The 72,089-nt window shown below is 44.0% G+C and overlaps 2 protein-coding genes across 2 annotated transcripts; one reads left to right on the top strand and one right to left on the bottom strand.

The window, feature by feature from the left end:
• The first annotated feature begins 42,881 nt into the window (after positions 1-42,881).
• Positions 42,882-43,409, top strand: LOC123070756 (uncharacterized). The gene has a single exon (XM_044494072.1). It carries the CDS (start codon positions 42,972-42,974, stop codon positions 43,212-43,214), a length of 243 nt encoding a protein of 80 aa, XP_044350007.1. The 5' UTR covers positions 42,882-42,971; the 3' UTR covers positions 43,215-43,409.
• A 117-nt stretch (positions 43,410-43,526) lies between these two features.
• Positions 43,527-45,682, bottom strand: LOC123070757 (disease resistance protein RGA2). Its single transcript, XM_044494073.1, has 3 exons — positions 44,094-45,682; positions 43,812-43,966; positions 43,527-43,771 (listed from the first exon to the last, which is right to left on the bottom strand). Exons 1-3 carry the CDS (start codon positions 45,655-45,657, stop codon positions 43,667-43,669), a joined length of 1,824 nt encoding a protein of 607 aa, XP_044350008.1. The 5' UTR covers positions 45,658-45,682; the 3' UTR covers positions 43,527-43,666.
• Between the last annotated feature and the right edge of the window lie 26,407 nt (positions 45,683-72,089).

Here is a 72,089-nt window from a genome sequence, read left to right as displayed (position 1 = left end):
GATGCGCGTGGGAAACGGTTCCAAAGTCGATGTGATCGCGGTCGGCACGCTACCTCTACATCTACCTTCGGGATTAGTTTTAGACCTGAATAATTGTTATTTGGTGCCAGCGTTGAGCATGAACATTAGATCTGGATCTTGTTTGATGCGAGACGGTTATTCATCTAAATCAGAGAATAATGGTTGTTCTATTTATATGAGTAATATCTTTTATGGTCATGCACCCTTGAAGAGTGGTCTATTTTTATTGAATCTCGATAGTAGTGATACACATATTCATAATGTCGAAGCCAAAAGATGCAGAGTTGATAATGATAGTGCAACCTATTTGTGGCACTGCCGTTTAGGTCATATCGGTGTAAAGCGCATGAAGAAACTCCATACTGATGGACTTTTGGAATCACTTGATTATGAATCACTTGGTACTTGCGAACCGTGCCTCATGGGCAAGATGACTAAAACACCGTTCTCCGGTACTATGGAGAGAGCAACAGATTTGTTGGAAATCATACATACAGATGTATGTGGACCGATGAATATTGAAGCTCGTGGCGGATATCGTTATTTTCTCACCTTCACAGATGATTTGAGCAGATATGGGTATATCTACTTAATGAAACACAAGTTTGAAACATTTGAAAAGTTCAAAGAATTTCAGAGTGAAGTGGAAAATCATCGTAAAAAGAAAATTAAGTTTCTATGATCTGATCGTGGAGGAGAATATTTGAGTTACGAGTTTGGTTTACATTTGAAACAATGCGGAATAGTTTCGCAACTCACGCCACCCGGAACACCACAACGAAATGGTGTGTCCGAATGTCGTAATCGTACTTTACTAGATATGGTGCGATCTATGATGTCTCTTACTGATTTACCGCTATCGTTTTGGGGTTATGCTTTAGAGACGGCTGCATTCACATTGAATAGGGCACCATCAAAATCCGTAGAGACGACGCCTTATGAACTATGGTTTGGCAAGAAACCAAAGTTGTCGTTTCTTAAAGTTTGGGGGTGCGATGCTTATGTGAAAAAACTTCAACCAGATAAGCTCGAACCCAAATCACAGAAATGTGTCTTCATAGGATACCCAAAAGAGACTGTTGGGTACACCTTCTATCACAGATCCAAAGGCAAGACATTCGTTGCTAAGAATGGATCCTTTCTAGAAAAAGAGTTTCTCTCGAAAGAAGTGAGTGGGAGGAAAGTAGAACTTGATGAGATAACTATGTCTGCTCCCTTATTGGAAAGTAGTTCATCACAGAAATCAGTTCTTGTGACATCTACACCAATTAGTGAGGAAGATAATGATATTGATCATCAAACTTCAGATCAAGTTTCTACTGAACCTCGTAGGTCTACCAGAATAAAATCTGCACCAGAGTGGTACAGTAATCCTATTCTGGAAGTCATGTTACTTGACCATGATGAACCTACGAACTATGAGGAAGCGATGATGAGCCCAGATTCCGCAAAATGGCTAGAAGCCATAAATCTGAGATGGGATCCATGTATGAGAACAAAGTATGGACTTTGGTTGACTTGCCCGATGATCGGCAAGCCATTGAGAATAAATGGATCTTTAAGAAGAAGACTGACGCTGACGGTAATGTAATTGTCTATAAAGCACGACTTGTTGCGGAAGGTTTTCGACAAGTTCAAGGGGTTGACTATGATGATACTTTCTCACCCGTAGCGATGCTTAAATCTGTCCGAATCATGTTAGTGATTGCCGCATTTTATGATTATGAAATTTGGCAGATGGATGTCAAAACTGCATTTCTGAATGGATTTCTGGAAGAAGAGTTGTATATGATGCAACCGGAAGGTTTTGTCGATCCTAAGGGAGCTAACAAAGTGTGCAAGCTCCAGCGATCAATCTATGGTCAGGTGCAAGACTCTCGGAGTTGGAATAAATGCTTTGATAGTGTGATCAAAGCATATGGTTTTATACAGACTTTTGGAGAAGCCTGTATTTACAAGAAAGTGAGTGGGAGCTATGTAGCATTTCTAATATTATATGTGGATGACATATTGTTGATTGGAAATGATATAGAATTTCTGAATAGCATAAAAGGATACTTGAATAAAAGTTTTTCAATGAAAGACCTCGGTGAAGCTGCTTACATATTGGGCATTAAGATCTGTAGAGATAGATCAAGACGCTTGATTGGACTTTCACAATGCACGTACCTTGATAAAGTGTTGAAAAGGTTCAATATGGATCAGGCGAAGAAAGGGTTCTTGCCTGTATTACAAGGTATAAAGTTGAGTCAGACTCAATGCCCGACCACTGCAGAAGATAGAGAGAAAATGAAAGGAGTTCCCTATGCCTCAGCCATAGGCTCTATCATGTATGCAATGCTATGTACCAGACCTGATGTGTGCCTCGCTATTAGTTTGGCAGGGAGGTACCAAAGTAATCCAGGAGTGGGTCACTGGACAGCGGTCAAGAACATCCTGAAATACCTGAAAAGGACTAAGGATATGTTTCTCGTATATGGAGGTGACAAAGAGCTAGTCGTAAATGGTTACGTCGATGCAAGCTTTGACACTGATCCAGACGATTCTAAATCGCAAACCGGATACATATTTTTATTAAACGGTGGAGCTGTAAGTTGGTGCAGTTCTAAACAAAGCGTCGTGGCGGGATCTACATGTGAAGCGGAGTACATAGCTGCTTCGGAAGCAGCAAATGAAGGAGTCTGGATGAAGGAGTTCATTTCCGATCTAGGTGTTATACCTAGTGCATCGGGACCAATGAAGATCTTCTGTGACAATACTGGTGCAATTGCCTTGGCAAAGGAATCCAGATTTCACAAGAGGACCAAGGATTCAAGAGACGCTTCAATTCCATTCGGGACCAAGTCCAAGTGGGAGACATAGAGATTTGCAAGATACATACGGATCTGAATGTTGCAGACCCATTAACTAAGCCTCTCTCACGAGCAAAACATGATCAGCACCAAGACTCCATGGGTGTTAGAATCATTATTATGTAATCTAGATTATTGACTCTAGTGCAAGTGGGAGACTGAAGGAAATATGCCCTAGAGGCAATAATAAAGTTATTATTTATTTCCTCATATCATGATAAATGTTTATTATTCATGCTAGAATTGTATTAACTGGAAACATGATACATGTGTGAATACATAGACAAACATAGTGTCACTAGTATGCCTCTACTTGACTAGCTCATTAATCAAAGATGGTTATGTTTCCTAACCATAGACATGTGTTGTCATTTGATTAATGGGATCACATCATTAGAAGAATGTTGTGATTGACTTGACCCATTCCATTAGCTTAGCACTTGATCGTGTAGGATGTTGCTCTTGCTTTCTTCATGACTTATACAAAGTTCCTACAACTATGTGATTGTGCAACTCTCGTTTACCGGAGGAACACTTTGTGTGCTACCAAACGTCACAACGTAACTAGGTGATTATAAAGGTGCTCTACAGGTGTCTCCAAAGGTACATGTTGAGTTGGCATAATTCAAGATTAGGTTTTGTCACTCCGATTGTCGGAGAGGTATCTCTGGGCCCTCTCGGTAATACTCATCACTTAAGCCTTACAAGCATTGTAACTAATGAGTTAGTTATGAAATGATGTATTACGGAACGAGTAAAGAGACTTGCCGGTAACGAGATTGAACTAGGTATTGGATACCGACGATCGAATCTCGGGCAAGTAACATACCGATGATAAAGGGAACAACGTATGTTGTTATGCGGTTTGACCGATAAGATCTTCGTAGAATATGTAGGAACCAATATGAACATCCAGGTTCCACTACTGGTTATTGACCGAGAATAGTTCTAGGTCATGTCTACATGGTTCTCGAACCCGTAGGGTCCGCACACTTAACGTTACGATGACAGTTTTATTATGAGTTTATAAGTTTTGATGTACTGAAGTTTGTTCGGAGTCCCGGATGTGATCACGGACATGACGAGGAGTCTCGAAATGGTCGAGACATAAAGATTGATATATAGGACGACTATATTCGGACACCGGAAGTGTTCCAGGTGATTTTGGAGAAAACCGGAGTGCCGGAGGGTTACCGGAACCCCCCTGGGAGAGTTAATGGGCCACATGGGCCTTAGTGGAAAGAGAGAGGAGCGGCCAGGGTGGGCCGCGCACCCCCTCTCCCTCTGGTCCGAATTGGACTAGGAGGGGGGGGCGGCGGCGCCCCCCTCTTTCCTCCCCCCTCTCCCCCTTCCTTTCCCCTCCTAGTAGGAGTAGGAAAGGGGGAGTCCTACTCCTACTAGGAGGAGGACTCCTCCTCCTTGGCGCGCCCACAAGGGCCGGCCGGCCTTCCCCCTTGCTCCTTTATATACGGGGGCGGGGGGGCACCCTATGACACACAAGTTGATCTACGGATCGTTCCTTAGCCGTGTGTGGTGCCCCCTCCACCATATTCCACCTCAGTCATATCATCGCGGAGTTTAGGCGAAGCCCTGCGCCGGTAGAACATCATCATTGTCACCACGCCGTCGTGCTGACGGAACTCATCCCCAACGCTTTGTTGGATTGGAGCCCGGGGAACGTCATCGAGCTGAACGTGTGCTGAACACGGAGGTGCCGTACGTTCGGTGCTTGGATCGGTCGAATCGTGAAGACGTACGACTACATCAACCGCGTTATCATAACGCTTCCGCTTACGGTCTACGAGGGTACGTGGACAACACTCTCCCCTCTAGTTTCTATGCCATCACCATGATCTTGCGTGTGCGTAGGAAATTTTTTGAAATTACTATGTTCCCCAACAAATGTTGCCTCCTTAAAAACTAAGGGGGAAATGATTTTTAAAGCTCTTCATAAAAATAAAATTGCTCGTTCCAACTTCATGGAAATAATGTCCATTGCCATTGATGGCAAGAAATACATTGAGGAGTTGGAATCTCATCTAGAGGAGCATGAGGTCACCATTGAGAAAATGGAAGCTCATGAGCGTGATTACGTAAATGAGATCGCGGAGCTATCTCAAGCTCTTGAACATGAACAAACCTCCTCTGAATCTCTTGAGGAGACTTTTTCTCTAGAATTATCTAGAGTGAGGGAATCTCATGATAGAGCTCTTGAGGTGGCCAATGATTTCAAAACTAAAAATTCTAAGCTTGAAGTTGCTCATGCTAGACTCCTTGAGGACTTTGAGCAACTCGAAAATGGCTCTAGGGTCATTAATTAAGAGTGAGCTCATCGAACTCACCGAGTCTCATCCTCAACTTAAAGCTTCCTATTTGAAAGAGCTTGCCAAGTTGCCTCCTCCTCTTGTTTTCAATGATGATGCTTGTGCTACTAACTCTATTTCTTGTCAAGCATCCATTTTGAAGGAGAATGTTGAGCTACGGGCTCAACTTGAGTTGCTATCTATCAATTATGGGAAATTGGAAGAAAGCCATGAAAAGCTCTCAAGCTCTCATGATGATCTTCTAGTATCCCATAATGTGCTAAAGATAGCTCATGAGGCCATGATTGCTAAGGTAACATCAAGTGAGCCTCATGTGGATACTAGCACTACTTTTAGTCAAAATGCTATACTGCCTTGTGCTAGTCCTCATGATTCATCCATGCATAACATTGGTACATCTTGTGATGAATTGCTTTCCTTGCCTTGTTGCTCTCACGATGAAGTTTATACTTCCTCTAGTGCTTGTATTGAGACTAACCATGTAGAGGAAATCAAAGAGCTCAAGGCACAAGTCACTTCTTTGAAGAAAGACTTGGAAAAGTGTCATGAAGGGAAGGCCACACTCAACAATATCTTGAGTGTGCAAAAATCCCCCAATGACAAAGGTGGACTTGGATTCAACTCCAACAAGAAGAAGAAGTCCAAGTTGAACAATAAGAAGGGCCAATAACAAGTCAAGAATTCGGCCAAGATTATTTGCTTCAAGTGCAAAATTGAAGGGCATCATGTTAGATCTTTCCCATTAAAGAAGAAGGCCATTAGTGACAAGCAACAAGGGAAGAGGCCACAAGTTCAATCTCATGCTCAACCTCAAGTTGAAGAAACGCCACTTCCCAAGAAGACTCAAGTTAATGCTTCTCTTGTGGAAAAATCAAGTGAGAAGAAAGTGAAGAGTAGACGTTGCTACTTATGTCGTGAGAAAGGTCACGTCGCTTCTTCATGCACTAGTGGTAACTTATCCAACCCAATTATTATTGATGATATTTATTCTCTTAGGAAGGATAATGTTGGCAATGTGTTTGCCAAAATTGTTGGTACTCAAAGTGGCGTCAAGAAAAGAACCATTTGGGTAGCCAAGCCTATTGTGACTAACCTCTTAGGACCCAACTTGGTTGGGGACCAACAAGCTCAAACTTGATCAATAGGTGTTGTTGGAGGGCATTGGAGACTTGGCTACATTATGAAGAATTAAGGGGACTTCATCATTCTTATTGTCTCAAGCCAAGTCAATTGGATTATCAAGTTTCTATCTTATATCCAATGTGCCTCCTTGCGGTAACTTGTACTTAAATTGTTTACATTGAAAGTTACTTGACCCCTTGCATGTTTTGGTTTTGTTCCTTGCATGTGTTTGTATATGTTGTGAGTCCAACTTGCTTATCTAGAGCAATCAAGTATGTGTGTGTTGGTTTGCACATCATGTACGTGTGTGTCGTGCGTTGAGTCTTTATGCTTCTTGTTTGTACCCTAGTTGACTCTTGTGAGAGATTAATGGAATATCCCATTATGGGGGAGTGATGTGGGTTGTACACCTCACAATCCTATAATTGCGTGTACAGGAGTAATACCATCTAGTATTGATATTTCAAGATTATCTAGTCGCTATGTGGTATGTCTTCTCATGAGAAATTCAAATTCTAAATAGTCCATTAATTATCTCTCGTTGGATCCTCTTATTGCCTCTTGTTAACTTTTCTTTGGTATCACATTATGGGGGAGTAATATGCTATGTGCATATTACAAGCCTAGAAAATGTGTACATTTGAGATATTGTCACTTAGAGTTGATATGATTAATTATCTTGTTCCTAAGTGACATGTTAGCTCTACAAGTTGCAATTTGCTTGTGTTTGTTATGAATATGATGTTGGATGTCCTTGTTATTGATGTCTACTATACAACCTTCTTCTTGTAGACGTTGTTGGGCCTGCAAGTGCACAGGTTTGTAGGACAATAGCAAATTTCCCTCAAGTGGATGACCTAAGGTTTATAAATCCGTGGGAGGCGTAGGATGAAGATGGTCTCTCTCAAACAACCCTGCAACCAAATAATAAAGAGTCTCTTGTGTCCCCACCACACCCAATACAATGGTAAATTGTATAGGTGCACTAGTTTGGCGAAGAGATGGTGATACAAGTGCAATATGGATGGTAGATAAAGGTATTTGTAATCTGAAATTATAAAAACAGCAAGGTACCTAATGATAAAAGTGAGCATAAATGGTATTGCAATGGTAGGAAACAAGGCCTAGGGTTCATACTTTCACTAGTGCAAGTTCTCTCAACAATAATAACATAGATAGATCATATAACAATCCCTCAACATGCAACAAAGAGTCACTCCAAAGCCACTAATAGCGGAGAACAAACAAAGAGATTATGGTAGGGTACGAAACCACCTCAAAGTTATCATTTCTGTTCTATCTATTCAAGAGTTCGTAGTAAAATAACATGAAGCTATTATTTCCGCTCAATCTATCATAGAGTTCATACTAGAATAACACCTTAAGACACAAATCAACCAAAACCCTAATGTCACCTACATACTCCATTGTCACCTCAAGTATCCATGGGCATGATTATACGATATGCATCACACAATCTCAGATTCGTCTATTCAACCAACACAAAGTACTTCAAAGAGTGCCCCAAATTTTCTACCGGAGAGTCAAGAAAACGTGTGCCAACCCCTATGCATAGGTTCATGGGCAGAACCCGCAAGTTGGTCACCAAAACATACATCAAGTGGCACGTGATATCCCATTGTCACCACAGATAAACACGGCAAGACATACATCAAGTGTTCTCAAATCAAAGACTCAATCCGATAAGATAACTTCAAGAGGGAAACTCAATTCATCACAAGAGAGTAGAGGGGAAGAAACATCATAAGATCCAACTATAATAGCAAAGCTCGCATTACATCAAGATCGTGCCATAGAGAGAACATGAGAGAGAGAGATCAAACACATAGCTACTGGTACATACCCTCAGCCCCGAGGGTGAACTACTCCCTCCTCGTCATGGAGAGCGTTGGGATGATGAAGATGGCCACCGGTGATGAGTTCCCCCTCCGGCAGGGTGTCGGAACGGGCTCCCGAGAGGTTTTTGGTGGCTATAGAGGCTTGCGGCGGTGAAACTCCCATTCTATTTTTATTTTTGATGGTTTTAGGGTATCTAGGCTTATATAGGCGAAAGAAGTCGGTCGGGGGTGGGGGTGCTCGAGGGGCCCACGAGACAGGAGGCGCGCCCATTAGGGGGGGGGAGGCCCTATCTCCTGGCCTCCTCGAGGATCTTCTAACATGAACTCCAAGTCTCCAGGATGATAATCTTCCGAAAAATCACGCTGCCGAAGGTTTCATTCTGTTTGGACTCCGTTTGATATTCCTTTTCTTTGAAATACTGAAACAGGCAATAAAACAGCAATATGGGCTGGGCCTCCGGTTAATAGGTTAGTCCCAAAAGTAATATAAAAGTGTATAATAAAGCCCATAATCATTCAAAACACATGATAATATAGCATGAATGCTTCATAAATTATAGATACATTGGAGACGTATCAGCATCCCCAAGCTTAATTCCTACTCGTCCTCGAGTAGGTAAATGATAAAAGAAAGAATCTATGAAGTATGAATGCTAGAAGGTGCACAAGTTTGATCAATGATAATTTCAATCACCTTTTCTAGCATGATAATATGTCACAATAGTAGTTCATCTCATAAAACTTCTCACGATAAAGTAACAAGCAATTCACATGTCAAAGCATAGACCATAAACATTCTTGAAAACTAGCAAACTTCATTCTTAGTCATCAAACAATTGCAATTCATCTTATTTTCAGGAATAGCAAGCTCCACATACTCAACTATCATATAGTCTTCTACAATTGCTAACACTCACGCAATACTAATGGTTATGGAGTTTTAATCAGACACAGAGAAAGATAGGGGCTTATAATGTTGCCTCCAAACATATTCACCTTTCGGTGATGTCAACAATAATAGTTCATGCTAACATACATCCAATTGGATATATATATCAGGATCACCCTAACACAAAGTGCTTGCCAAAGGATAAAATGAAAAAGGGGAAAGGTGAAGATCACCTTGACTCTTGCATAAAGTAAAAGACATAAAGTTAAAGATAGGCCCTTCGCAGAGGGAAGCAGAGGTTGTCATGCGCTTTTAGGGTTGGATACACAAAATCTTAATGCGAAAGAACGTCAATTTATATTGCCCCTTGTATATGGACCTTTATTATGCAGTCCATCGCTTTTGTTGCTTCCATAACAAGATCGTACAAAGCTTATTTTCTCTGCACTAATAAGTCATGCATATTTAGAGAGCAATTTTTATTGCTTGCACCGATGACAACTTACTTGAAGGATCTTACTCAATCCATAGGTAGGTATGGTGGACTCTCATGGCAAAACTGGGTTTAAGGATATTTGTAAGCACAAGTAGTATCTCTACTTGGTGCAAGGAATTTTGGCTAGCATGAGGGGGAAAGGCAAGCTCAACATGTTTGAATGATCCATGACAATATACTTTAACTGAGATGTCGGAAAACATAAACCATTACGTTGTCTTCCTTGTCCAACATCAACTCTTTAGCATGTCATACTTAATGAGTGCTCTCAATTATAAAAGACGTCTAGGATAGTATATTTATATGTGAAATCTCTCTTCCTTCAATATTCTTTCATGAATTGTTCAAATGACCAATACAATGCTTGCTAACCTTCAATAAATTTACAACCTCGATTTCTTAGATGTGAAGTCATTACTCCCCATGGAATAAGCAAATCAGACATAAATAATTTCAGATTTATGACAATCAACTCATTCAACAATTTACTCATAGGATATAAGTGAAGCACACGAGTAAATGAAAAACTACTCCAAAAAGATATAAGTGAAGATCAATGAGTAGCTAAATAATTATGTAACTATGCGAAGACTCTCTTTCATTAAAGAATTTTAGATCTTGGTATTGTATTCAAACAGAAAGTAAAACAAAATAAAATAACAATGCAAGGATAGCACAACTCATGTGAAGAAGCAAAAACTTAGGCTCAACCGATACTAACCGATGATTGTTGAAGAAGAAAGGTGGGATGCCTACCGGGGCATCCCCAAGCTTAGATGCTTGAGACTTCTTGAAATATTATCTTGGGGTGCCTTGGGCATCCCCAAGCTTGAACTTTTGTGTCTCCTGAATTCCTCTCATATCATGGTTTCTCTTTTTATCAAAAGCTTCATCCACAATAAACTCAACAGGAACTCGTGAGATAGGTTAGTATAAACCAATGCAAAACCTTATCATTTTCTACTGTAACAAATCACTAAAATTATTATTCAACATTGCATACTAAATGCCTCTGCATATTTAACACTCCTATCCTCAAATAGAATCATTAAACAAGCAAACATATGCAAACATAACAGCAATCTGCCAAAACAGTACAGTCTATAAAGAATGCAAGAGTATCAATACTTACCTAAATCCAAAAATTATGAGAGAAAATTCCCACTGTAGTAAATTTATCAGATCTCAATATGCAAAAAGATTCAACATTATAACATTCTCTGACTTTTCTAGGGAATTTTTGCAACATCGGTAAACTTTCTGTTTTCAAACAGCAACATGTATACTAGCAAAATAAGCATGGTAAAGGCTATCCTTGACATTTTTATTGAAAGTATAGATGCAAAACATTAATCTAAATAACAGCAAGCAAATACTAACAAAAGAAAATGACGCTCCAAGCAAAACACATATCATGTGGCTAATAAAAATATAGCTCCAAGTAAAGTTACCGATGAACGAAGACGAAAGAGGGGATGCCTTCCGGGGCATCCCCAAGATTAGGCTCTTGGTTGTCCTTGAATATTACCTTGGGGTGCCTTGAGCATCCCCACGCTTAGGCTCTTGCCACTCCTTATTCCTTAGTCCATTGAAACTTCACCCAAAACTTGAAAACTTCAACCACACAAAACTCAACACAAAACTCGTAAGCTCCGTTAGTATAAGAAAATAAAACCACCACTTAGGTTGTTGGATAACGTAGTAATTTCAAAAAAAATCGTACGTACATGCAAGATCATGGTGATGGCATAGCAACGAGAGAGGAGAGTATTATCCATGTACACTCATAGACCGCAAGCGGAAGCATTATCACAACGCGGTTGATGTAGTCGTACGTCTTCACGACTCGACCGATCCAAGCACCGAACGTACGGCACCTCCGTGTTCAGCACACGTTCAGCTCGATGACGTTCCCCGGGCTCCAATCCAGCAAAGCGTCAGGGATGAGTTCCGTCAGCACGACGGTGTGGTGACGATGATGATGTTCTACCGGCGCAGGGCTTCGCCTAAACTCCGCGACGATATGACCGAGGTGGAATATGGTGGAGGGGGGCACCGCACACGGATAAGGAACGATCTGTAGATCAACTTGTGTGTCCTAGGGTGCCCCCCTGCCCCTGTATATAAAGGAGCAAGGGGGCAGGCCGGCCGGCCCCTTGGGGCGCGCCAAGGAGGAGGAGTCCTCCTCCTAGTAGGAGTAGGACTCCCCTTTTCCTACTCCTACTAGGAGGGGGAAAGGAAGGGGGAGAGGGAGAAGGAAAGAGGGGGGCGCCGCCCCCCCCTCCTAGTCCAATTCGGACCAGAGGGAGAGGGGGCGCGCTGCCCACCCTGGCCGCCCCTCTCTCTTCCCACCAAGGCCCATGTGGCCCATTAACTCTCCCGGGGGGTTCCGGTAACCCTCCGGCACTCCGGTTTTCTCCGAAATCACCCGGAACAATTCCGGTGTCCGAATATAGTCGTCCAATATATCAATCTTTATGTCTCGACCATTTCGAGACTCCTCGTCATGTCCGTGATCACATCCGGGACTCCGAACAAACTTCGGTACATCAAAACTTATAAACTCATAAAAAAACTGTCATCGTAACGTTAAGCGTGCGGACCCTATGGGTTCAAGAACTATGTAGACATGACCTAGAACTATTCTCGATCAATAACCAATAGTGGTACCTGGATGTTCATATTGGTTCCTACATATTCTACGAAGATCTTTATCGGTCAAACCGCATAACAACATACGTTGTTCCCTTTGTCATCGGTATGTTACTTGCCCGAGATTCGATCGTCGGTATCCAATACCTAGTTCAATCTCGTTACCGGCAAGTCTCTTTACTCGTTCCGTAATGCATCATTTCATAACTAACTCATTAGTTACAATGCTTGCAAGGCTTAAGTGACGAGTATTACCGAGATGGCCCAGAGATACCTCTCCGACAATCGGAGTGACAAAACCTAATCTCGAATTATGCCAACTCAACATGTACCTTTGGAGACACCTGTAGAGCACCTTTATAATCACCCAATTACGTTGTGACGTTTGGTAGCACACAAAGTGTTCCTCCGATAAACGGGAGTTGCACAATCTCATAGTTGTAGGAACTTTGTATAAGTCATGAAGAAAGCAATAGCAACATACTAAACGATCAAGTGCTAAGCTAACGGAATGGGCCAAGTCAATCACAACATTCTCCTAATGATGTGATCCCATTAATCAAATGACAACACATGTCTATGATTAGGAAACATAACCATCTTTGATTAATGAGCTAGTCAAGTAGAGGCATACTAGTGACACTATGTTTGTCTATGTATTCACACATGTATCATGTTTCCGGTTAATACAATTCTAGCATGAATAATAAACATTTATCATGATATGAGGAATAAATAATAACTTTATTATTGCCTCTAGGGCATATTTCGTTCAGTCTCCCACTTGCACTAGAGTCAATAATCTAGATTACATAGTAATGATTCTAACACCCATGGAGTCTTGGTGCTGATCATGTTTTGCTCGTGAGAGAGGCTTAGTCAACGGGTCTGCAATATTCAGATCCGTATGTATTTTTCAAATCTCTATGTCTCACACTTGGACTTGGTCCCGAATGGAATTGAAGCGTCTCTTGATGTGCTTGGTCCTCTTGTGAAATCTGGATTCCTTTGCCAAGGCAATTGCACCAGTATTGTCACAGAAGATCTTCATTGGTCCCGATGCACTAGGTATAACACCTAGATCGGAAATGAACTCTTTCATCCAGACTCCTTCATTTGCTGCTTCCGAAGCAGCTATGTACTCCGCTTCACATGTAGATCCCGCCACGACGCTTTGTTTAGAATGCACCAACTTACAGCTCCACCGTTTAACAAAAATACATATCCGGTTTGTGATTTAGAATCGTCCGGATCAGTGTCAAAGCTTGCATCGACGTAACCATTTACGACTAGCTCTTTGTCACCTCCATATACGAGAAACATATCCTTAGTCCTTTTCAGGTATTTCAGGATGTTCTTGACTGCCGTCAAGTGACCCACTCCTGGATTACTTTGGTACCTCCCTGCCAAACTAATAGCAAGGCACACATCAGGTCTGGTACACAGCATTGCATACATGATAGAGCCTATGGCTGAAGCATAGGGAATTCCTTTCATTTTCTCTCTATCTTCTGCAGTGGTCGGGCATTGAGTCTGACTCAACTCTATACCTTGTATTACAGGCAAGAACCCTTTCTTCGCCAGATCCATATTGAACTTTTTCAACACTTTATCAAGGTACGTGCATTGTGAAAGTCCAATCAAGCGTCTTGATCTATCTCTATAGATCTTAATGCCCAATATGTAAGCAGCTTCACCGAGGTCTTTCATTGAAAAACTTTTATTCAAGTATCTTTTTATGCCATTCAGAAATTCTATATCATTCCCAATCAACAATATGCCATCCACATATAATATTAGAAATGCTACAGAGCTCCCACTCACTTTCTTGTAAATACAGGCTTCTCCAAAAGTCTGTATAAAACCATATGCCTTGATCACACTATCAAAGCGTTTATTCCAACTCCGAGAGGCTTGCACCAGACCATAGATTGATCGCTGGAGCTTGCACACTTTGTTAGCTCCCTTAGGATCAACAAAACCTTCCGGTTGCATCATATACAACTCTTCTTCCAGAAATCCATTCAGAAATGCGGTTTTGACATCCATCTGCCAAATTTCATAATCATAAAATGCGGCAATCGCTAACATGATTCGGACAGACTTAAGCATCGCTACGGGTGAGAAAGTCTCATCATAGTCAACCCCTTGAACTTGTCGAAAACCTTTCGCAACAAGTCGAGCTTTATAGACAGTTACATTACCGTCAGCGTCAGTCTTCTTCTTAAAGATCCATTTATTCTCAATGGCTTGCCGATCATCGGGCAAGTCAACCAAAGTCCATACTTTGATTTCATACATGGATCCCATCTCAGATTTCATGGCTTCTAGCCATTTTGCGGAATCTGGGCTCATCATCGCTTCCTCATAGTTCGTAGGTTCATCATGGTCAAGTAACATGACTTCCAGAATAGGATTACCGTACCACTCTGGTGCAAATTTTATTCTGGTAGACCTACGAGGTTTTGTAGAAACTTGATCTGAAGTTTCATGATCAATATCATTATCTTCCTCACTAATTGGTGTAGATGTCACAGGAACTGATTTCTGTGATGAACTACTTTCCAATGAGGGAGCAGACATAGTTATCTCATCAAGTTCTACTTTCCTCCCACTCACTTCTTTCGAGAGAAACTCTTTTTCTAGAAAGGATCCATTCTTAGCAACGAATGTCTTGCCTTCGGATCTATGATAGAAGGTGTACCCAATAGTCTCTTTTAGGTATCCTATGAAGACACATTTCTCCGATTTGGGTTTGAGCTTATCTGGTTGAAGTTTCTTCACATAAGCATCGCAGCCCCAAACTTTAAGAAACGACAACTTTGGTTTCTTGCAAAACCATAGTTCATAAGGCGTCGTCTCAACGGATTTTGATGGTGCCCTATTCAATGTGAATGCAGCCGTCTCTAAAGCATAAACCCAAAACGATAGCGGTAAATTAGTAAGAGACATCATAGATCGCACCATATCTAGTAAAGTACGATTACGATGTTCGGACACACCATTACGTTGTGGTGTTCCGGGTGGCGTGAGTTGCGAAACTATTCCGCATTGTTTCAAATGTAAACCAAACTCGTAACTCAAATATTCTCCTCCACAATCAGATCGTAGAAACTTAATTTTCTTGTCACGATGATTTTCCACTTTACTCTGAAATTCTTTGAAATTTTCAAATGTTTCAGACTTGTGTTTCATTAAGTAGATATACCCATATCTGCTCAAATCATCTGTGAAGGTGAGAAAATATCGATATCCGCCACGAGCTTCAATATTCATCGGTCCACATACATCTGTATGTATGATTTCCATCAAATTTGTTGCTCTCTCCATAGTACCGTAGAATGGTGTTTTAGTCATCTTGCCCATGAGGCACGGTTCGCAAGTACCAAGTGATTCATAATCAAGTGATTCCAAAAGTCCATCAGTATGGAGTTTCTTCATGCGCTTTACACCGATATGACCTAAACGGCAGTGCCACAAATAAGTTGCACTATCATTATCAACTCCACATCTTTTGGTTTGGACATTATCAATATGTATATCACTACTATCGAGATTTAATAAAAATAGACCACTCTTCAAGGGTGCATGACCATAAAAGATATTACTCATATAAATAGAACAACCATTATTCTCTGATTTAAATGAATAACCATCTCGCATCAAACAAGATCCAGATATAATGTTCATGCTCAACGCTGGCACCAAATAACAATTATTTAGGTCTAAGACTAATCCCGAAGGTAGATGTAGAGGTAGCGTGCCGAACGCGATCACATCGACTTTGGAACCGTTTCCCACGCGCATCGTCACCTCGTCCTTGGCCAGTGCTCGCTTATTCTGTAGTCCCTGTTTCGAGTTGCAAATATTAGCAACAGAACCAGTATCAAATACCCAGGTGCTACTACGAGCTCTAGTTAGGTACACATCAATAACATGTATATCACATATACCTTTGTTCACTTTGCCATCCTTCTTATCCGCCAAATACTTGGGGCAGTTCCGCTTCCAGTGACCAGTTTGCTTGCAGTAGAAGCACTCAGTTTCAGGTTTAGGTCCAGACTTGGGTTTCTTCTCTTGAGCAGCAACTTGCTTGCTGTTCTTCTTGAAGTTCCCCTTCTTCTTCCCTTTGCCCTTTTTCTTGAAACTAGTGGTCTTGTTGACCATCAACACTTGATGCTCCTTCTTGATTTCTACCTCCGCAGCCTTTAGCATTGCAAAGAGCTCGGGAATTGTCTTGTTCATCCCTTGCATATTATAGTTTTTCACGAAGCTCTTGTAGCTTGGTGGCAGTGATTGGAGAATTCTGTCAATGATGCTATCATTCGGAAGATTAACTCCCAGTTGAATCAAGTGATTATTATACCCAGACATTTTGAGTATATGCTCACTAACAGAACTATTCTCCTCCATCTTGCAGCTGTAGAACTTATTGGAGACTTCATATCTCTCAATCCGGGCATTTTCTTGAAATATTAACTTCAACTCCTGGAACATCTCATATGCTCCATGACGTTCAAAACGTCGTTGAAGACCCGGTTCTAAGCCGTAAAGCATGGCACATTGAACTATAGAGTAGTCATCAGCTTTGCTCTGCCAGACGTTCACAACATCTGGTGTTGCTCCTGCAGCAGGCCTAGCACCCAGTGGTGCTTCCAGGACGTAATTCTTCTGTGCATCAATGAGGATAATCCTCAAGTTACGGACCCAGTCCGTGTAATTGCTACCATAATCTTTCAACTTTGCTTTCTCAAGGAACGCATTAAAATTCAACGGAACAACAGCACGAGCCATCTAACTACTATAAACATAGACAAGCAAAATACTATCAGGTACTAAGTTCATGATAAATTTAAGTTCAATTAATCATATTACTTAAGAACTCCCACTTAGATAGATATCTCTCTAGTCATCTAAGTGATTACGTGATCCAAATCAACTAAACCATAACCGATCATCACGTGAGATGGAGTAGTTTTCAATGGTGAACATCACTATGTTGATCATATCTACTATATGATTCACGCTCGACCTTTCGGTCTCTGTGTTCCGAGGCCATATCTGCATATGCTAGGCTCGTCAAGTATAACCTGAATATTCTGCATGTGCAAAACTGGCTTGCACCCGTTGTAGATGGACATAGAGCTTATCACACCCGATCATCACGTGGTTTCTGGGCACGATGAACTTTGGTAACGGTGCATATTCAGGGAGAACACTTCTTGATAATTTTAGTGAGAGATCATCTTAAAATGCTACCGTCAATCGAAGCAAGATAAGATGCATAAAGGATAAACATCACATGCAATCAATATAAGTGATATGATATGGCCATCATCATCTTGTGCGTGTGATCTCCATCTCCGAAGCACCGTCATGATCACCATCGTCACCGGCGCGATACCTTGATCTCCATCGTAGCATCGTTGTCGTTTACGCCATCTATTGCTTCTACGACTATCGCTACCACTTAGTGATAAAGTAAAGCAATTACAGGGCGTTTGCATTTCATACAATAAAGCGACAACCATATGGCTCCTGCCAGTTGCCGATAACTTCGGTTACAAAACATGATCATCTCATACAATAAATATAGCATCACGTCTTGACCATGTCACATCACAACATGCCCTGTAAAAACAAGTTAGACGTCCTCTACTTTGTTGTTTCAAGTTTTACGTGGCTGCAACGGGCTTAGCAAGAACCGTTCTTACCTACGCATCAAAACCACAACGATAGTTCGTCAAGTTAGTGTTGTTTTAACCTTCGCAAGGATCGGGCATAGCCACACTCGGTTCAACTAAAGTTGGAGAAACTGACACCCGCCAGCCACCTGTGTGCAAAGCACGTCGGTAGAACCAGTCTCGTGTAAGCATACACGTAATGTCGGTCCGGGCCGCTTCATCCAAAAATACCGCCAAACCAAAGTATGACATGCTGGTAAGCAGTATGACTTGTATCGCCCACAACTCATTTGTGTTCTACTCGTGCATATAACATCAACGCATAAAACCTAGGCTCGGATGCCACTGTTGGGTAACGTAGTAATTTCAAAAAAATTCCTACGTACATGCAAGATCATGGTGATGGCATAGCAACGAGAGAGGAGAGTATTGTCCACGTACCCTCGTAGACCGCAAGCGGAACATTATCACAACGCGGTTGATGTAGTCGTACGTCTTCACGACTCGACCGATCCAAGCACCGAACGTACGGCACCTCCGTGTTCAGCACACGTTCAGCTCGATGACGTTCCCCGGGCTCCAATCCAGCAAAGCGTCGGGGATGAGTTCCGTCAGCACGACGGCATGGTGACGATGATGATGTTCTACCGGCGCAGGGCTTCGCCTAAACTCCGCGATGATATGACCGAGGTGGAATATGGTGGAGGGGGGCACCGCACACGGCTAAGGAACGATCCGTAGATCAACTTGTGTATCCTAGGGTGCCCCCTGCCCCCGTATGTAAAGGAGCAAGGGGGAGGCCGGCCGGCCCCTTGGGGCGCGCCAAGGAGGAGTCCTCCTCCTAGTAGGAGTAGGACTCCCCTTTTCCTACTCCTACTGGGAGGGGGAAAGGAAGGGGGAGAGGGGGAAGGAAAGAGGGGGGCGCCCCCCCTCCTAGTCCAATTTGGACCAGAGGGAGAGGGGGTGCGCGGCCCACCCTGGCCGCCCCTCTCTCTTCCTACCAAGGCCCATGTGGCCCATTAACTCTCCCGGGGGGGTTCCGGTAACCCTCCGGTGCTCCGGTTTTCTCCGAAATCACCCGGAACAATTCCGGTGTCCGAATATAGTCGTCCAATATATCAATCTTTATGTCTCGACCATTTCGAGACTCCTCGTCATGTCCGTGATCACATCCGGGACTCCAAACAAACTTCGGTACATCAAAACTTATAAACTCATAAAAAACTATCATCGTAACGTTAAGCGTGCGGACCCTACGGGTTCGAGAACTATGTAGACATGACCTAGAACTATTCTCGGTCAATAACCAATAGTGGAACCTGGATGTTCATATTGGTTCCTACATATTCTACGAAGATCTTTATCGGTCAAACTGCATAACAACATACGTTGTTCCCTTTGTCATCGGTATGTTACTTGCCCGAGATTCGATCGTCGGTATCCAATACCTAGTTCAATCTCGTTACCGGCAAGTCTCTTTACTCGTTCCGTAATACATCATTTCATAACTAACTCATTAGTTACAATGCTTGCAAGGCTTAAGTGATGAGTATTACTGAGATGGCCCAGAGATACCTCTCCGACAATCGGAGTGACAAAACCTAATCTCGAATTATGCCAACTCAACATGTACCTTTGGAGACACCTGTAGAGCACCTTTATAATCACCCAATTACGTTGTGACGTTTGGTAGCACACAAAGTGTTCCTCCGGTAAACGGGAGTTGCACAATCTCATAGTTGTAGGAACTTTGTATAAGTCATGAAGAAAGCAATAACAACATACTAAACGATCAAGTGCTAAGCTAACGGAATGGGTCAAGTCAATCGCAACATTCTCCTAATGATGTGATCCCATTAATCAAATGACAACACATCTCTATGATTAGGAAACATAACCATCTTTGATTAATGAGCTATTCAAGTAGAGGCATACTAGTGACACTATGTTTGTCTATGTATTCACACATGTATCATGTTTCCGGTTAATACAATTCTAGCATGAATAATAAACATTTATCATGATATGAGGAAATAAATAATAACTTTATTATTGCCTCTAGGGCATATTTCCTTCATAGGTACTGTAGTGAACTCATTCTAAATTCATATTTGTGTAATATCTACTGTATTCTAACTTCTCTATGGTTCATACTCTTCGATACTACTCATAGATTCATCAAAATAAGCAAACAACACAATGAAAACAGAATCTGTCAAAAACAGAACAGTCTGTAGTAATCTGTATCAAACGTATACTTCTGGAACTCAAAAAATTCTGAAATAAATTGCTGGACCTGAGGAATTTGTATATTAATCATCTTCAAAAAGAATCAACCTAAAAGCACTCTTCAGTAAAAAATGGCAGCTATTCTCGTGAGCGCTAAAGTTTCTGTTTTTTACAGCAAGATCACATAAACTTCACCCAAGTCTTCCCAAAGGTTCTACTTGGCACTTTATTGAAATAAAAGCTATAAAACATGATTAATACAGTAGCATAATCATGTGGACACACAAAAACAGTAAGGATAAATATTTGGTTGTCTCCCAGCAAGCGCTTTTCTTTAATGCCTTTCTAGCTAGGCATGATGATGGTAATGATGCTCACATAAAAGATAAGAATTGAAACATAACGGGAGCATCATGAAGCATATGACTAGCACATTTAAGTCTAACCCACTTCCTATGCATAGGGATTTTGTGAGAAAACAACTTATGGGAACAATAATCAACTAGCATAGGGAGGTAAAACAAGCATAGCTTCGAAATTTTCAACACATAGAGAGGAAACTTGATATTATTGCAATTCCTACAAGAATATGTTCCTCCCTCATAATAATTTTCAGTAGCATCATAAATGAATTCAACAATATAACCAGTACCTAAAAGCTTAGACCTCGCTTGTCCTCAAGCGAAAAGCCGATAACAATAAATATCTCCTCATGTTTAGAGGTAGAGGCGTCGATAAAAAATAAAATACGGACATGAAGGCATCATGATTATTCTCATAACAGCCACATATATAAATTTTGTCATATGATTACTTATGTTAAAGTGATGATATTTTCACAAAGCCAAAGTATGAATCAGAAACCTTATTGAGCACCAACAAGTTATACCCTCAGTCATTGAAGTAATTGCAATTTATCATAACATCGGAAAGAGTCTATGTCAGAGCTTAAAAGCAAGTCCACATACTCAACTATCACTTAGTCCTTCATAATTGCTAACACTCACGCAATATTTGTGGTTACGGAGTTTTAACCGGACACAGAGAAAGATAGGGGCTTATAGTTTTGCCCCACAACCTTTTACCTCAAGGGTAATGTCAACAATAATAATTCGTACTCCCCTACATCCAATTAGATATATATATATATCATGTTCTTTCCAACATGCTGGGCTTGCCAAAGGATAAAATGAAAAAGGAAAGGTGAAGATCACCGTGACTCTTGCATAAAGTAGAGGATAATAATAAAAGATAGGCCCTTCGCAGAGGGAAGCAAAGGTTGCCATGCGCTTTTATGGTTGGATGCACAAAATCTTAATGCAAAAGAACGTCACTTTATATTTCCCCTTGTATGTGAACCTTTATTATGCAGTCCGTCGCTTTTATTGCGTCCACAACAAGTTCGTACAAAGCTTATTTCTCTGCACTAATAAGTCATGCATATTTAGAGGGCAATTTTTATTGCTTGCACCGATGACAACTTACTTTAAGGATCTTACTCAATCCATAGGTAGATATGGTGGACTCTCATGGCTAAATTGGTTTAAGGATATTTGGAAGCACAAGTAGTATCTCTACTTGGTGCTGAGAATTTGGCTAGCATGAGGGGGAAAGGCAAGCTCAACATGTTAGAGGAACCATGACAACATACTTTATCTCAGATATAAGAAAACATAACTCATTATGTTGTCTTCCTTGTCCAACATCAACTCTTTAGCATGTCATATTTTAATGAGTGTTCCCAATCATAAAAGATGTCAATGATAATATATCTATATGTGAAACCTCTCTCTCCTTATTACTTCCTATTAATTGCAACGATGACCAAAGCTATATTTGCCAACTCCCAACAACTTTTAATCATCATACTCTTTCTATGTGAAGTCATTACTTTCAATAAGATCAATATGAGCTCTTTGTTTCTTTTTATTCTCTTCTTTTATTCACTCAAGATCATGGCAAAGTAATCAAGCCCTTGACTCAACACTAATCTTTATTAAATATAGCTCACGGACTCGATTGCATAGAGGGATCATAAAGCAAAACTTCAAAACTAAATCATGCCATGACTTTATTCTACTATATCAAGATACTACTACTAGGATCGAACTAAGAAAAACGGTAAAGATAGGAGTTGTGATGGTGATACGATACCGGGGCACCTCCCCCAAGCTTGGCAGTTGCCGAGGGGAGTGCCCATACCCATGTGATTATGTCTCCTTTGTTGTTGGCGGTGAAGGTGTTGTTGATGATGCAAGCTTGTCGTCCACCTTCCATGGCATAGGCTCACCCTCATAGAAGGATGATCGAGTCTCCGGAATCCTCAAATCTGCAATGGAAACAACTCGAAACGAAAACAGAGGATATTTGCGTGATACGGTCGTCAAAACCTTTGGGAGAATATATAATGAATTTTTACAAACCAAAATACGTGTTGTGCAAGAAAACGGAGTCCGGAGGGCACACGAGGTGCTCACGAGGTAGGGGGGCGCGCCCAGGGGGAGGGGGCGCGCCCTCCACCCTCGTGGAGGCCTCGTGTCCTCCCCGGACTGCTACTTATTTTTCTATTTTTCTAAATATTCCAAAACGGAGAAATATTGCCTTAGAATTTGTTTTGGAGTCGGTTTACTTACCGTAACACATACCTACTCCTTTTCGGAGTCTGGAACGTTCTGGAAAGTGTCCCTTATGTATTCCTCCGGGGTTACGGTTTCAATAATATTAGTTTCAACATTTATAGGATTACCTGATATATAGTGTTTGATCCTTTGACCCTTTACCACCTTCGAATTTGTGCCTACGAAGTTGTTGATTTTTATGGCACCGGAACGATAGACCTCCTCGATAACGTAGGGACCTTCCCATTTAGAGAGAAGTTTTCCTGCAAAAATTTTTAAACGGGAGTTGTATAGCAATACATAATCACCTACATTAAACTCACGCTTTTGTATCCTTTTATCACGCCATCTTTTAACTTTTTCTTTAAACAACTTGGCATTTTCATAGGCTTGGGTTCTCCATTCATCAAGTGAGCTAATATCAAATAACCTCTTCTCACCGGCAAGTTTGAAATCATAGTTGAGCTCTTTAATAGCCCAATATGACTTATGTTCTAGTTCGAGAGGTAAGTGACATGCTTTTCCATAAACCATCTTATACGGAGACATACCCATAGGATTCTTATATGCAGTTCTATAGGCCCATAATGCATCATCAAGTTTCTTGGACCAATTCTTTCTAGACCTATTAACAGTCTTTTGCAAAATTAATTTAAGCTCTCTATTGCTCAATTCTACTTGACCACTAGACTGTGGGTGATAAGGAGATGCAATTCTATGATTAACGTTATATTTAGCAAGCATTTTACGGAAAGCGCCATGAATAAAATGTGAACCACCATCAGTCATTAAATATCTAGGGACTCCAAACCTCGGAAAAATAACTTCCTTAAGCATTTTAATAGAAGTGTTATGATCAGCACTACTAGTTGGAATATCTTCTACCCACTTAGTAACATAATCAACAGCAACTAAAATATGTGTGTATCCATTAGAGGCAGGAAAAGGTGCCATATAGTCAAAGCCCCAAACATCAAATGGTTCAATAACAAGTGAATAATTCATAGGCATTTCTTGACGTCTACTAATATTACCAATTCTTTGACACTCATCACAAGATAAAACAAACTTACGGGCATCCTTGAAGAGAGTAGGCCAATAAAAACCAGATTGCAATACCTTATGTGCAGTTCTATCTCCAGTGTGGTGTCCTCCATAAGCTTCGGAGTGACACTTGCGTAGGATCTATTCCTATTCATGCTCAGGCACACAACATCTAATAACACCATCTACTCCTTCTTTATAAAGATGTGGGTCATCCCAAAAGTAATGTCGCAAATCATAAAAGAACTTTTTCTTTTGTTGGTATGTGAAGCTAGGTGGTATAAATTTAGCAACAATATAATTAGCATAATCAGCATACCATGGAGTGCTATGAGAAGTGCTTACGACATTTAATTGTTCATCAGGAAAGCTATCATCAATAGGTAATGGGTCATCAAGAACATTCTCTAACCTAGATAAGTTGTCTACAACGGGGTTCTCAGCTCATTTTCTATCAACAATATGCAAATCAAATTCTTGCAGCAAGAGAACCCATCTAATAAGTCTAGGTTTAGCATCTTTCTTTTCCATAAGATGTTTAATAGCAGCATGATCAGTGTGAATAGTTACTTTAGAATCAACAATATAGGGTCTGAATTTATCACAAGCAAACACCACTTCTAAAAATTCCTTTTCGGTAGTAGCATAATTCTCTTTGAGCATTATCTAGAGTCTTACTAGCATAATGGATAACATTTAATTTCTTATCAACTCTTTGCCCTAGAACAGCACCTACAGCACAATCACTAGCATCAAACATAATTTCAAAGGGTAAATTCCAATCAGGTGGCTGAACAATAGGTGTAGAGACTAATGTTTTCTTAAGTATTTCAAATGCTTCTACACAATCATCATCAAAGACAAATGGTACATCTTTTTGTAACAAATTAGTCAGAGGCCGAGAAATTTTGAGAAGTCCTTAATGAACCTCCTATAAAACCCGGCGTGACCAAGGAAACTTCTTATACCTTTGATGTCCTTGGGACATGGCATCTTTTCAATAGCATCAACCTTGGCTTTATCAACTTCAATACCTCTTTCAGAAACTTTGTGTCCCAAAACAATACCTTCATTAACCATAAAGTGGCACTTTTCCCAATCCAAGACAAGATTAGTTTCTTCACATCTCTGCAAAACTCGATCAAGATTGCTCAAGCAATCATCGAAAGAGGAACCATAGATGGAAAAATCATCCATGAAAACCTCACAAATCTTTTCACAAAAGTCAGAGAATATAGCCATCATGCATCTTTGAAAGGTAGCAGGTGCATTACATAAACCAAAAGGCATACGTCTATAAGCAAAAGTACCAAAAGGGCATGTAAAAGTAGTCTTTGATTGATCTTTAGCCGACACAGGTATTTGAGAGAAACCAGAATAACCATCTAGAAAGCAATAATGTGTATGTTTGCATAATCTTTCTAGCATTTGGTCAATAAAAGGTAAGGGGTAATGATCTTTCTTAGTAGCTTTATTTAATTTGCGGAAATCAATTACCATCCTATAACCTGTGATAATTCTTTGCGGAATTAATTCATCTTTATCATTAGGGACAACAGTAATACCTCCCTTGTTAGGGACACAATGGACAGGACTTACCCACTGACTATCAGCAACGGGATAAATTATACCTACCTCCAGAAGCTTGAGTATTTCCTTTCTTACCACTTCTTTCATTTTAGGATTCAAACGTCGTTGAGGATCACAAACTGGTTTGGCATCCACTTCCAAATTTATTTTATGATGACATAGAGTGGCACTAATGCCCTTAAGATCATCAAGAGTATATCCAATAGCGGCACGGTGCTTCTTCAGAGTTTTCAATAATCTTTCTTCTTCATGCTCTGAAAGTTAGCACTAATAATAACAGGATATATTTTCTTTTCATCAAGATAAGCATACTTAAGATTATCAGGCAACGGTTTAAGCTCAAACACGGGATCACCCTTGGGTGGAGGAGGATCCCCTAGGATTTCAACAGGCAAATTGTGTTTCAGAATAGGTTCCTGTTTAAAGAATACTTCATCTATTTCCCTTCTTTCATTCATAAACATATCATTTTCATGGTCTAGCAAATAATGTTCCAAAGGATCACTGGGAGGTACGGCAATAGAAGCAAGACCAATAATTTCATCCTTACTAGGCAATTCTTTCTCACGATGTTGTTTACTAAATTTAGAGAAATTAAACTCATGAACCATATCATCCAAGCCAACAGTAACAACATTCTTTTTGCAGTCTATCGTAGCATTAACAGTATTCAAGAAGGGTCTACCAAATATAATGGGACAAAAGTTTTCTTGCGGAGAAGTAAGAACAAGAAAATCAGCAGGATATTTAGTTTTCCCACACAAGACTTCAACATCTCTAACAATCCCAATTGGTGAAATAGTATCTCAATTGGCAAGTTTAATTGTGACATCAATACCTTCTTATTCAGCAGGTGCAATTTCATTCTTAATTTCTTCGTATAAAGTATGTGGTATAACACTAGCACTCGCACCCATATCACATAAGCCATGGTAACAATGATCTCCTATTTTAACAGAAATAACAGGCACGCCTACCACAGGTCTATGTTTATCTTTAGCACAGGGTTTAGCAATTCTAGCTGTTTCACCTTCGAACTGAATAACATGCCCATCAATATTATCATACAAGAGATCTTTAACAATTGCAATATTGGGTTCTACTTTAACTTGCTCAGGAGGTACATAAGTTCTGATATTGCTTTTACGAACAACAGTTGAAGCTTTAACATGATCCTTTACTCTAACAGGGAAAGGTGGTTTCTCAACATAATAGGTGGGAACAATAGGATCATTATAAGTGATAGTCTTTTCTTCAACTTTAATAGGTGCAGCTACTTTTACTTCTATGGGAGGATGATATTTAAACCACTTATCCTTAGGGAGATCAACATAAGTAGCAAAAGATTCACAGAAAGAAGCTACTATCTCAGAGTCAAGTCCATATTTAGTGCTAAACTTACGGAAAATATCGGTATCCATAAAAGATTTAACACAATCAAACTTAGGTGTCATACCTGACTCCTTACCTTCGTCGAGGTCCCAATCTTCAGAGTTGCGTTTAATTCTATCCAATAAATTCCATCTGAATTCAATAGTCTTCAACATAACAGAGCCAGCACAAGAAGTATCAAGCATGGTGCGATTGTTATCAGAAAGCCGAGCATAAAAAATCTGAAGAATTGTTTCTCTTGAGAGGTCATGATTGGGGCATGAATATAACATTGATTTAAGCCTCCCCCAAGCTTGAGCGAGGCTTTATCCTTTGCGAGGCCAAAATTTATATATATAATTGTGATCACGATGAACAAGATGCATAGGGTAATACTTTTGATGAAATTCCAATTTCACTCTTTTATAGTTCCATGATCTCGTTTCACATAGCCTATACCATGTCAATGCGTCTTCCTTAAAAGATAAAGGAAAATCCTTCTTCTTAACAACATCATCGGGTATACCTGAAAGCTTAAATAGTCCACAAATATCATCCACATAGCGAAGATGCTCGTCAGGATGCTTTGTTCCATCTCCTGTAAAAGTATTAGCCAGCAGTTTTTCCATGATACCTGAAGGAAATTCAAAAGGAGTTTCATTTTCAATAGGTTCAGTAGGTTGAGGGGCAACTCTTTGCTCTACTAGAAGGGGTGAAGATACCCTGAACAAGCCCTCATAGAATTACTTTCCATAGTAACAAGTGACAGAAAATTTCAGCACACTATATAAATTTTCCTTACCAAATTCCACCTGCCAAAGGCGCTACACTCCCCGGCAACGACGCCAGAAAAGAGTCTTGATGACCCACAAGTATAGGGGATCTATCGTAGTCCTTCCGATAAGTAAGAGTGTCGAACCCAATGAGGAGCAGAAGGAAATGATAAGCGGTTTTCAGCAAGGTATTCTCTGCAAGTACTGAAATAAGTGGTAACAGATAGTTTTGTGATAAGATAAATTGTAACGAGCAACAAGTAACAAAAGTAAATAAGGTGCAGCAAGGTAGCCCAATCCTTTTTGTAGCAAAGGACAAGCCGGAACAAACTCTTATAATAAGAAAAGCGCTCCCGAGGACACATGGGAATATCGTCAAGCTAGTTTTCATCACGCTCATATGATTCGCGTTCGGTACTTTGATAATTTGATATGTGGGTGGACCGATGCTTGGGTGTTGTTCTTACTTGAACAAACATCCCACTTATGATTAACCTCTATTGCAAGCATCCGCAACTACAACAAAAGTATTAAGGTAAACCTAACCATAGCATGAAACATATGGATCCAAATCAGCCCCTTACAAAGCAACGCATAAACTAGGGTTCAAGCTTCTGTCACTCTAGCAACCCATCATCTACTTATTACTTCCCAATGCCTTCCTCTAGGCCCAAATAATGGTGAAGTGTTATGTAGTCGACGTTCACATAACACCACTAGAGGTTAGACAACATACATCTCATCAAAATATCGAACGAATACCAAATTCACATGACTACTAATAGCAAGACTTCTCCCATGTCCTCAGGAACAAACGTAACTACTCAGAAAGCATATTCATGTTCATAATCAGAGGGGTAATAATATGCATAAAGGGTCTGAACATATGATCTTCCACCAAGTAAACCAACTAGCATCAACTACAAGGAGTAATCAACACTACTAGCAACCTACTAGCACCAATCCCGGACTTGGAGACAAGAATTGGATACAAGAGATGAACTAGGGTTTGGAGATGAGATGGTGCTGGTGAAGATGTTGATGGAGATTGCCCTCTCCCGATGAGAGGAGCGTTGGTGATGATGATGGCGATGATTTCCCCCTCCCGGAGGGAAGTGTCCCCAGCAGAACAGCTCTGCCGGAGCCCTAGATTGGTTCCGCCAAGGTTCCGCCTTGTGGCGGCGGAGTCTCGTCCCGAAAGGTTGCTTGCCATTTTTTTCTCCTTGAAAGACTTCATATAGGAGAAGATGGACGTCGGAGAGCCACCAGGGGGCCCACAAGGTAGGGGGGCGCGCCCAGGGGGGAGGGGCGCGCCCCCCACCCTCGTGAGCAGGGTGTGGGCCCCCTGGCCTTCATCTTTGGCGACGATTTTTCTTTATTTATTCTAAGGTATTCCGTGGAGTTTCGGGACTTTTGGAGTTGCGCAGAATAGCCCTTCAATATTTGCTCCTTTTCCAGCCCAGAATTCCAGCTGCCGGCATTCTCCCTCTTCATGTAAACCTTGTAAAATAAGAGAGAATAGCCATAAGTATTGTGACATAACGTGAAATAACAGCCCATAATGCGATAAATATCAATATAAAAGCATGATGCAAAATGAACGTATCACTAAATCATTCTTTTCATGATCTACAAGCATACAAAATTTACTACTCTCCACATAAGCAAAATTCTTCTCATGAATAGTAGTGGGAGAAAACTCAACAAAATAATTATCATGTGAGGCATAATCCAATTGAAACCTAAAATCATGATGACAAGTTTCATGGTTATCATTATTCTTAATAGCATACAAGTCATCACAATAATCATCATAGATAGCAACTTTGTTCTCATAATCAATTGGAACCTCTTCCGAAATAGTGGAATCATCACTAAATAAAGTTGACACTCTTCCAAATCCACTTTCATGTTCATCACAATAAGATTCAACATCCTCCAAAATAGTGGGATCACAACTTCCTAAAGTTGACACTCTTCCAAACCCACTTTCATCAATATAATCATCATAAATAGGAGGCATGCTTTCATCATAATAAATATTCTCATCAAAACTTGGGGGACAAAAAATATCATCTTCATCAAACATAGCATCCCCAAGCTTGTGGCTTTGCATATCACTAGCATCATGGATATTCAAGGAATTCATACTAACAACATTGCAATCATGCTCATCATTCACATATTTCATGCCAAGCATTCTATGTAATTCTTCTTCTAGCACTTGAGCACAATTTTCCTTTTCATCATACTCACGAAAGATATTAAAAAGATGAAGCGTATGAGACAAACTTAACTCCATTTTTTTGTAGTTTTCTTTTATAAACTAAAGTAGTGATAAAACAAGAAACAAAAAGATTAGGTTGCAAGATCTAAAGATATACCTTCAAGCACTCACCTCCCCGGCAACGGCGCCAGAAAAGAGCTTGATGTCTACTACACAACCTTCTTCTTATAGACGTTGTTGGGCCTGCAAGTGCACAGGTTTGTAGGACAGTAGCAAATTTCCCTCAAGTGGATGACCTAAGGTTTATCAATCCGTGGGAGGCGTAGGATGAAGATGGTCTCTCTCAAACAACCCTGCAACCAAATAACAAAGAGTCTTTTGTGTCCCCAACACACCCAATACAATGGTAAATTGTATAGGTGCACTAGTTCGGCAAAGAGATGGTGATACAAGTGCAATATGGATGGTAGATAAAGGTATTTGTAATCTGAAATTATAAAAACAGCAAGGTAACTAATGATAAAAGTGAGCGTAAATGGTATTGCAATGGTAGGAAACAAGGCCTAGGGTTCATACTTTCACTAGTGCAAGTTCTCTCAACAATAATAACATAGATAGATCATATAACAATCCCTCAACATGAAACAAAGAGTCACTCCAAAGCCACTAATAGCGGAGAAAAAACGAAGAGATTATGGTAGGGTATGAAACCACCTCAAAGTTATCCTTTCTGTTCTATCTATTCAAGAGTTCGTAGTAAAATAACATGAAGCTCTTCTTTCCGCTCAATCTATCATAGAGTTCATACTAGAATAACACCTTAAGACACAAATCAACCAAAACCCTAACACCTAGATACTCCATTGTCACCTCAAGTATCCGTGGGCATGATTATACGATATGCATCACACAATCTCAGATTCGTCTATTCGACCAACACAAAGTACTTCAAAGAGTGCCCCAAAGTTTCTACCAGAGAGTCAAGAAAACGTGTGCCAACCCCTCTGCATAGGTTCATGGCGGAACCCACAAGTTGGTCACCAAAACATACATCAAGTGGCACGTGATATCCCATTGTCACCACAGATAAACACGGCAAGACATAGATCAAGTGTTCTCAAATCAAAGACTCAATCCGATAAGATAACTTCAAGAGGGGAACTCAATTCATCACAAGAGAGTAGAGGGGGAGAAACATCATAAGATCCAACTATAATAGCAAAGCTCACGATACATCAAGATCGTGCCATAGAGAGAACACGAGAGAGAGAGAGAGATCAAACACATAGCTACTAGTACATACCCTCAGCCCCGAGGGTGAACTACTCCCTCCTCGTCATGGAGTGCGCCGGGATGATGAAGATGGCCACCGGTGATGAGTTCCCCCTCCGGCAGGGTGCCGGAACGGGCTCCCGAGAGGTTTTTGGTGGCTACAGAGGCTTGCGGCGGTGGAACTCCCGATCTATCTTGATTTTCGATGGTTTTAGGGTACGTAGGCTTATATAGGAGAAAGAAGTCGGTCGAGGGATGCTCGAGGAGCCCACGAGATACGGGGGCGCACCCAGTAGGGGGGCGCCCCCCTATCTCCTGGCCTCCTCGAGGATCTTCTGACGTGAACTCCAAGTCTCCAGGATGATAATCTTCCAAAAAATCATGCTGCCGAAGGTTTCATTCCGTTTGGACTCCATTTGATATTCCTTTTCTTCGAAATACTGAAACAGGCAATAAAACAACAATATGGGTCGGGCCTCCGGTTAATAGGTTAGTCCCAAAAGTAATATAAAAGTGTATAATAAAGCCCGTAATCGTTCAAAACACATGATAATATAGCATGAATGCTTCATAAATTATAGATGCGTTGGAGACATATCAGTTATCTACCACCAGGATTTATTTTCAAATACTTCTTGTCTTTGACAATTGGTAGTCACTTATGTGTGGTAGAATTTGTTGATCATCTTTACTTTGGCTTTTGTTTTTATTTGCCTTTTCTCTTGCCAAGGTTTGTGTCAACTCCCATTGTCTTCCCTACCACTTGTGGATCTTGTTTATTTCTTATTCTTGTCTAGTGTTTTCTAGATATAGTGAAAGTGGTGATCCCACCTTGTGCATTTTGTATTCAAATGCAAATCCTATATAATGCACAACTCGTGGGGGAGCTATCCTATTTTCTTTAGAACACTCTTCTTGTGATCCTTATCAAGTGTGTTTTGGTGGAAGGCAAGCCATTTCTTTTTGGTACTTTGTGCCATCATGAAACTTTGTTGAGAGCTTGGTTTGTTTGGAACCGTCCTCTCTTTGGGAGTTTTACATCTTTAGTTTAGTGTGTATCAATGGATATCTCATTCCTTTATGTATCTTTAATGATATCTTCCAAGTGATGATTTCTCCATTTGGTATCCTTTTCACTTGGCATTTCTTTGTCTTTTGGTTTTGGGTTTTGAAAGTCTTGAGCATGCATGTTTACTTCATGTATTTTATTTGGCATGCTTTCTTTCTTTGACTCAATATATAGGGGAATCTCCACCAAGTCGCAAATCGGATGAGATGTGTATGAAATTCATTTTCATATCTATTTGCACATATTTATGTGGAGATTGTCCTATGTATTGATGTTTCTGACCCTTTGGTCCCAATGAGTTTGGGTACCATTTTGTTTGTGTTGTTGTTCTAGGAACAATTGGAGATGCATTGGATACTCGGCTCATTCAAAAGGAAGGTGTTGTCACGATGTGCTTATTGGAGTCAAGCTAGGATGATCAATGAACTACTTTCTACCTTCAATTGGTTTTTACTACATCCTTCCAATGCTATCTCGGTAACAAGTATCATCATCTACTACATGCACACATTTATTGCATCAACCATGTGTAGGTTGTATCATGGCATGTTATTCATTCTTTCTTGTGATATGTGTTTCCTTTCTCAAAGCATCCCAACAATGATCTCTTGTTGCTAGTTGTGATGTCTTTGATGGTTGTGTGGTAGGAATTCATTTATATACAATAAGACCATATCTAGCCATGTGCTATGCTTCCAAGCAAATATTTTATTGGTATATCTATGACTTCCTTTTGGATATCGTGTTCCTTCGTGTTGTAACTATTCCGGGTGTACATCCTTCTTTGTAGATATATATCATCATGATTTCGTCTACCTAGAATCTTATACACTTGAGAGAAATTGCATATCTAGATGATATCCTTTCTTTCACGTCCACCTTGTCTTTCTTTTATTATTTTTCTTTGGTGGCTCCATGAAAGCTTTTGCCTTGAGTGTGTGTCTTATCTCGTTGCATCTTGATGCACTCTTGTGTGGTGAAGATTATTTTCCTCATGCTTATCTCTTTGAGGCTTTTGCCATCTTGGTATCCCTCATCTTGATGAGGCTTTCATCTTCTATCTTCACCATGGGTTGTCACAAGTGTTGGTTATTCTTTTTACATTTTTAGTGTGCTTGTGAACCCTTTAGCTTGGTGTGTGTCGGGAGGACATGTCATCCACCGTGTATCTCATTTACCCAAGACTATGTTGATGCTTTATGCTCATCCATATATTAGTCTTCTCAAGTGCTTTGTCATGACTCACACACATCATTTTGGTTGAGCCTATTCTTAAGTTGCCTCTTTTACATGTTGCTCAACCATGTGCTTGTTGCAAGTGCTAGGCTTTGTTTCCTATATGATCACTTGCACTGGTTGTGAGTTTCTATTGATTTTGGGGGAGCTATGATCCTATTTTGTGCACTTTCTATCCAATACAAATATTCTTATTTGTGCACAAATCATGGGGAGCTTCTCTAGTTTCTTTAGAACACTCCTCTGCTCATATCATAATATCATTTATTCTTGTGTCTCATAGGATCCTTGGTCTAGTTAGTTCAGTTGATATCCTTTGATTGCTTGCTTCAATTGGTATATTTTGACTGCTTCATTGCTTGTGTCTCTCTTTGTTAGTCTTTGTGGCATATCATTCTTTAGCAATCTTTGTGCCTTAATATAGTTTGTGTTCCTCCAAGTATTTACCTTTGGGTATGTGTATTTCATTCCACTCTCTTGTTGAGAAATACACAATTTATGAAGGACCACAATTTATATTGGCCTTCTTAGATTTTCGCCCATTTTGGCAATCGATGCCAATGGGGGAGAAGTTTCAGAGAGTTTTCTGGAGAAGTTTAGAGAGTTATCTCCTCTTGCTTTGGTTTTGTTCCTTAGCATTTGCATCTCATTCGCATGCACTATTGGTTGTTGCATTGCATAGTGAGGCATAATTCATTATACAAACTCTCTTGAAAGTGATTGTCATCGGTTACCAAAATGGGGGAGATTGAAAGGACATGCGGTGCCCCCATGTTTGGTTTTGGTAATTGATGACAGTCTCTATGGACTAATGGTTGTCTTGAGTTATATTTGAAGGATTTGTCCATAGGCTTTTCTTGAAGTCCATGTGTTGGTTTCAAGGAGTTTATGAGTTGACCAAGGTGCTATTAAGGAATTATCCAAAGATTGGTCATGTGAGTGTTGAGCTTATTGCAAGCATGTCTTGAAGAAGAAGATTGTGTGATCATTCATGTTTACCTTCAAGACATCATCCAAATGAAGAGAGTTGGAAAGATTCAAGGTTGATCAAGACTAAGTCAAGAGTGAATCAAGTTGATCAAGACTAAGTCAAGAGTGAATCAAGTTGATCAACTCACAAAGCGTAGAAGATGTACCGAGAGGGATCAAGCGATCCCATGGTATGGTAAGCATTGTCCATTGCACTTTGTGTACTAACCCATATGGTCTTGTGAGAGTTCTATGTGGGGTTAGGTACGTGTCCATGGGCTTGCGTCAAGAGGAAGATATCATACAACCCATGGTAAGGATGACATCAAGTGGTGATCGTCATCAAGATTGCTGTGTGCAAGTTCAAGTGGAGCATCACGAAGAGATCAAGTGCTTGAATCATGCCATCCATTATGGTGTCAATGGACTTGTGAAGATGTGCCGAAGAGTGGCTCACCCATAGTGGACTATGGGGGAGCAATCATCTAGTCTTCATCGAGCCAACGCAATCAAGAAAGGTGGTCCAACTTGAGGGAGTCAAGATCATCATCATCTAGCTCAAGTGGACCATGTGCCAGGCAAAGGTTTTCCCTTGATAGGTTTTCTATTTTACCGGTCTCGTTGTGGTAGTTGGGAGACCGGGTTATAGGATCATTTGCCGTACTATTAAGAGGGGCTCTCAAGTTGGTAGCTTGATCGTATCATTAGTAGAGATCTCAAACCATTGCATCCTTGCATCATGTTTATTGGTTCTTGTTTGGTTCTCTTTGTGAGTCTTAGAGCTTATGGTCATCTTGATGACAAGCTTGAGTTCATCAAAAACCGAGTTCGCATGCGTCTTCTATGATGTTTTCGGTGTTGGAGGTTTTACCGGTCTTATCCGAGGAAGGGTTCTCACCATTTTCTTATGGGCCTTTTATATTTTGCTTCTTATTGATATTTATTTCAAGATTGTATTAGCCCTTGTCGCTAGCTTTCCAACAAACTTGGTTTCATCAAATTTGGAGTCCGTTTGCAAAAGTTATGGCAGTTTTGGTGTTCTGGAAAGGCTGCAGCGATACTACCGCAAATTGGAGCGGATGTAATTTTTTACTACCGCTCTAGAGCGGTACTACCGCGGCTCCTACAGTGGTAGTACCGCTCCGGACCAAAAAACTCGTCTCAAGTCCTGCGGAGGTAGGCACGGAAGTATTTTTTTGTACCGCTCGCAAGCAGTAGTACCGCTACCATTTGCGGTAGTACCGTGAGGTCGAGCGGTAGTACCATGAGGACGAGCGGTAGTACCGTTCCGGTGGTTCTACTGGCCTTTTGCCTCCTCGCTGTTGTTTTTCAAAGGGGTACTACCGCCCTAGCGGTAGTACCGCTCCTTGGAGCGGTAGTACCGCTCTGTGCGGGCTGTGAGCATAACGATTGGATTTTCCCCCACCTATAAAAGGGGGTCTTCTTCCCCATCTAACCTTATCCTTTGAGCTCGTGTTCTTCCCTCATTGTTGACCTTCTCCGAGCTTGCTATCTCTCAATCCCTCCATGGATTCTTGCTAGTTTTTTAGGGAAAAGAGAGAGGAGATCTAGATCCACGTTTCCACCAATCATTTTCTCCTCTATGTGCGGGGAACCCCTTGGATCTAGATCTTGGAGTTCTTGGTGTTCTCCTTCTTGTTCTTCCTCTCATCTTCCTCCCTAGCATTAGTTGCTTCGGTGGGATTTGAGAGAGAAGGACTTGGGCACTCCGTGTACCCTTGCCATTGCATTTGGTGCATCGGTTTGAGTTCTCCATGTTTACTCTTGGGTGCTTGGCACCCTTGAGTTTGTTACTCTTGGGTGTTTGGACACCCTAGAGCTTGTTCCTCTTGGGTGCCTTGGCGCCCTAGACGGTTGGAGTTGTTCGGAGCTCAATCATTGTGGTGTAAAGCTCCGGGCAAGCGTTTGGGTCTCCAATTAGGTTGTGGAGATCGCCCCCAAGGGTTGACAAAGTGTACGGGTTCGGTGACCGCCCTCAAGGGCCCCTTAGTGGAATCACGGCATCTTGCATTGTGCAAGGGCATGAGGAGATTACGGTGGCCCTAGTGGCTTCTTGGGGAGAATTGTTCCTCCACACCGCTCCAAACAGAGATTAGCATCCGCAAGGGTGTGAACTTCGGGATACATCATCATCTCCGCGTGCCTCGGTTATCTCTTACCCGAGCCCTTTACTTATGCACTTTACTTTGTGATAGCCATATTGTTCTTTGTCATATATCTTGCTATCACATAGTTGCTTATCTTGCTTAGCATAAGTTGTTGGTGCACATAGCTGAGCCTAGTTGTTTTAGGTTTTGTGCTCGACAAATTAACCGCTAGGTTTATTCCGCATTTGTTCAAGCCTAAACCGTAATTATTTTAAAGCGCCTATTCACCCCCCCCCCTCTAGGCGACATCCTCGATCTTTCAAAGCTGCCACGTGGCCAGCTATGCCGTCCGCCAGCGGACGGCAAAGATTCAAAGGTCTTTGCCATCCGCCAGCAGACGACATAACTGACCAAATAGGCTAAAAAGGAATAGGAGGAGGAGGAGGAGGAGGAGGAGGAGGAGGAGAAGAAGAAGAAGAAGAAGAAGAAGAAGAAGAAGAAGAAGAAGAAGAAGAAGAAGAAGAAGAAGAAGAAGAAGAAGAAGAACTTCTTCTTCTTCTTTTTCAATTCCTTCTTTCCTTCCTCTTCCTTGATTTTCTTCATCTTATTATGTCATTTGTGGACTAAATAAGCTAAATTATGTCATAAATGGACTAAACGGGCTAAATAAGAAGAAAAATACCGTTATCACGGAGGTGTAGGAATGGTCGGGGCTGCGCCATTGTTGGCAGACGGAGGTGAAGGACCGGTCGGGGTTCCGGCATTGGCAGACACGGAAGGATTGGTCGATGCTTGTCGGGAGCCATGCTGAACCAAAGATCATTTCCAATAATGTCTCGTTAGCATGATGCAAACTGAAATGTGAATAGTAGTAACTAAGGACCATTCAAATCAAACTCACCTTGCCCGCCGGAGCAATCTGGGGCATCGGCGGAGTAGCCTGACCGCTTTTCTCGCACATGGTCTGCACATTTGGTTCTCACGAGTCAGTCATATTAGTTAGTAATGTGAACATTACATGCATGATTGGGCTAATATGCACAAGAAACGTACCATGCTGAGCTCATATAGGGCCCGGTGAGACGCATCGTTCCGGTTCCTCTCCTCCTCCAACATCTTAGCCGTCCTCTCCTCCCTCTCCCTCTCCCTCTCCGCCGCCTTCCTTTTTGCCTCCTCCAAAAGCGCTTGGGTCTTCAATCTCTCTTTCTCAACCGCTGCCTGCAACACAACACTCATTAGCATTGTAATCATCAACGGACGCACACACAATGTAATGGAGGAAAGGTCAGAGAGTCCGTATAACTAACCACCACGGCGAGCTTCGCGGGCCGTGCACGAGGTGTTATCTCAGGATCAGAGCTACTCAGGTGCTTCTTGGTCCGGGGGAGAGTCTTAGGACAACGTATCAGTCCATCACCAATGGCTTTAGAGCCATGGGACCTCCCACCACCAGATATCATCACCAGCTCTGTATCAAAAGGATCCTGGCTCGGGTTAAAGTCCTCCCCTTTCCTCGTCTTCCCCTCGTCTCTGTACTTTACAAGCTTGTGGTGGGAGGAGATGTTGGTGAAGCTCTCTGGCTGATCTAGGTCAGACTCCGTGAATGCCTTGGCCTTCTTGTACGGGGCCATATGGGCCATGCCATAGAGGTCGAATAGACTTGGCACAGGCTTCTTGTTGTACTGCGACTGAGAGAGAGGAACGAAATATTAGTTAAGGGCTTAAGCTAGCATTAAGAATGATATTACTACGTAAATAGGTCATTTTGGAGCTAAGAAAGGTTATTATGTCATTTTCGAGGAAAATAAGCTAAGTTTAGGTCATTTTGGAGCTAAGAAAGATTATTATGCCATTTTTGACCAAAGTATGCTAATTATGTCATTATTGAGCTATCCAAGGTAGTTATGTTATTTTTAGCTAACTAAAGCATATTAAGTCATTATTGAGCTATCGAAGGTAGTTATGCCATTTTTTAACTAACTAAAGCATATTAAGTCATTATTGTGCTAATTATGTCATTATTGAAGTATCCGAGGTAGTTATTATGTCATTTTAACTAACTAAGCATATTAAGTCATTTTGGAAAGGATAAATGCTACCATGAAGAATGAAATTGCATGAATCATGTGGCAAACCACATACCCAGTTATGCACGTGCTCAAACAGGTTGGAGCTCCCTTGATGGTGTGGCACACCTTCCATTTGGTCGCGCTTATCCTTGGCCCTTTGGTGTTCAAGCCGCCATTCGGGAGAGCACCACGCATCCACCAACGCCTCCCAACAGTCCATCTTATCGACACACCATCTCGGGGGCACCTAAGCGAGTCAAGAGAAATTTCAGTGCTATGAATCAAATCAAGAAAACTAAGTTCAAGGCCTTAAGAATAGGTATAATTACCAACAAGTACTTCTTCCTACTCAGAAACTTGCTGCGACACTTCTTCTTGGCCCTCCTAATACCCTGCGAGGCGTAGTAGTCTCGAACGGCCTGCACCCGAGCCTCGTGCCGTAAGTTCTGTAAGTAGGCACTTGCACTCGGCTTCGACAACCATAGCCGCGGCCTCCTGTTCTCCCTCTGAAACCCTGTAGAAGGTCTGCAATCAAGGAAGACAACAATGATTAGTACAATCACTAGGTAGGTAGTGTTCATTTTTAATTCTCTAAAGGAGAAATTACCCAAAACCGACGGAACACAATGTCGGCCACCGTCTCGCACGCGACACCGGCGACCATCTCCCCTGGAGGGGCCGGGGCAACAGAGTACAGCTCCCAGCTCAGTGCTAGCTGTGGAACCTGACCCTCACTAGGCATTGTGACCCACGCAGGGAAGTGCTGCCGGCAAAGCGTGCCAAGGACCTGGTTGGGCCTGCGGACACCACGGTCATGGGGGTATACCCAGCCCCTGCAGTATGACAAGGCAAACGCATTAGATATTAATTTGAAGGAACATGAAGGCAAAAGGTTAAAAAATAGTAAATGCACTTACTTCAACCCTTTAGGCGCAATCAACCACCTCTGGTCGGGGGTCGTCGGCATGGGCGGGAGCTTTGTACCGCCACGCTTGTAGACCTTCTTGTCCTTCTCAGCCATCTCGTCCTCGCTGTAGCTATCATCTGAAAAGGTGTCCTCGCTACCATCATTCGGGCCACTAGCCTCCCAAGTCTCGTGGGAAGAAGACGGCGGGACCGGAGTCTCGTGGGAATAAGACGGCGGGACCGAAGTCTTCTGGGACGAAGACCCCGTGACCGAAGTCTTCTGGGACGAAGACTCTAGGACCGGACTCACGTGGGCCGAAGGATCGGCGACCCGAGTCTGGTGGTGCGAAGCATAAACGACCGGAGGCTCATGGACCGGGTCCGAGACGGGTCCACGTTAGAAGGAGCAGTCCTGTAGTCGGGTGAATCAGCTGAGGGTGGCGGCGAGGAAGGCGTAGCAGCCTTCCTACCTCTCCCGCTGCCACGTCCACCTCTACCAGCCTTCTTCGTCCTCCCCCGACCTCTCCCAGCCGAAGTAGAAGCGCCTGCCGCAGTTGTCTGCATACTATCTAGCAGCGCTCCCCGGAGGGGTTGGGGTGCAATAATGGAACCACCCCTGACAGTAGCGCTCGCAGGAGGCTCGGGGCGCTCTGGACCCTTACCCACCATCCTGTCAACACCTGCAATGACAAAAAGTAAACAAAATTAGTACAACATAAAAAAATTGGATACCTGACATGAACATAATAATATGTATATAATTTAAGTCTATCATCATCATGAACATGATAAAAATACACCCGAACAACACAAATATATATGATGTTTTTGTATCATCATCATGTCCGGGGTCGATCGGGGTGTCTGGGTGTCGGGGTGTGGTGTCGGGGTCGGGGTCGGGGTGGGGGGGGGGGTCGGGGTGTCCATTGTCGGGGTCTCAGGGTGTCGGGGTGTCGATGGTCGGGGTGTCAGGTGTGGGGGTGTCGATGGTCGGTGGCCGGGGTCGGGTGTGGTGTCCGGGTGTCGGGGTCGGGGTGTCGTGCCGGGGTGTCGTGTCGGGGTCGGGGTGGGGGTCGGGGTGTCGATTTTCGGGGTCTCAGGGTGTCGGGGTCGGGGTCGGGGTGTTGGTGGTCGGGATCGGGGTCAGGCTGTCGGTGGTCGGGGTGTCAGGTGTGGGGGTGTCGATGGTCGGTGGTCGGGGTCGGGGTGTGGTGTCCGGGTGTCGGGGTCGGGGTGTCATGCAGGGGTGTCGTGTCGGGGTCGGGGTGTCAGGGTTGGGGTCGGGGTGTGGGTCCGGGTGTGGTGTTAGGGTGTTGGGGGTCAGGGGTAAGGGTGTCAGGGTGTCGGGGTCGGGGTGTGGTGTTAGGGTGTTGGGGGTCGGGGGTAAGGGTGTCAGGGTGTCGTGTCGGGGTCGGGGTGTCGGGGTCGGGGTCGGGGTCGGGGTCGGGGTCGGGGTGTGGGTCGGGGTATGGTGTCAGGGTGTCGGTTGGTCGGGGGTCGGGGTCGGGGTCAGGGTATGGTGTCAGGGTGTTAGGGGTCGGGGTCGGGGTGTCGTGCCGGGGTGTCGGGGTGTCGGGGGTCGGGGTCTCTTTTTTCCTTGTCTTCTCTTCTTCTTCTTCTTCTTCTTCTTCTTCTTCTTCTTCTTCTTCTTCTTCTTCTTCTCCTCTACTCTTTCTTCTTATTATTATTCTCCTCCTATCCTCTTTCTTCTTCTTCTTCTCCTTCTTCTTCTTCTTCTTCTTCTCATCCTCCTCCTCCTCCTGCTCCTCCTGCTCCTCCTCCTCCTCCTCCTCCTCTTCTTCTTCTTCTTCTTCTTCTTCTTCTACTTTTCTTCTTATTATTATTCTACTTTTCTTCTTCTTTTTTCATCTTTTTTCACTTCCTTTAATTATGACTATTTAACTAAAACCTAACACTAGTCTAATATAATCTAATCTAATTAATCTAATCTAGCTAACTATATAACCTAAACCTAAACTAAAAACCTAAACTAATTAAAACTAAACTATTTAAACTAATTAAACCTAAACTCGAAAAACTTAAACTAAAAAACCTAATCTAAACAGAAAAGAAAAACAGAAAAGAAAATAGGACAGGGGGGTGGCAGGGGCTCACCGTGGGGGGCGGCGACGGGTCGGGGAGGGGCGGCGACGGGGCGACAGCGGGGCGGGGCGGCGATGGGGCGGGAAGGGGGCGGCGATGGGCGGCGCTCCTCGAGGGGCTATCGACCCGCGGCTGCAGCGACCGCGACGGTTGGTCGGGGTCAGGGGCGGGGACGGCCGCAACGCGGCTGGCCGACGTGGAAGGAGCGACGGGGCCGCGGTGGAGGTCGGGGAGGGGTGCGGGGCGGCCGACTATGCCGAATGGGGTCGGCGGCTGCGCGGGCCGGTGTGGGCGGGGCGACGTGGAAGGGGCAGCAGGGGTGCGGTGAAGGTCGGGGCACCACAGGGGAGGGGTGTGTGGCGGCGGGGCGGCCGGCTACGACAGATGGGGTCGGCGGCGGCGGCGCGGTTGTGGGTGGGGAGGGAACGAGAGCGAGAGAGAGTGGAGAGAAGAGATAGAGGACGGGGGCGGGACAGCTGTTAACGTACCCGCCTCTTTGCCGTCCGCCACCGGTCGGCAAACATTCTTTGCCGTCTGCTTGCGGACGGCAAAGAGGTGGGGCCGGTGGGCTTGGGTTGGTTACACAATAACTGGACCCAACAACCTCTTTGCCGTCCGCTACCGGACGGCATAGTTTCTTTGCCGTCAGCCAGCGGACGGCAAAGAGTTGGCTGATAGCAAACACCTTGTTTGCCATCAGCCACTTCTTTGTCGTCCGTTTTCTTGTTGCTGACGGCAAAGACCTCTTTGTCGAGATGGCGGACGACAAATAAGCTAATTTCAGTAGTGTATGACCCACAATCTAGCAAGGCATACTTTTTAGTTTAAGGGTTCTTTGTACTCGGGGAGGCGGGTTCTCCAAATTTTATATTGCATGATGCTTTACATGATGTAAGTCTGTTTAAACCTCAATTAATCGCACCATATTCCTGTCAATAAATAATATTTATTTTAGGAAAAAAGGTAAATTCCAGTTTTAACCCCATATTTTGGTATTTTTTATGCTAATTACCCCATTTAACATATTTTCATACAGGTCACCCATTTAGTGATTTCTCCAATTTATTACTCTTTTAATGTATTTTAGGTCGCACATGGCTCCTCTATTTCTTTTGCTGGAAAAGTGCCGTTGGAGTTATTTCTAAAATGGTGCAACCTAGAAGCAAATATGGTGAATAAGAATAAGGTGAAATCAACGAATAAGGAGTTGCATGACATGAATAAGAAACTCGTCAAGGTGGGACGGTGTGTTTGTACACGAGATGAGCTTGCAATGTTCAAGTAGAGGGTAAAAACAGGAATTCATTCGGGGGGGAAACAGAAGCAGAAGGATAGCATTTGGCCCATACAGAAAATGTGAGCCCACAAAGGGCCTATAGATCTGGGGCAGTCGCAAACCACTTCCTTCGTTTGGCTCATCCTCACGTCAAGGCCCGCTTTCCCCCACCCTCTCGGAGTATCGCGGCGTCCGGGAAGCAAGGCGATACGATGCCGGGGAGCGCCATCAGCGGAGGCGCGGCAAGGGCGGCCGTGGTCGCGTGGTGGCTGCAGCGCCACCAGCGACTGCCTCCGCCGGCGGACCTCCTGCCACGCAGCCTCCTTGACCGCGCGGTGGAGCTCGCCAGCAAGACCGCCGCCGCCGCCGCCCCGGAGCTGGACCCGGACCTGCCCTGCTCCCTCGGCTCGTCCTCCCTCCCTGACCTCTGCGACGACTTATTGATTGGTAATTAGTACGTACGGATCTGGCAGGAGGGCGGCGGATTCGTTGTGCGATTCCGCGATGTTCTCAGATTGGATAGCCAGAGCTAGACTACCCTAAATGTAATGTTGTTCTAGCATGTCAATAACGGTCCCTGGTTATGCTTGATTCCGTCCTTGTTTGAAACTCATGTCTATTCACCGAGTTAACTGTGGGTCCTTGGAATACCTGATTTCTGCCTATGTCTTTATATAACCCATATGTATACTTTGTTTTGGTAAAGAAAGCTGCTACCTAGAAATTCTCATGTTATTCCAGTACGCAATACGAATTTGATTTGGGCTACGAAAGTATGAAAATATACATAGGTGTGTCAACGATAAATGAATTGACTGAAACAATAGAGTTTGTGTTGCATATGGGCCAGGCTCCATCCTAGTTCAAGTATGTGCGCTGACCCTGCATTGTATTGAACGTACTTCCTTTACATATAGACTATATATGTGCAGTGCGGTAATTGCTGGAAATGGCACAATCGCTCAGAAATCTTGTAAAATGCTCCAGCTCTTCTGTAGTGTTGGACTACTAACTGTCAGGGTTTTGTATCAGTAACATCTCTTCCTTCCTACTGGTTTTCTCTGCCAGCCTGCCTTGCAGATAAAAATGTTTCTGTCAATCTGGCTTGTAAGCAGTTCTACCAGACCGGTTATGCCGTGTGATGAGTGTGGACTGTCAAGTTCAGTACTCGGCTTGTGGGGATATAGCTGGAGATCCATGGAGCAAGCTGCTACACATAAGTGAGGAGATGTAGGGCATTGATAAAAAAAGGTAAGACGTGCACTTTGTAATCACATTAGGTATACATTATCGCATTTTACATCAAATCCTGTCCTGCCTAGACCTCTTCTTACCGAGCACCGCGTGCTTGTCTGTCCGTGACACGACGAAGCTCGCCAAGTAGGTGTAGCAGGGCGGTATCCTGGACCTCCATGCCACTGCTTGGAATGTCCCTTCAGACGTAACTTGACCAGACAAAACATCTTGTGCCGTTATCCTGGGAACCTCACTGATCTGGGGAGAGGGCTCATCATAAATATCACGCATCACGACGACATTGCTTGTCTTGGCCATTGTCCACATGTACAGAGGCTGGTCCTTCTGTAGGAGATTGGTCGGGTGCTCGCCAAACATGCTGAGGTGCTTGCTTGCGAAATCTCTCAAGCATCTCAGCACTCTGCGCCAAAACTGTATGTCAAGATTGGTTCTCAGTAAGCTGGCAACGATGTTCGCTGCCATGAATGATCTGTTCATGTGGAAGGCGATCTCCATGCCGAGGGCTGCCATGCTAGGATGCTCACCAGGGTTTGTGCTTCCGAATGCAACCGTCTTGAAGAAATACCAGTAAGCTTCTTGGGACAAAGATTTCAGCATAAGAGACTCTGCCGTTCCTAATGATGCTATCTTGTCTGAACGGCTGGTGAGTATGATTTTACTGCCTGGCGTCAGGTGGCTTGCTGCCGAGGTGTACAACCCCCTCCATGTTTCCTCGTCCATGTCCCCTGCTAGCTCAATCACAGCCAGTGAGTCTCCATGCGGGCTGGAGGCAAGGTTCTGATGCTTGATCACACCACTACCTTTTAGAGTGGCCAAGTTTCCACCTTTGAGATCATTCCCGCTGAAGAAGACGATCAACGAGAAGCGCCTCCGCACCCTCTCGTCAAGGCAGACATGCTCAACAAGTGTACTCTTGCCGACTCTCGCTGGACCGATTATGGGCAGCACACCCAGACTTCCATTCCTCACAGCCTCCCTACAAAGCAGAAAGCTCAAAATTGTCTCTTTTTCCATCTGCCGGCCAAACATAACCTGATCACAAAACAAATACGCGCTGTAAGGTTGCCGGGAGATCCGAGGATAGCTGGCCAAGAACATCACGAACTCCTGCATGTCACCAATCACTCTCTCAAGGCTGCTGAGCATCTTGTCAAGATTGCTGCAGCTCCCCGCATCAAGCACCTCGTCCATACTTGGGGCATCGCACACAGAGAAGAAGGTGCGTCTGAAACTGGACAGGGCAAGCGAACGGCGAGTGCTCACCTCGCCATCGGCCTTGTCCCTGTGCGCTCGGTATCTGAAGGTGTCGAGCGTGTAGTAGCCTCTGTACATACCTCGTCTCAACATCTGGAGCTGCTGGAGCATCGCCTGGTTGGTGATGTGCCTCCCCTCAGCCTCCTCGACGGTGGCATCGATCCTTAGCAGCACTGCCCGTAGCCTCTGGAGCTTCTCCTCCTCTGCTCCCTTGGACTGCAGGTATCTCTGGGTTACCATGGACAGGGCTCTGCTGACAAGATCACCCACGATTGCAGAGAGAAGCGGCTCCATTTTGGAAGGCCCCTGCAATGTTCCTGGTGGGATAGATGAATCCACCAAAGAATGGAAGAGGGAGAGGCCAACTTGTGGTTCGGGTTGAGGCATAGAAGTCGTCGGATGGACCCGTCGTAACATTGACAGCAAGACCGTCGAAATTGACCCAATACGACAGTGAGAAGAAGGTGTTTTTGTTTAAAAAAAAAAAGCAATATTCTTCCCTCAAAAAAAGAAGCAAGAAGCAATATTCTTTATTTCGATATACATGAAAAAAATGTACTCCCTCCGTCTAGGTGAGTAAGTCATTTTAGGTTGTGCACCATGACCAAGGAGGAGGAGAAAACGAGAGACCTTAATGTTTATTTGCTAATTAATAGCATTGCATACAATGAACTAACCACTGCATGTTGTGTTTGGTAGTCTCAAGTTATTAAAAGCATGTACATTCCTCATCTCTTATTGGTTGATATGTCAAGAAACAAGAAACGAGGTAGAAGTTAATGCATCGCGTCTAAGTGTTTTGGGATTATTTGATTTTTGTAAGATGACTTGCACACCTAGACGGAGGGAGTATCTGAGATATAGAACATTGATTCATGTCCCAATCAAGCCTTCTAAATTTACCAACCAAATTACTCCCTTCGTCCCAAAATAAATGTCGCTGATTTAGTATAATTTTATGGTAAATCGGTGACACTTATTTTGAGACGGAGGGAGTACTAAAGACCCCCCACACGAAAAGGAGAAAAAACATGGCTGGAAATGACATTTAAGACAGCTAGTACAATATGTTGTCTATTGACTTTAAACCCTAAAACGGTGTTATAATTTGGGGCGGAGCTAGTATCATGGATCTGTAGAACTTCACAAAGATTTAAGAGTGATGAATGGTCACAAGAGCATTCTCTAGAATGCCGAGTTTCTCCTCTTTATGAAAAGATTGCGGCGGTCAGCAAGAATCTCAATTTGAGTTGTTCACATCACACCTCCGCTAGCATCCTAAGCGTCAGTTATTTTTGCATATCTGAATCCAGCTTTTTGCATATCTGAATCCAGCGTGGACGGAACTGGAGTTTGTCCTGATACTCTTTGTGAAAATATGGTTTGCAGCAAGTAGGATATATACAACTCTCTCCTATCCAACTTATTATGGATCGAAGGGAGGTAGTAACAAGTTTCAATGGGGTTTGTTTGTTTGTTTCTAAAATGTAAAATCCAGATGGTTTTCAGCACAAAATTGCAATGTATACCAGGTCCTCTGATACTGATTGAAGTATTACCAGTCGTATTCTCCTGTGTGCTTTGACTTGCTACTTTCGGACGTTGACAGCCAGCGTGCGATCTAATGGTTGGCGACTTGACATTTCCCTCGCGGCCACTCCAAGGCTCTTTCCAACCTCAGTCACAGATCTTTTGGCTGAAACCAGCACTGCCGATTCATGAATAAAGTCTTTTACTCCCTCCATAGAGTGTTTCTTACACTAGTGTAGTGTGAAAAATGTTTTTATATTACGGGACGGAGGGAGTAAAAGAGAGCAAACGAACAAGGCCACTCCTTTCCCTTCTACCCAAAGGATTCAAGATGGAGGTGACCGTCTCTGCAGTTTTTGGCGTTATTATAAGAAGGCGTACGATAAAGTCAAATGGTTGTTCCTTCAATAGGCCTTACGCATGAAGGATTTTGATGAAGTTTGGCGACGCCAGGTAGAATCTTTCACGCAAAAAGGGAGTGTTGGAATTAAAATGAATGACGATATAGGTCATTATTTTCAGACATACAAGGGCCTGAGACAAGGTGATCCCATGTCTCCTATCTTGTTCAACATTGTGGTTGATATGTTGGCGATCCTGATAGGTAGGGCAAAGGAGGCCGGTCAGGCGGGTGGCTTGGTGCCTCATCTAGTTGATGGTGTGTGTCCATCCTGGAGTACGCTGATGATACAATCATCTTTGTGGAGCACGACTTGGCAAAAGCGAGAAATATGAAGTTAGTGTTATACTTATTTGAACAATTGACCGGATTGAAGATTAACTTTCATAAAAGCGAGTTGTTCTGTTTTGGTAGAGCCAAGGACGAACAAGAGGCTTATAGGCAATTGTTTGGATGTGAGTTGGGGGCTTTACCTTTTACGTACCTAGGTATGCCCATTCACCATCGTAAGCTAACAAACAGCGAGTGGAAGTGCATTGAGGATCGGTTTGAGAAAAAACTGAGTTGTTGGAAAGGAAAAGTCATGTCATATGGAGGCCGATTGATTCTTATTAATTCGGTGCTCACGAGTATGCCTATGTTTCTCTTATCCTTCTTTGAAGTCCCAGTTGGGGTTAGAAAAAGGCTGGACTTTTATAGATCCCGATTTTTCTGGTAGAGTGATGAACTTAAGAGAAAATACCGACTCGCCAAATGGGATATCATCTGTCGACCAAAGGACCAGGGGGGCCTTGGTATTGAGAATCTTGAAGTCAAGAACAGATGTCTTCTCAGTAAGTGGCTGTATAAGTTGTCAGTTGAGACTGAGGCAACGTGGGCGCAGATTCTCCGTAGTAAGTATCTGCAGTCCAAGACTTTGTCCCAGGTGACAGTGAGACCAACTGACTCGCCGTTTTGGAAGGGGCTTATGAGAGTCAAATTTGCCTTCTTTAATAGAACAAAGTTTATTGTCGGTAATGGCAACACCACTCGCTTTTGGGAGGATACGTGGCTTGGTGAAACGCCGTTGGCGCTCCAGTATCCGTCCCTGTATCGTATTGTTCAGCGTCGTGATTCTCTTGTTGCAACGATTATGCAGTCCATTCCCCTGAATATTCAGTTTCAGAGGGTGCTTGTTGGCGACCTGTGGGAAGCATGGCTTCATTTAGTGAGTAGATTGATGGAGGTTCAGTTAGCTCATTAGCCCGATTAGTTGTGTTGGAAGCTTACTAGGTCTGGAGAGTTCACAGTCAAGTCGATGTATATCGATGTCATTAACTCTAGTATTATTCCTAGTTCCAAACATGTTTGGAAAGTCAAAGTTCCTTTGAAGATTAAAGTGTTTATGTGGTTTGTGCATAAACAAGTAATTTTAACAAAGGATAATTTGGTTAAGCGCAACTGGACAGGATCTACTAGGTGTAGTTTTTGTGATCGGGACGAAACTATCAAGCACCTCTCTTTTTATTGCCCGTTGGCGAGAGTTTTGTGGCGCCCCATGCAAATTGCCTTTAACATTACTCCTTCAAATTCGGTTAGTATGTTATTTGGAACATGGCTTGTTGGGATAGAGTCCGAAACAGGCAGACACATTCGTGTAGGAGTATGCGCGTTGTTATGGGCAATTTGGAACTGCAGAAATGATTTGGCTTTTAATATAACAACAACTATTCATTTTTTGCATGTTTTATTTCGGGCTACTGCGTTGATCCGTATGTGGTCCTTACTCACTCAGACGGAGGCCAGGGAGCGATTGGTTACTGGATCTGTCCGATGGGAGATGGTAGCGGGATATCTTCAACCGGTTTGGTTGGCGGTCATGTAATAGGATATGCGATTAGTTTACCTATCTTTTGTTATGCCAGTCGGTTGTGGCTTTTGGGAATTTTGTTCTTGGCGTTGTGACTCTATGTGAGCTTGCCGGTTTTTATTTGTTTCACGACATTAAGACCTTGTTGAACCTCTTTTATTAATATAAATGTGGCCGTATGCATCGATCTGATGCAGAGGCCGGGGAGTCCCTTTTCGAAAAAAAATAAAAATAAGCATGTACGTATCCTTCCTCGTCGACAGGTACCACCGGCTGCAGGCCGGAGGAGCGGAAGAGAGCCTGCAACGGCTGCGCCGCCTTCTGCTGTGAGTCTAGGCCACCGTGGAGGAGGCCGAGAGGTGGTAGATCACCAACCAGGCGATGCTCCGGCAGCTCGAGATGCTGAGGAATGACATGTACAGAGAGGCTACTACATGCTCGACGCCCTCACGTGCAGATGACGCAGAGAAGGCGACGCCACGGCCAAAAATGAGGTGAGCGACCGCTCTCTCACGCTCTGCCGTGTCAGTCCCGTCAAGCGGCTCTGCCTCTCTGCCAGGGCGCCGAAGAACATGGAGGAGTTTGTGGTGTTCTTGAAGTGCTATCCTTTGCTGTGCCGGTAACCTTGCAGCAGCTACTTGTCTACGGACATGTGCATGTATGGTCGTCACACGGAATATGAGAGGGTCGTGAGCTTCCTGCTACAGGTTGGCCCCCCTGGCACAGCAAATTTCAGCCTTCTTCCGGTAGTCGAACCCGCAAGGGTTGGAAAGAGCACCCTCGTTGAGCATGTTTGCTATGACGACAGGGTGCGCGGCTACTTCTCCTCGATTGTGTTCCTCGGCGGGGATGATCTCCAACTCCAAGGCGCGGAAGCGAATGCTCTACAAGACAGTGGTGTTATCAAGTACAGAAACGGCGCTTCACATGGGAGGCTGCTGGTTGCTGCCGAACTGATTGGGGATCTGGAAAAGGAAATATGGACAAGGATGTGGCTTTTGCTAAGCCATATGGCGCACGGAAGCAAAGTCGTGGTTACAAGCAGGTCAGAGAGGATCATGCGGCTTGGAACAACCCAGGCGCTCAGACTGAATGCTTTGCCCCACGAAGCTTACTGGTACTTCTTCAAGATGATTGCGTTCAGAGATGCTGGCCCAGAGGACTATTCAGAGCTATCATCCATAGCTATGGCGATTGCAGCTGAGCTCAACACTTCTTTCATCAATGCAAACATAATCGGCAACCTGTTGAGAGCAAGCCTCAGTGCCCGGTTTTGGTGCAAGGCTCTCGAGCGCATCAGAGAGTTCACCACCAAGCATGTGCTCATGTTTGGCGAGCATCCAGTCGATCTGATGCGGAAAGGGCGGCCTATATACCTCTGGAGGATGGCAGGTGGCGGTTCCGAAGTCCTTGTGGCCAATGGTGTTCATCAGGTGTGCTCTCCTCAGCAAGAGGTTCCGAAGCTAACATTGCTGGATTTCGTATCTGGAAGTGCTATACCGCGTGGAAATTGTAAGTTCCTGGCGTGGAAGTGAGTTGCAGCATAATGACATCGAACAAGAAGCGCTCTCCGCTGCAGAGTGTTTGATTCTGGGGTTGATCATGGGGCTACTCCCTCCGTTTCAAAATAGCCGTTTCAAAATAGATGACTCTACTCTGTACTAACTTTAGCAGTACAAAGTTAGTACAAAGTTGGGTCATCTATTTTGGAACGGATGGAGTAGGTGTTTGCGTATCCTCTTTGTATGTTTCCCACCTGCATTCGAGCCTCCATGCTCGCAACGAGGGGCCGTCACAGGCTCTCCTTATACTCCCTCTATCCCAAAATAAATGTCTTAACTTTAGTATAACTTTATACTAAAATTAATGCAAAGTTGAGACATTTATTTTGAAACGGAGGCGGTATTAATTAAAAGACCTAGGGGTTTCTTCCCCCTTGAGGTGGCGTCTTTTTCGTTTTTGTATGTGTTTTCCTTTCAGCAGTGTCCGGTTTGTGCAGTAAGAACGGGTCTGAAAACAGAATGCTAACAAGAGGTAGAACCATAAAAACTAGTTTACATACCTTTAAAGTCAAATGAAATCTTAACTCTTACTGTGTACTCCCTCCGTTCCTAAATATAAGTCTTTTTAAAGATTTGAATATAAACTACATACGGATGTATATAGACGTATTTTAGAGTGAAGATTCACTCATTTTGCTTCGTATGTAGTTGATATTAAGCTCTCTAAAAAGATTTATATTTAGGAATGGAGGAAGTACATAAAACAGCATTGCTCTATCATGCACACAAAGTACTTTGTAGAAAGGGATTACAAGGAATCTAAGTACTAGGCCTAGGTGATGCGGAGCATCCGACGATCATCCTCATGTACATTATGACTACTCTCCAAGCCCCAAGTGGACATACGAGGAGACCTCAAACATACGCCATTGGACACAAGGTACCAAGGAGACCCTCTCGGAGATGCTCGGAATGATGGACAAGTCCCCAAGTACAAGGATGAAGGAGCACGACAAGAGGAACCGGAGAAAGGCTACAGGACCCGGACATCCGGCCCTGGCCCGGACATCCGGCCCCTGAAGATGTCAACAGCAGCAGCCCAGCAACCGAAGTGCTACAGGGCCCGGACATCCGGTCAGGCCCTAGACATCCGGCCCCTCCCGCAAGCCCGGACATCCGGCCACAGCCCGGACACCCGGCGCCCCATCACAGAACGTCCAGAAGCTGGACCTCGCCAGCCCGGACATCCGGCCAAAGGCCCGGACATCCGGCTCTTCGTGAGCCGCCGGACATCCGGCACCTGCCTGTGCGCAGAGAACGGGCCAAGGGCCCTTGTATCCCCCTCTCACTTACCCCTTCGTGGGCTAGCACTATATATACTCTCCCACCTCCTCCTAGTTAGGGTTAGCAAAGGATTAGCTCATTTGAGATAGAGCTTTGCTCATCCATACGGATCTCCTCCTTGTGAGAGACCGCGGCCTCTTCGGAGAAGATCCGCCATGGATTCAGGACCCCTTTATGGGAAGATCCCTCGTGGATTCAAGACCTCCTCTCGGAGATGAGCTACCGCCACTTGTATCGTACTTTGTTGGATTTGGACCGTGTATCTCTTTCTGTTTCTTGGATCTAGCACATGTGTGATCATATTCGTGTTGGTTGAGTGTTTTCTCTTTCGTTTCCCCGTGATTTCCCTCGTTTCCTTCCGCATGTTCTTCGTGTTCCTCATAGGGATCCTCTCCAAACATGAAAGATTGGCCCCTAGGGTTCCGCCCTACATCATCTTGGTATCATGAGCCAGGTTGATCACGTTTTTGGAGCCCCTACCCTTTGTTTTCTAGCTTGATTTTGTTGATTTCGTCCTAAATTCAAAAATCCCCACCAAAAATAGCCCCCAAATTTTTTTGTGATTTGTTGGTTTGATGATGTTTTGTTGATTTTGATCCATGGATTTGCTTGGTTTCGAGTGGATCTAGCATATCCCCAAGTTTCTCCACTTTCCATCCACGAAATCTCTCAAATTTTGCCCCCGAAATCATCAATTTCCGCCCCAAAATCGAGTTCCTCGAGTTCATCCTCGGATTTGGAGCTCGGACATCCGGCCCGACCCCCGGACATCCGGCCATCCCGGACATACTGCCATTAGCCCGGACATCCGGCTCCTGGAGCGCATTTTCGCGCAAGGTTCTGTACATCAGGTCCCGGACATCCGGCCAAACCCCCGGATGTCCGCCCCCCGGGATTTCAGCTTTTCCCGTTTCACCGTTTTGTCCATAACTAATTCATCTGGAGTCCGTTTTTGATGTTCTTTAGGTTGTTGAGAAGCTATTGTCATCCCCCATCCCACAAAAATAACACCGACATCATTTGAGTCCATCAAATTTTCGAAAATTTGGCAAGTTTACCTAAGCCCTCCACCATATCATCCGCATAGCCACCACCGACTTCCACAACCTAACCCATTTTGTTCACCATAGCATTAGTGGTTGCTTGAGTAGTGATTCGAGTCTCCTAAGGTGTTTCGGCTACTTAGGGACGATTGCTTCTTCATCAACCACCACCACCACTTCCACATAACCTTGCCCGCCATACACTTCCGACAACCCAAATTAACCCAATTTTGTTTGAGCTTGTTTGAGTTGTGTCTTGTGTCTCCTAAGGTGTTTAGGCTACTTAGGGACGACAACTTCAACTCTGGCACGTGTATAGCCCATCATTCCACTTCCGCATTACCGAGTGCAACCACCACCGCTTTCCGCTACCACCATTTTGACATTTGACGTTTGAGATTTTGAGTTCGCGGTTTTTCCGTTTCCTAAGGTGTTTCGGCTACTTACGGACGAGTCTCCATCATCTTGGTTTCTACATCAAGAACACCGCCACTCATCATCGCCTCGAGGTCGTGATCGACTTTGACCAGTTCACCATCATCCGTCTGTGGCGTACATACGAGAAACCTTCGACGGTAACCTCCATATCATCTTGGTATTGTGGTAGCCCTCCATTGTATATTCCTCTTGCCATTGCATTGTTAAACCCTAGCCCATTTTGCGTTACTTGCCTATCGAGACTAGCCATTTGAGTATTGCCGACAACGTGACTTGTGCACATTAGTGATCATACTTCCCATAGCATACATACCATATCATCGTGGTGCATATATTGGTACCATAGCTTGTGTCACAAGTTTGTTCCCGCATATACACAATTGCTATCTTGGTTTGTGCATTGTGCAAAAGTGGCCATACAAAAAAATAAAGCTTTTAAGCAAAAGAAAGAGAGCAAAGAAGCTTGTAAGCAAGTGCCATAGCATCATACCACATTGCATATAAGATTGTCATATCCGATCATATTGGATCATCTTGAGAGAAACACCGGGAACCATACATACATAGCATACCTGAGATAGAAGTTTATCCATTTTGCATCTTATAGGTTGTGCACAAGTGTCGTATCCGCCTATTGAGCAATCGTGCTAGCGTCTCTCTTGAGGCAACACGAGCGTTTTCCGTGGATTCCACATTTTGTGCTCATTCCTTGGTTGCACGACCCCATTTATCTATCCGTGTGTGTGTTTCCGTGTGCCATCCATTTTGCTATTGGTCTACTTGTTTCGCTTGCAAATTTGTGAATCTCTTTCAACATTATTGACTCTTGCTAACATTTTGCATCAAATTTTTGTGCCACTATCCTCACCGAGCTCCACCATAAGCCTTGCTTGTGTAGGTGTGAGAACCGACAAGAATTGGTACCAATTGTGCTATTTCCTTGTTACACATTTGAGTGATCATTGATCCATCTTCAACATCGGTCAAGGTACATTTGGTCTAGTTCTTCTCTTTCTCCCACTCATACTTGCTCGAGTCTTGTGTTGGATAGGCAAGGCATTTCCTCTCCGGTCCTCGACAACCACGATGGCGTGAACAACTACAACACCAAAGCGTCCATCTTTGATCTACAACGACAAATACAAGGCGCACAATCAAGATTGCGAGAGCGCATCGAGAACATCTCCATCGACATTCGTCACTCTGAAGCAAGGAAAAGGGACTACATCGACAAGAAGCTTTCCGCACATAAAGAGGAGCAAGATACAAGGATGGAGGAGATTAGAGCCTTGATCAAGTCTTCTTCCCCTTCGTCATCTTCAAGGCAGTGACATTCAAGCCACAAGCCTTCAGAGCGCGAAAATGATGCAAGCGCAACTCGTCCACGTTCACATCCCCATGGCGACCACCATCATGTTCGTGATCAACATCGTCATGAAGGGAAAGTCACCTCCAAGCAACATGTGCACGACGATGACGAATGACATCTACTACGAGCTCAAGCACGACAATGACATCATCATCATGAAGATGCTCCACAAGCGCAAATGCACAAGTCCCAACAAGCCCTACTTCACGCCAAGTCCAAGCTTCATGAGCAAAAGAGAAGACCGTGAGACGAGAACCACCAAGACGGAGCTACGGCTACAACAACCACTTCGGCATCTTCTCCAAGTGCTATCAAGGCATCTTCGCCTTTGGACGTACGGCATCTTCGCCTACTTACCATGAGTACGCCTAAAACGACTACATCAAGTCCAAGGTGACCACCTACAAATGATGGAGACACTTTCATCTTCGGAAGCCTCCCAAGGAAGATGGCCGAGCATGGGAAATTCCCTTCGGTCATGGAGACAAGCTATGAGGTGCCACATCATATGGGCCTCCCACACCAAGACGGTGACAAGACGGTCGAGCAAGGGACATCCCCTTTGACTACGGCGACGAGCGCGAACCTCTTCAACAACATGAAGACGGCGCCCATATTGGACTCATACTCCGAGTCAAGCTACGCGACCGCACATGGAGACATTCGCACCAACATCTCTCCGACACTCACATATGTTGAGACGCCCCATTTGTCATGTGAGCAGAGCCACCACCCCATGAGTGAGATGAGTTACTCCACCATATATGACATTGAGAGCATTTCCTATGAGAGGATGAGTGTGTTCACCACTAGCCCCACACATGAGAGTATGCCACACATCCTATGTGAGGTTGAGTGCCATTTGAGTGACTCCACCAACCATATGAGTGCGAGCATCCTTGAGGGAATGAGTGAGCCACAACACTTAGAGAGTGAGGTAGTTGACACGGCATGTGAGGCCACTATGATTTCTAATGACTTAACCTCTACTCCTAGTGTGTTTTCTTCTTGGTGCTAGGTCTCCTACATGACAACATGCGTACCCTCGATGAGTCCATCCCTCCAATGGGAAAACGGATGGCCATGGTGGACAATGATGCACCCCCCCCCACACACACACACATGGTTCCATCAAGATGAAGATGACAACGATGAAGGAAATATGCCCTAGAGGCAATAATAAAGTTATTATTTATTTCCTTATTTCATGATAAATGTTTATTATTCATGCTAGAATTGTATTAACCGGAAACATAATACATGTGTGAATACATAGACAAACATAGTGTCACTAGTATGCCTCTACTTGACTAGCTCGTGAATCAAAGATGGTTAAGTTTCCTAGCCATGGACAACAGAGTTGTCATTTGATTAACGGGATCACATCATTAGGAGAATGATGTGATTGACTTGACCCATTCCGTTAGCTTAGCACACGATCGTTTAGTATGTTGCTACTGCTTTCTTCATGACTTATACATGTTCCTGTGACTATGAGATTATGCAACTCCCGTTTACCAGAGGAACACTTTGTGTGCTACCAAACGTCACAACGTAACTGGGTGATTATAAAGGTGCTCTACAGGTGTCTCCGAAGGTACATGTTGGGTTGGCGTATTTCGAGATTAGGTTTTGTCACTCCGATTGTCGGAGAGGTATCTCTGGGCCCTCTCGGTAATACACATCACTTAAGCCTTGCAAGCATTGCAACTAATGAGTTAGTTGTGGGATGATGTATTACAGAACGAGTAAAGAGACTTGCCGGTAACGAGATTGAACTAGGTATTGGATACCGACGATCGAATCTCGGGCAAGTAACATACCGATGACAAAGGGAACAACGTATGTTGTTATGCGGTTTGACCGATAAAGATCTTCGTAGAATATATAGGAACCAATATGAACATCCAGGTTCCACTATTGGTTATTGACCGAGAATAGTTCTAGGTCATATCTACATAGTTCTCGAACTCGTAGGGTCCGCACGCTTAACATTACGATGACAGTTTAATTATGAGTTTATAAGTTTTGATGTACCGAAGTTTCTTCGGAGTCCCGGATGTGATCACGAACATGACGAGGAGTCTCGAAATGGTCGAGACGTAAAGATCGATATATTGGACGACTATATTCGGAGTTCGGAAAGGTTCTGAGTGATTCGGGTATTTTTCGGAGTATCGGAGAGTTACGGGAATTCGCCGGGGAAAATATGGGCCTTATTGGGCCATACGGGAATAGAGGAGAGAGGCCGAAAGGAAGGAGGCGTGCAGCCCCCCTCTGGTCCGAATTGGACAAGGGGTGCGGCCCCCCTTTCCTTCCTCCTCTCCCCCTCTTTCCCCCTTTCTCCTACTCCAACAAGGAAGGAGGGAGTCCTACTCCCGGTGGGAGTAGGACTCCCCTTGGCGCGCCCCTCCTAGGCCGGCCGCCCCCTCCCCCCTTGCTCCTTTATATACGGGGGCAGGGGGGCACCTCTAGGAACAACACAAGTTGATCTACGGATCGTTCCTTAACCGTGTGCGGTGCCCCCCTCCACCATATATATTCCACCTCGGTCATATCGTCGCGGAGTTTAGGCGAAGCCCTGCGCCGGTAGAACATCATCATCGTCACCACGCCGTCGTGTTGACGAAACTCATCCCCGACGCTTTGCTGGATTGGAGCCCGGGGAACGTCATCGAGCTGAACGTGTGCTTAACACGGAGGTGCCGTACGTTCAGTGCTTGGATCGGTCGAGTCGTGAAGACGTACGACTACATCAACTGCATTGTGATAACGCTTCCGCTTATGGTCTATGAGGGTACATGGACAATACTCTCCTCTCTCGTTGCTATGCAATCACCATGATCTTGCATGTACGTAGGAAATTTTTTGAAATTACTACGTTACCCAACAGTGGCATCTGAGCCTAGATTTTATGCGTTGATGTTATATGCACGAGTAGAACACAAATGAGTTATGGGCGATACAAGTCATACTGCTTACCAGCATGTCATACTTTGGTTCGGCGGTATTGTTGGATGAAGCGGCCCGGACCGACATTACGCGTACGCTTACGCGAGACTGGTTCTACCGACGTCCTTTGCACACAGGTGGCTGGCGGGTGTCAGTTTCTCCAACTTTAGTTGAACCGAGTGTGGCTACGCCCGGTCCTTGCGAAGGTTAAAACAGCACTAACTTGACGAACTATCGTTGTGGTTTTGATGCGTAGGTAAGAACGGTTCTTGCTCAGCCCGTAGCAGCCACGTAAAACTTGCAACAACAAAGTAGAGGATGTCTAACTTTTTTTTGCAGGGCATGTTGTGATGTGATATGGTCAAGACATGATGAGATATAAGTTGTTGTATGAGATGATCATGTTTTGTTGAAGTTATCGGCAACTGACAGAAGCTCTATGGTTGTCTCTTTGTTGCATAAGATGCAAGTGCCAAATAATTGCTTTACTTTATCGCTATGCGATAGCAATAGTTGCAAGAGCAATAGTTGGCGAGACGACCATGTGACGACACATTGATATAGATCAAGATGATGAAGATCATGGTGTCGTGCCGGTGACGATAGAGATCATGACAGTACTTTGGAGATGGACATCAAAGGCGCAAGATGATCATGGCCATATCATGTCACATATTTTGATTGCATATGATGTTTATCTGTTATACATCTTATTCTGTTTTGTTTGACGGTAGCATTTTAAGATGATCTCTCACTAATTATCAAGAAGTGTTCTCCCTGAGTATGCACTGTTGCCAAAGTTCGTCGTGCCCAGACACCACGTGATGATCGGGTGTGATAAGCTCTACGTCCATCTACAACGGGTACAAGCCAGTTTTGCACATGCGGAATACTCAGGTTAAACTTGACGAGCCTAGCATATGCAGATATGTCCTCGGAACACAGAGACCGAAAGGTCGAGCGTGAATCATATAGTAGATATGATCAACATAATGATGTTCACCATTGAAAGCTACTCCATTTCACGTGATGATCGGTTATGGTTTAGTTGATTTGGATCACGTGATCACTTAGAGGATTAGAGGGATGTCTTTCTAAGTGGGAGTTCTTAAGTAATATGATTAATTGAACTTAAATTTATCGTGAACTTAGTCCTGGTAGTATTTTGCAAATTATGTTGTAGATCAATAGCTTGCGTTGTTGCTTTTCATATGTTTATTTCGATATGTTCCTAGAGAAAATTGTGTTGAAAAATGTTAGTAGCAATGATGCGGATTGGATCCGTGATCTGAGGTTTATCCTCATTGCTGCGCAGAAGAAATATGTCCTTGATGCACTGCTAGGTGACAAACCTATTGCAGGAGCAGATGCAGACGTTATGAACGTTTGGCTAGCTCAATATGATGACTACTTGATAGTTTAGTGCACCATGCTTAACGGCTTAGAATCGGGACTTCAAAGACATTTTGAACGTCATGGACCATATGAGATGTTCCAGGAGTTGAAGTTAATATTTCAAGCAAATACCCGACTTGAGAGATATGAAGTCTCCAACAAGTTCTATGGCTAAAATATGGAGGAGAATCGCTCAACTAGTGAGCATGTGCTCAGATTGTCTGGGTACTACAATCGCTTGAATCAAGTGGGAGTTAATCTTCCAGATAAGATAGTGATTGACAGAGTTCTCTAGTCACCATCACCAAGTTAGTAGAACTTTGTGATGAACTATAGTATGCAAGGGATGACGAAAACGATTCTCGAGCTCTTCATGATGTTGAAATCGACGAAGGTAGAAATCAAGAAAGAGCATCAAGTGTTGATGGTTGACAAGATCACTAGTTTCAAGTAAAGGGCAAAGGGAAAGAAAGGGAACTTCAACTAGAATGACAAGCAAGTTGGCACTCCCACGAAGAAGCCCAAAGCTAAACCAAATCCTGAAACTGAGTGCTTACACTACAAAAGGAAATGGTCACTGGAAACGGGAATACCCTGAATATTTGGTGGATAAAAAGGATGGCAAATTGAACAAGGGTATATTTGATATACAGGTTATTGATGTGTGCCTTACTAGTGTTTATAGTAGCCCCTGAGTATTTGATACTTGTTCGATTGCTAAGATTAGTAACTCGAAATAGGAGTTACAGAATAAACAGAGACTAGTTGAAGGGGAAGTGACGATGAGTGTTGGAAGTAGTTCCAGGATTGATATAATCATCATCGCACACTCCCTATACTTTCAGGATTAGTGTTGAACCTAAATAAATGTTATTTGGCATTTGCGTTGAACATGAATATGATTTGATCATGTTTATTGTGATACGGTTATTCATTTAAAGTCGAAGAATAATTGTTGTTCTGTTTACATGAATAAAACCTTCGATGCTCATACACCCAATGAAAATAGTTTGTTGGATCTCGATCGTAGTGATACACATATTAACAATATTGATGCCAAAAGATGCAAAGTTAATAATGATAGTGCAACTTATTTGTGGCATTGCCGTTTGGGTCATACCGGTGTAAAGCGCATGAAGAAACTCCATAAAGATGGATTTTCGGAATCACTTGGTTATGAATCATTTGATGCTTGCGAACCGTGCCTTTTGGGCAAGATGACTAAAACTCCGTTCTCCGAAACAATGGAATGAGCTACTGACTTATTGGAAACAATACATACCGATGTATGCGGTCCAATAAGTGTTGATGCTCGTGGCAGGTATCGTTATTTTCTGACCTTCACAAGATGAATTGAGCAGATATGAGTATATCTACTTGATGAAACATAAGTCTGAAATAGTTGAAAGGTTCAAAGAATTTCAGAGTGAAGTGGAAAAATCATCATAACAAGAAAATAAAGTTTCTGCGATCTGATCGCGGAGACGAATATTTGAGTTACGAGTTTGGTCTTCAATTAAAACAATGTGGAATAGTTTCACAGCTCACGCCACCTGGAACACCAGAACGTTATGGTGTGTCCGAACGTCGTAATCGTACTTTACTAGATATGGTGCGATCTATGATGTCTCTTATCAGTTTACCACTATCGTTTTGGGGTTATGCATTAAAGACAGTTGCATTCACTTTAAATAGGGCACCATCAAAGTCCGTTGAGACGACGCCTTATGAACTGTGGTTTGGCAAGAAACCAAAGTTGTCGTTTCTTAAATTTTGGGGCTGCGATGCTTATGTGAAAAAGTTTCAACCTGATAAGCTCGAACCCAGATCGGAGAAGTGCGTCTTCATAGAATACCCAAAGGTAACTATTGGGTACACCTTCTATCACAGATCCGAAGGCAAGTTATTCGTTGCTAAAATGGATCCTTTCTAGAGAAGAAGTTTCTCTCGAAAGAAGTGAGTGGGAGGAAAGTAGAGTTTGATAAGGTAATTGTACCTTCTCCCAAATTGGAAAGTAGTTCATCACAGAAATCAGTTCCTGTGATTCCTACACCAATTAGTGAGGAAGCTAATGATGATGATCATGAAACTTCAGATCAAGTTACTACAAAACCTCGTAGGTCTTCCGAAGTACAGTCCGCACCAGAGTGGTACGGTAATCCTGTTCTGGAAGTCATGTTACTAGACCATGATGAACCTACGAACTATGAAGAAGCGATGGTGAGCCCAGATTCCGCAAAATGGCTTGAGGCCATGAGATCTGAGATAAGATCCATGTATGAAAACAAAGTATGGATTTTGATTGACTTGCCCAATGATCGGCGAGACATTGAGATTAAATGGATCTTCAAGAGGAAGACGGGCGCTGATAGTGTTACTATCTACAAAGCTAGAATTGTCGCAAAAGGTTTTCGACAAGTTCAAGGTGTTGACTACGATGAGAGTTTTTCACTCATATCTATGCTTAAGTCTGTCTGAATCATGTTAGCAATTGCCACATTTTATGAAATCTGGCAAATGGATGTCAAAACTGCATTCCTTAATGGATTTTTTAAAGAAGAGTTGTATATGATGCAACCAGAAGGTTTTGTCGATCTGAAAGGTGCTAACAAAATGTGCAAGCTCCAGCGATCCATCAATGGACTAGTGCAAGCATCTCGGAGTTGGAATATACACTTTGATAAGTTGATCAAAGCATATAGTTTTAATACAGACTTGCGGTGAAGCCTGTATTTACAAGAAAGTGAGTGGGAGCACTATAGCATTTTTGATAAGTATATGTGAATGACATATTGTTGATCGGAAATAATGTAGAATTTTTCTAGAAAGCATAAAGGAGTGTTTGAAAGGAGTTTTTGAAAGAAAGACCTTGGTGAAGCTGCTTACACATTGAGCATCAAGATCTATAGAGATAGATCAAGACGCTTGATAAGATTTTTCAATGAGTACATACCTTGACAAGATTTTGAAGTAGTTCAAAATGGAACAGTCAAAGAAAGAGTTCTTGCCTGTGTTGCAAGGTGTGAAGTTGAGTAAGACTCAAAACCCGACCATGGCAGAAAATAGAAAAGAATGAACAGTCATTCCCTATGCCTCAGTCATAGGTTCTATAAAGTATGCTATGCTGTGTACTAGACCTATTGTATACCTTGCTCTGAGTTTGGCAAAGGAATACAATTTTGATCTAAAAGTAGATCACTAGAACAGCGCTCAAGAATATCCTTAGTGAGGACTAAGGAGATGTTTCTCGATTATGGAGGTGATAAAAGAGCCAGTCGTAAAAGTTAAAACGATGCAAGCTTTTACACCAATCCAGATGACTCTAAGTCTCAATCTGGATACATATTGAAAGTGGGAGCAATTAGCTAGAGTAGCTCCGTGCAGAGCATTGTGGACATAGAATATTTGCAAAATACATACGGCTCTGAATGTGACAGACCCGTTGACTAAACTTCTCTCATGAGCAAAATATGATCATACCTTAGTACTCTTTGGGTGTTAATCACATAGCCATGTGAACTAGATTATTGACTCTAGTAAACCCTTTGGGCGTTGATCACATGACGATGTGAACTATGGGTATTAATCACATACAGATGTGAATATTGATGTTAAATCACATGGTGATGTGAGCTAGATTATTGACTCTAGTGCAAGTGGGAGACTGAAGGAAATATGCCCTAGAGGCAATAATAAAGTTATTATTTATTTCCTTATTTCATGATAAATGTTTATTATTCATGCTAGAATTGTATTAACCGGAAACATAATACATGTGTGAATACATAGACAAATATAGTGTTACTAGTATGCCTCTACTTGACTAGCTCGTGAATCAAAGATGGTTAAGTTTCCTAGCCATGGACAAAAGAGTTGTCATTTGATTAACGGAATCACATCATTAGGAGAATGATGTGATTGACTTGACCCATTCCGTTAGCTTAGCACACGATCGTTTAGTATGTTGCTACTGCTTTCTTCATGACTTATACATGTTCCTGTGACTATGAGATTATGCAACTCCCGTTTACCAGAGGAACACTTTGTGTGCTACCAAACGTCACAACGTAACTGGGTGATTATAAAGGTGCTCTACAGGTGTCTCCGAAGGTACATGTTGGGTTGGCGTATTTCGAGATTAGGTTTTGTCACTCCGATTGTCGGAGAGGTATCTCTGGGCCCTCTCGGTAATACACATCACTTAAGCCTTGCAAGCATTGCAACTAATGAGTTAGTTGTGGGATGATGTATTACGGAATGAGTAAAGAGACTTGCCGGTAACGAGATTGAACTAGGTATTGGATACCGACGATCGAATCTCGGGCAAATAACATACCGATGACAAAGGGAACAACGTATGTTGTTATGCGGTTTGACCGATAAAGATCTTCATAGAATATGTAGGAACCAATATGAACATCCAGGTTCCACTATTGGTTATTGACCGAGAATAGTTCTAGGTCATATCTACATAGTTCTCGAACCCGTAGGGTCCGCACGCTTAACGTTACACTGACAGTTTTATTATGAGTTTATAAGTTTTGATGTACCGAAGTTTGTTCGGAGTTCCGGATGTGATCACGGACATGACGAGGAGTCTCGAAATGGTCGAGACGTAAAGATCGATATATTGGACGACTATATTCGGAGTTCGGAAAGGTTCTGAGTGATTCGGGTATTTTTCGGAGTACCGGAGAGTTACGGGAATTCGCCGGGGAATATATGGGCCTTATTGGGCCATACGGGAATAGAGGAGAGAGGCCGAAAGGAAGGAGGCGCGCAGCCCCCCTCTGGTCCGAATTGGACAAGGGGTGCGGCCCCCCTTTCCTTCCTCCTCTCCCCCTCTTTCCCCCTTTCTCCTACTCCAACAAGGAAGGAGGGAGTCCTACTCCCGGTGGGAGTAGGACTCCCCTTGGCGCGCCCCTCCTAGGCCGGCTGCCCCCTCCCCCCTTGCTCCTTATACGGGGGCAGGGGGGCACCTCTAGGAACAACACAAGTTGATCTACGGATCGTTCCTTAGCCGTGTGCGGTGCCCCCCTCCACCATATTCCACCTCGGTCATATCGTCGCGGAGATTATGCGAAGCCCTACGCCGGTAGAACATCATCATCGTCACCACGCCGTCGTGCTGACGAAACTCATCCCCGACGCTTTGCTGGATTGGAGCCCGGGGAACGTCATCGAGCTGAACGTGTGCTGAACACGGAGGTGCCATACGTTCGGTGCTTGGATCGGTCGAGTCATGAAGACGTACGACTACATCAACCGCGTTGTGATAATGCTTCCGCTTACGGTCTACGAGGGTACGTGGACAATACTCTCCTCTCTCGTTGCTATGCCATCACCATGATCTTGCATGTACGTAGGAATTTTTTTGAAATTACTACGTTACCCAACAAACGAATGGATCTTCGACACCTCACCTACAACACATGAGCGATGCTCCAAAGGTAACATAGGTGATGGTGCTTCTCTTGTCCCACAAGTGGACTCTCTTACTAATGATTGCTTGCATGATGTTGACCCACCTATTCCCATGCTTTATGCTAGTGCGACTTCTTCATGTCTTGACTTACCTATTTGTGATGAATATGATGATGAGCATGTTGAGTTGCCTAGTTGTGATGCTATGCTCCATAGGATATCATGTGAAAATTCTATTGGTCACGTCATGTTTGATAATCCTTTGAACTTGTCATATGCTATGAGTGAGATCTCCCATATTGCATCATTTCAATCTCAACATAGTAACTATGCATGTCCCATTAAAATAAATCCTATTTGCACCTATGGCATAGATGACGAGATGATGGTCATTGGCTTTTGTTTTTCATGTGATGATATTCCCATGCTTCCTTTACATCATTTGCACAATTCATCTACTATGCCATGCCATGATCACATTGTTCCAAATATGCATTGTTTTGGATGTTGTCGATATTATCCATGTGATGTTGCTACTCATGCTCATGAGGAGACCCCCATAGTTTCCGCATACATATTAGGAGATCTTGATGCATTTCATACTTTGCATGATTTCCATAATTGCTTGCACCATATGCATTCCATGAATAACAATGCTCTAGATATTGCTCGTGATGCATTACACAATTTGAGTCTTCATTATGCTATACATAATAACAAACCTCTCATGATGGATGACATGTTTCTATATCACGCATCTCATTTATTTAAGTATTTGATATTTTGTGCTAACCGACACATGCACGTGCGCATCATGATGGATGATGTGTACATATATCATGCACATACAATTTTTCCTTTGTCTTTGTTTTGTGTAGGTACTCACGTATACTCGTCAACATCTCAATCCCAAGAGTTGACGAAACGAGCTCTTGAGAGCAACGATGACTTGAGATCTCGTGGACTATCATTACCACCGTTCCCTTCGCGCAAGGACTATGCGCATCTCTTCTACTTGGCTCTCACATGGCTATGGGCTATTTACCACTTGTCACCTTTTGCCCATACTATCGTGTTCACTTTGCATGTTATGCCTCTTTCCATGCCTTTGCCATGCAATTGTGACTCTTATTTGCATCTACGCATGATTCAGCATTATGCTACTTCTATGTGTATTTGCATGCTTGGTGGAGATCCTAGTAGCTATTGTCATGATTTCTTTGTGCCCCATAGTATTGATGCTTGTTGTGTTGGGAGAGTCATGATGCCCCATTGCTATTTATGTATGGTCTCTCACCAATATATTCATGCTATTCTTCTCATTTCTTGCTTTCATGCTTGTGCTATGTCATGTGAATTATTCATGCCCACTATTCGCACACATGACATGCTTGCCATGATTTCTTCTAGTATGTTGCATCTTCGCACTACTAGCTTGCTTGACTTGATCGCTATGATTTCTTGCTATGTTGCATCACTCGTGTTCCACTATTACTTGCTTTCTTGGGTTGATGACATATATGCTCATGCCTCTCACATGATATATCTTGATCATTGTCTCTTGTGTCCATTAGTTGCCTCTTTCATATCCACTTGTATTGAGTGCAACCATACTATGCTTATTGATCTTGGAGACTTTGACACCTTACTTATGATGCATGCTTGTTTGATTGAGCCTCTTGTATTTGGTTGTTCTTGCATCATATGCCTCCATACTATGAAATGCTCCCTTGTACTTTCTTATGATGAGCATGATGCATACATTTGTTGGGTATCTTACCACTCGAATGATAGGTTTTGCATTTCCGCTAACCTCATTTCCGAGTGTTTGTCATGTTCTTTCGTTTTGAAGGATTCACAAGGCATTACCATCATGAGACATATTGGTTATGTGAAGGCATACATGATGTGCAACTCCAACATCTTCGGGAACATTCATAAGGTGAACTCCTTCCCTTTGAGCCATCCTAAGGTTTGCATATTGGATGGGTCACTCTTTCGTTGTTGTTTCCTTCTTGTTGTCTACATGATATATCTCGCGAATGGAGGAGCGGCATTGGAGATTGGCTCTATGGACCTTCACATTGAGGAGCGCTCGCACTTATTGGATGCACCTTCGAACCTCCACTCATGCCACGACATCGAGCATTGGTACACCAACACCTCCATATTTGTTGATTGTGCTCATACATGTCATGCTCGACGAACATATCACACTCACCACAAGTTTGCACCCCTTGCATGGATTAACTCACATTATGATTGCCTTGTTGCATCTTGTATTCACATGTCATCCATGATATATGAGCTTGTGCATTTCCTTAGCAATTTTGTTGTGATCTTCCTTGATGGCATATTCATACATCATGATCATATTTCCACCATCAATTGCATGATAACATAAACATATTGAGCATCCATTGCCATGTTCATGCTTTTGATGCACCATCCCATTATGACATCATTTTGCTCAATGGCCACATTCATCATATTCACAACACCTTTGTGCATGCCTCGAATGAATTTGCTCACATGAATGCTTTACATCATTCTACATCTTTTGGATAAGCATCTTGTGCCTTGCCACGCACTATCTTGCCGCATGGACTCATTCTTACATGATGGACACTTTGTGTGTGCTAACCATTGTATTTCCGAGTGTTGTTTGTGTTTGCTCCTTTTGCATGTATACCACTCCGGCGACACCTTGGAATACTTGGATTGCGCCATGCCTTCAACCTCGTCCAACTACAAGTCCGTCCACGACAACCATTTCCATGGTGATGAGGATCACGATCTGAGTCGGATCTTTCCCAAGGGGGGGATGATGCGGAGCATCCGACGATCATCCCCATGTACACTATGACTACTCTCCAAGCCCCAAGTGGACATACGACGAGACCTCAAACATACGTCATTGGACACAAGGTACCAAGGAGACCCTCTCGAAGATGCTCGGAATGATGGACAAGTCCCCAAGTACAAGGATGAAGGAGCACGACAAGAGGAACCGGAGAAAGGCTACAGGACCCGGACATCCGGCCCTGGCCCGGACATCCGGCCCCTGAAGATGTCAACAGCAGCAGCCCAGCAACCGAAGTGCTATAGGGCCCGGACATCCGGCCAGGCCCCGGACATCCGGCCACAGCCCGGAGATCCGACGCCCAATCACAGAACGTCCAGAAGCTGGACCTCGCCAGCCCGGACATCCGGCCAGAGGCCCGGACATCCGGCTCTTCATGAGCCGCCGGACATCCGGCCCCCAGCCCGACCATCCGGCGCCTGCCTGTGCACAGAGAACGGGCCAAGGGCCCATGTATCCCCCTCTCACTTACCCCTTCATGGGCTAGCACTATATATACTCTCCCACCTCCTCCTAGTTAGGGTTAGCAAAGGATTAGCTCATTTGAGATAGAGCTTTACTCATCCATACGGATTTCCTCCTCGTGAGAGACCGCGGCCTCTTCGGAGAAGATCCACCATGGATTCAAGACCCCTTTACGGAAAGATCCCTCGTGGATTCAAGACCTCCTCTCGGAGATGAGCTACCGCCACTTGTATCGTCCTTTGTTGGATTTGGACCGTGTATCTCTTTGTATTTCTTAGATCTAGCACATGTGTGATCATATTCGTGTTGGTTGAGTGTTTTCTCTTTCGTTTCCCCGTGATTTCCCTCGTTTCCTTCCGCGTGTTCTTCGTGTTCCTCGTAGGGATCCTCTCCAAACGTGAAAGATCGTCCCCTAGGGTTCCGCCCTACATCACTAGGGCTATAGCCCTCCTTGCCCTAGGCTTGTCTCCGCCATTGGGCGACATGCCTGCAATCATTTCAGAGCTCATACCAGCAAACCTCCTCTTCCAAGCATGACGCCCCATTACTAGCACAGTATTGTCCCTAAAAAAATATCTCATCGGGAAGCCCTCCGTAAAGATATCACTAAAGTAGTGATTTAAACGCTCTTACATTTATTTATAGAGGGAGTACATTTAAACCCCTTACAAACATGCAAGATTGCTGCACTAATAAATATTGATTGTATTCAGATATCTATTACTACTCGAAAATATTGAATTTTTGAAGTGAGTATGATTAGACATCCTCACATGTGGTCTACAATTTTGAAAATGAGGACTTTGAAATCGATATACGGCCGTTGATTTCTTTTGCGATTGTGACTGTTGGTCCGCTGAATTTTCGACCGGACTGAAAGCTTCAGAGAGCAGTGTTGGTTTCCACGATTGACCCAACTCTAGGGTACAAAGGTGGGCAGAAGAAAAATCCCGAAGCAACGGTGAACGTTGTGAATCGAACAATCCAGACAAAACAACCTATCCGAGTACCCCCGCGACTTTTTTTGAGAAGTGCTATACACACGACAAACTTGAGACGGTGCACAGACCATGGTTAAATCTGACAAATTGCCGGCCGCTGGATTGTTATATTGTCTACATATCGTGCATGAAGCAGTTTCAGACTTTTTACCCGCTGGATTGTTACGTCGTCCATAAATCGTGCATGAAGCAGTTTTGGACTTCTTTTTGTTGCTAAAGGATCGAAGCCATCTTTATTCTCATCATCTGCAGCACCACCCCGATCCTCAGGTCGCTCCTGCGGGCGGCCAGGGGGTCGAACCCCAGCCGCCGCCAACGCAGCTCCACCGCCCCCTCCTCCCCTCGCCACCGGCGGCAGAGGTCGTCGGGCAAAGCCCACGCGGCCCGGCGGCGGCGGGGCACTTTCCTTCTCCCGTCTGAGCTCCGGCAGCGCGGGTTGTTCGTCTCGATGGGATCTCCGGTCGTGCTCCCGCGCTGGTGCATGCTCTGTTTGGGGCGGCCGGGGCTGGGCGCAGGGAAGCGCAGCGTGGATGCGTCGGGGCGGCCGTGTCCTGGCGGTTCATGGGGCGCGCTGATCTGGAGCGGTGGCAAGGGAGCTGGCTAGGGGCGTCGCGGCAAGGAAAGGCGTGGCTTGAGGAGGTGTCTGCAAGAGGAGGCAAAGGGAGCGCGGTCTCTGGCGGCCTGCGCTGATTGGGTGCTCCGACGAGGGGAGGCGCATTGAGGGATCGGGCTGGCGCAGATCTGCGCGTGATGGGCCCAGGCGGGTCCTGGGAGTGCGGGAGGTCCAGGCAGCGCGGATCTACTGCGTGGGCACCGTGGCAAGGGCGCCGGGCGTGCGAGGGGCTCGGGCGGTGATGGTGGTGCTGCGGCGCGGTTGGTTGGCAGGGTGTGCAAGGGGCCCGTGGCGGCGAGGAAGTGTGGCTGCGTGCCGCCGGTGTTTCAGATCTGGTCTCCGGCGGGTGCTTGGTGGCGCGCATGGTGCACGTTGCTGCGCTTGATGCAGGGTTGCGGCCCGGATCCATGGTGGCTCCTGGCCTCGGGCAGCGCTCCTCTACCCCTTGCCGGCATGGTGCTTGGTAGGGCATGGTGGCCCGCTTTGCGTCCGGCGGTCCTTCATCTGGTTGACAGTTGATGGATTTGGCGCCTCATGCCAGAGTTTGGCCGCCGGTAGTCTCCGTGTGGTGCGGCTGGCTACAGTGGTTCTTGGTGCTTCTTAGTCCACGGGTGGGTTCGTTGGTGGTGGTGGTGATGGGTGGGCTTGTCGGCGTCGGTGCGGATTGACGTGCGGTCGAGGGTGTGCTGGGAGCTTGGGTGAAAACCTTGTCTCGGCCTTGTGCCGTGACTAGTGATGGTGATGGTTGCGGCTGTCGTTGACCTTCTTGAAGGCATCGCTGCTTTGCTGCCGCACCCCTCTTGCATGGATCCAATCGACGGTGCAGCTCCGGGGGAAACCCTTGATCCTGGGTGATCGGACGATGGCGGCGCCTTGGTGTCGTTTTCCCTCTAGGGGGCTTCGTCTTTGGAGCTGGACATCGGCATGCGGGACTTGTGGATGGCTTCGGTTCGCGTCAAGGCTTCTGTGGCAACAATGATGGAGGTGAGCGAGGTCGGAGACGTGCCGCTGGTTGAGATAGTCGGCTCTTCTCGAGCGTGTCCGTGGGATTGCCTCGCCTGTTTGTCGCGGTGAAGTCGAAACTGTTGTGGCGGGGCCCAGTGGTATACGATGACATGCGAGGGGTGGTCCGTTCGATGATCCTCCATGGCGCCAACCTTGCCTAGTTCTCCTTCGTAGTTCTCCATAAGAGTTGAAGCTGCGTTGTCTTGCCGCAGGTGGCTGAGTTATGGCATGGGTCTTCATGTGGCTCCTCATGGCCTCTTCAGTATGGGGTGGGTCGATGATCATCTACGGTGAAGTCGGAGTCGTTTGCTCGGTGTTTAAGGGTTGGCGATGAGTCACTAGAGGAGAAGTGATGACAATGACGCCTGTGTGCTGTCTTGATGATGCCCTTGTTGGAGTGTGTGTGGGGGGAGGGTATCCATTATGTGTCAGTCAGCGATTTGTGATGGTTTTCGCCCGATTTTCCAGTAATTAAGCAGGCAACTCTTTATCTTTGTCTTTACCTAATATTAAAGGACGGATTGTAGCCCATCGAATCAGACAGCCGGCCTCCGAAAGAGGTAAAAAATAGAATAAAGAATAGGCTTTGTGAGGAATGGAACTTGAGACCTATGGCCCGGTCTAAAGAGGTACGAACCAACTGATATACTCCTTGTTGTGTGTTGAAAAACTGATATGTTCATCTATTAAATAGCGCCACCTCGCTGTCTTATAGCCCACCCAAGCAATTCATATATGCCTATGATTTGAAATTAGCAAGCCGTCTCAAGAGTTAAAGTGGAGGGTTGGAAGTGGGTCTACTTGGTCACAAAATTATGAGCAAGAATCAAAGGAAATTAAGTGAAGACCAAGACGAAATAAACTAAAAGATGGAATAAAATTCCTATATGGCTTGCTGCATTGGACGAATAGGAGAGAAGATTAAGTAAATGGGGTCATCATCGTTCGTGTCTGCGTTGTCTAATTGTAATCTACATGCATGTGTTACACGGCATAGCACCTAAATATTGGAGTCAAAATTGCATCGGATGCATAACTAGGTCAGCTCTGCTCGCATTGAGCCGCAACAGATGCACGAACATGACTGGGTGCATCTATTTTTCTGCTCGTAGAACAGATGCAGGAACATTGAGTAGATCGGTTCTACGTGCAAAAAAAAAACTCTATATGCATCTCATTTACCCCAAAAAAGGTAGATATTTTAATGAATGTATTTTTTATCTTTGCACTCAGTCATCCATATGTTTTCTATGGCGAGGCAACTTGCTGAAATCTGAGATGGGCTCTAGGCCCATATTGCAATTTCTGAAAAATCTCTAAGGGCCCATGTGGGTTATATGGCACTAGGTGTGTGGGAAGTTTAGTCCCACCTTGGAAGTGGAAGGAGAGTTGGAGTGGTTTATAAGGGACTCTCTCCCTCATGCTATTGGAGCTTGAGAAGAGATGAGGCCCTCGCGCGCCGCGCCGCGCCGCGGGTTGCGGGATTGAGCCGAGCCGAGCTCACTCCTATGCGCTTCTTTTTGCCGGTCAGGAACGAAGAGTCTTTGACAGGTGGGGCCACGATCTGAGACGTCGGATCGTGGGCTACCGACTTGGACGTGGGTTCAGCCCACGTCTCTCCACGCG

This window comes from Triticum aestivum, chromosome 3B (genome assembly GCF_018294505.1).
Source record: "Triticum aestivum cultivar Chinese Spring chromosome 3B, IWGSC CS RefSeq v2.1, whole genome shotgun sequence".
Taxonomy (NCBI): Eukaryota; Viridiplantae; Streptophyta; class Magnoliopsida; order Poales; family Poaceae; genus Triticum; species Triticum aestivum.
The sequence above is the reverse complement of the archived record's forward strand: the minus strand, read 5'-3'. Positions and strand labels throughout refer to the sequence as shown.

Coding starts and splice junctions, on each gene's coding strand:
- LOC123070756 (XM_044494072.1), top strand. CDS start 42,972: ATGCCGGGGAGCGCCATCAGCGGAGGCGCGGCAAGGGCGGCCGTGGTC.
- LOC123070757 (XM_044494073.1), bottom strand. CDS start 45,657: ATGCCTCAACCCGAACCACAAGTTGGCCTCTCCCTCTTCCATTCTTTG. Junction 43,967..44,093: donor AGACAAGCACGCGGTGCTCG/GTAAGAAGAGGT, acceptor TATGTGTAGCAG/CTTGCTCCATGGATCTCCAG. Junction 43,772..43,811: donor CAGGCTGGCAGAGAAAACCA/GTAGGAAGGAAG, acceptor AAACCCTGACAG/TTAGTAGTCCAACACTACAG.